The 52,077-nt window shown below is 39.8% G+C and overlaps 1 protein-coding gene across 1 annotated transcript; it reads left to right on the top strand.

Annotated features, from left to right (window-relative positions):
* Positions 1-16,350: 16,350 nt before the first annotated feature.
* LOC124240021 (sulfotransferase 1C4-like) lies at positions 16,351-38,752 on the top strand. Its single transcript, XM_046662627.1, has 7 exons — positions 16,351-16,580; positions 20,520-20,642; positions 22,450-22,547; positions 23,675-23,801; positions 27,833-27,927; positions 29,745-29,919; positions 38,275-38,752. The coding sequence occupies exons 1-7, from the start codon at positions 16,394-16,396 to the stop codon at positions 38,385-38,387; spliced, it is 918 nt and encodes a 305-aa protein (XP_046518583.1). The 5' UTR covers positions 16,351-16,393; the 3' UTR covers positions 38,388-38,752.
* Positions 38,753-52,077: the final 13,325 nt, after the last annotated feature.

Here is a 52,077-nt window from a genome sequence, read left to right as displayed (position 1 = left end):
CCCCATAGATTGTAATTTTAGATTGTACATTTTTGCTTTTTGGTTCTGTCTTCTTCACCTTCTTATAGATGTTAATTCACAGAACCCCAGGCCGCTATAACTCTGACACAGGTGTGCAGCTACACCTGCTTCTTTATCAGGGTACATTCATAACAGTTCAGAATCCTTCAAGCTCACGTCAGGTGCACTTTTGTCCCTATTATATGAATAATCCTGCATTCAAACAGTGATAGATTCAGAATAAACAATTGATAGCACAATGATTGTAGAGACAAAGAAGCAGAACTCGAGTCTCTTCAATTCTGTCATTCTATGTAAGTCCTGGGAGTTTTTGTTTGTATTTAGAATTTAAAATAGTGAAATTTAAAAGTGTAATCTGCAGGGTATAAAACCTTTGTTTATTCAGTGCAAAGTTTTGTTCATACAGGAAATCGCTCACTGATTTTGAATATCTTTACAACTGAAATGTACTTTCTTTTCTAATTATTAATCATTTGTTTTAAAATTCAAGAATGAATTAAGAAAATGAAACACTACATCAGTGGTATGCTTTAGTAATTGTCTCAATTGTATTTTTTATAGACATTTTAGTTTTGTTAAAATTGACTCATTCTGACTTTTTTTACTGTAATGAGTCTATATACAAAGTTGAATTTAAAGAAGTTTCACTGACTACATTTCTTTACTGACCTTTATTATTATTTGTTTCTCTTTATAATTAATACCGAAAGAATTTTATGGTATACCTGAGGGAAGCAGTTAAGAACAATGATTTGCCCCAGGGTCAGTTCTGGTCCCAACTCACAAACTGCGTATGGTTTGTTTGTGGTTTATTTGCTTGTTTGAACTCTTTCCTTTCCTCTCACTAGCTGGGAACTAAACAGACCAACTTTGAGTTTTAGTACATCAAAGAGTTTTGAAGGCTAATGCTGCAAGGCTACATGGGGCTTACTAGGACACGGTATAAACAAGGTCAAGGATGAACAGCTGCCCTGCTGGTAAAACACAGTGTTTTGCAACATGGCCTGCTCTCACCCTGCTCGGTCAGGGAGTGATCAAACAGAGAGCAGAAAAACGAGAAATAAAACCATCCCCAGGGGATTCAGTATTTAAGCAACAAGCCAAGCTGAGAAGTGGCATACCCTCTCCCCCACATGCTAGTATGTGTTAATAGCCAAAAAGGAACGATTTTAAGATGTTTCTTTCTTCCTAGACACAGTTACAGCCATCATTCATTCATTCATTCATTCATTCATTCATGACTGAACACCAACTATGTGTCCAGCACTGTGTGAATGCTGGTGATACAGTGGTGAACAAGCCCTTTTCCCACAGATTTTGCTGTCCAGTGAGTGAGACAAACATCAGGAAAGTAAGGACTCACACACATAGTCACCAGTTAAGGCAAGTGCCACAAGGGAAGGCCACAGTCCTTTCAGAGTACATAGCACATAAACTGTGATTGGGACTTGAGGGATCAGCTTCCCTGAGAAGAAGTGGCCCTTCCTGGGTGCTGAAGCATACATTAGTGTAACCAGGAGAAGAGGACAGACAGAGAGAGGGAGCTACAGGAAGAGGCTCTTGGTGGAGGCGTGTGCTGCCTGTTTGAGACCCAGAAGGAAGGGCTGTGAGGGAAATGCAGTGAGCTCAAGGGACAACAGACAAAATGAGGTTGGAGAGAGAGAGGTGGGGTGAGTGACCAGGGCCTTGACAGTCATGCAAAGGATGTTGGTCTTTATCCTAAGAGCAGTGAGAAGCCACCAAAGACTCTAAGCCAGAACGTGATATACTCAGACTAGCACTTCAACATGTCCACTGTGGGTGGGTGGAGCGTAGAGACAGGATGTGAGTCGGGGTAGGGGCAGAGGGCCACAGTACTGTCCAGTTGAAAGGGCCAAGGAGCAGCTGTGGGCATGGAGCTTTCAGGGGTCAGGCAGGAAGCCGAGCTCCTCCTTTAGCCTCTAGCACACTGTTTACAAAAGTGGAAGATGAACTCTAACACTGATTTGTAGGACGCAGTTCCTTGTAGAGTATCTTTTTCATTTTAATTGCACAAACATTTCTCTAGTACTTACTATGCTAAATACTACCAAAGACTAATGAGAAGAGAAAAAAGAAAAAGGGAAGATCTGGATTATCAAGCTTCAGAACAGTAGGTGATATATGACAGTCACAGATCTCCATGAAAAGGAAGCTGTGGTCTGAGATAGTTAACAGCTCTTTGTCAGGACTGCTTTTCGTATTCAGCAATACGTCTAACCCAAGGGATACAACTTCGTCAAGGTCTCAGTGGCTGACACAGGACAAAACTTGCTTGAGCTGGGGCTGGCCCCGTGGCCGAGTGGTTAAGTTCGCGCGCTCCGCTGCAGGCAGCCCAGTGTTTCGTTGGTTCGAATCCTGGGTGCGGACATGGCACTGCTCATCAGACCACGCTGAGGCAGCGTCCCACATGCCACAACTAGAAGAACCCACAACGAAGAATATACAACTATGTACCGGGGGGCTTTGGGGAGAAAAAGGAAATAATAAAATCTTAAAAAAAAAAAAAAAACTTGCTTGAGCAGGTTGCTGTGAGTCACAGCCTCCAAAGACCAGGATGATGTTAGTCAGGTTGTTGGGTGTCTGTAGCAAGTCACTTGGGTAGTTTTCTCTGTTCTGCCTGGTCAGTGGCATCGTTGGAGGGGCCAGAACAGAGGCTGGCCTGTGCACAGGCCATTCAGCACCAAAAAGGCCCTACCGTCTCTTGCCTCTTTTCCCAACCACACCTTTCCCACTCCTCTTCCCATAGTCAAAGTACAAGCTAGCTAACCTTGAAATGAGCGTACTAAAAACACCTGGGAAATGTAGCGCACCTTTAGGCACAAGCATTTCCTGTTCCCCTGACAAGAGAATACTTAAATAGATATTCAAGAAAAGAATACCATGGTATAACTGTGCAAGGTACTACTGAAGATTGGTTTATAACAAAGAAGAAGGGGTGGGGAGTGGGAAGGAAAAGAGAAAAGGAAACCCCACATGACCAATGTAAGTTGTTTCAGGCCCTTTCATCCAGTTATGGAGACAGTCGGAATACAGCTCGGACAAGGCACAGTGAGATATGTTCTCAGGTCACCTGTTCAGAGCGGGCCGAATTAGTGTACTGATAGTGCTCCCCTGCACTTGTCACAGTGAGGTCAAATAGAAATCACAGTGCCAAGGCTGCAGTCATCAGCACTGCAAGTTCAACCAACCACAACCACTGCTCTCCAGTGGGCCAGCAGCTAGAATCTTCCCCAAATCAGACAAGTTTGCACACTCTTTCATAGCTCCATTTCTGAAAATCTCTACTGAGACAACCTGCAACAACTGAAATAAAAAAGTTTGCCCTGTCTTTTTTGTGTTCTTTTGTTTTATTTCAAAACACCATTTCCAATGGATCCAGAGAGGAAAGGTCAACCTCAGCACCCCAAAATGGATGAGGTGGAGGGAATTTTGTTAACCACAGCCACATATGCCTTTTGGGATAAAATCTGGGACTTCCAGGCTAGGCTCCATGATCTTATCATTGCCACAAATCCTAAAGCAGTTGTGTAAAATTGTTCAGGAAGATAGGGAGGCAGGTGTGGGAAGTCAAAGAACACATCTAAGAGCTAAGCCTTCTCACATGTGCACCTTCACATCTAGGGTTAGTGCTCACATGCACGTCACCTCCATTCTCTTGGTTATTTCCCATGGCAGAGGAAGCAGCAGCCTGACTAGTCCTAACAAAATTCACCCAAAACATCAAAGCACTGGCACATGTGCACATATACACACTCACACATATACACACATGCACACATACACATATGCACACATGTACAACACTCTCACACATGTACACATGCACACACTCATACACATACATACATGTGCATGTGTGTGAACATGTGTGCACATATACACGCATGCATGCGTGTATGCACATGCACACATACACATGGGCACACACACAGTTACAAACACACACAGAGTCAGGCAGCAGCATCTATTCCTACTCAGGAGCAAGATGAGTACCTCTGGAAGTAAACTTTCCTAAACTTGTTCAGGAAGCTGCAAGTTCAGCACCACGGGATGGTCAAGCAGAAAACGCTCAACAGTGGCCTGAGGCCTGATGTGTTCGTAATGATCACATGCATGGCTGAGGCCAGATGTGTGGTGTCTTTGGCACAGATCTGTGACTGACTCCAGTTTTGGACTTTTCATGAGGGCAGTAGAAACAGCAAAAAATTTTCACCAATGATGACAGAATCAGATCTGCAATTTAGAAAGGGCACTCAGGCAGTAGTAGGGCGATGGCTGGAGACTGGCAAGGAAAGTCCAGAGACCAAGTTGGTGGTGGTTGCCCAACTCCAGCCTGAAGGTAGTATGTCCTGGACTTGGAGAAGTTTCAATACAAATGGAGAAAGGGTTACAGTAAACAATGACTAAGGACTTGGTAATTGCAGAATATGGAGTGTGGAAGATGTTACCCAGGTCCCTGGGCTTGAACGTCTGGGAGGATGGTGGGTTTAGTCTTCTTTAGGAGATTAGGAGGTGCCTGTGGAACCTGTTAGTGAAGATGGCACTCCAAGGAGAGAGCTGGACTCACGAAGTAATAGGAAAGTCAGCAGACCATGGCCAAGAAGTGAGAAGGGCTGAGACTGACCAGGGAGAGCATATAGATTGAGGAAAAGGCCCTCTTATGGAAGCAGAGAACTTTGATTAATATTGATCCAGGCACATGATGAAATGGAACGACTAACAAGCAAGGGCACTGAGGGCATTGGGAAGAGTAGTTTCAATGATGGAAGACAGTATCTGGGAAGAGTGACGACAAAGCACAGGCAGAAAGCAGTGACAGATTGGGAGAAAGAGTGGTGATGAAAGGAACTGATGGGAGTGATGTGTCTGGAAGACAAGAGGAAAGTGGAATAAACTGTGGTCAGAGCACAGACTGTGAAGGGTAGGCTATTAGAAAGGAGCATCTCTCCATGACTGCAGCACCCAGGACATGGCCGGGGTCAAAGCAGAAAGGGACAGAATATTCTCCTTCATCATTCAGCAAGAAAAAAAAGTGCCTAAGTAGAAACATATTCAAATTAGATTTCTTAAACATCATATAAAGTCAAAATTAATTTACAGGTTTGGAAAAGACTAATGCAATGCCTTCCCACAGATCATTAAAAGTCATCATCCAATTGATGCTGCCATCCATACAGGAAAAAAACTGCAAGGTAAGAAGCAGAAAGAAAAAATATGTGCTGTTCTATGAAAATTAAATAGCCCATTTAATTTGAACGATTCTGAGTTTGTGGAAATTCAGGCTGAGCTTGATTGTTTTTGTAACAGCTAAGAAAAATGTCTTGCTAGACTATTAATTGTATAAAAAAGATTTCAGAAGGAATGTTTAACATGGTTACAACTTACAAGATTAAATGATATTGAAGTACTCGTATGCTCATTATTCCTACACAAATCAATGTCTCCATATGTTTACTGATAATCTATGATGTGCATAGCAATGCCCTGCTGCTATTTGTCAAGACCACTTAGACTTTATTAAGTCAAATTTCTTAAGACCTCTTCTTGGAAAGATTAATTAGCAGTTATCCTAACTCATGAGAGGCAATTAATATCATTATTGCTTTGAAGTAACTCTGAAATTAGGCTTGTCCTTTAACTTGCATTTCATCCTTCTCCACTAGTTCAAATTTGTGAAGTTTCCTGTACTTATTGCCAGTTGTTATCAGGTCTTTTAAAGAAGTCTCAGGGATGGTTTTTGGTACCATGCTGCTGGCTAATTATACTCCATAGCAAATCAGTCTGATGGAATTTAAAACCTCTTGACCATTAGGAAACCACAAGATCCCAGTGCAATGTTAATTCACAGTACTCAGGGGTCTGAGTCACAGGAACTTTCACAGCCCTCAGAAATTATTCCCATGGCTTCTGGAGAAACCAGTCTTTTCTTCACTTAATGGAAAAGGTGATGAAATAGAAACAACCAATAGTAGAAACTCTTTTGCAAATTTATCATGAGCCCATGTGAAAGGATATCAAAATATAAGCAAGAGATGAAGTGGGAAGAGCAGCCCTAAGGTCTTCTTACCCCTGTGAAGAGCCACGTGGCCTGATAGCATGGACATGTGAGCTGTTCTGTGGTGGCTATTATCATTAATTAGGAGTCCAAGGAACCATACCATTGGCCATCAGACCACGTTCATAGGTTCTGCGACCCACAAAGACAAATTGGAATGTTGGCAATGACCAGAGAGTTTGTAGTCCTAGACCCAGTAGGTCCCTAATTAGAGGTCCCCTGAGCAGGCCAGAGATGGAGGCAGGATAGGGGAGTTGGTCTAGAGCTGTGGGGCCTTCCCAAACTCAGTGTTGCAAGGAAGCCCCAGAAATGACCCTTTCCTCCATCTTGTTTGTGAATTAAACTCCTGAGCAAATCTCTGTGATCACAGATGACCTTTAAGGTTACAAAGGCTCTAGATATGTACCCCCAATGTCCACAGATCAGGAGGTCACAAAATCTATCTGGCCTTATCCTTTAAAGTGGCACCAGCACTAGCTAGCTCAGAGTTTCCCTCTACACTGTCAATTCCACCATGGCCCCCATGTCATCCGTATTTCACTGCTCCTGTGGGCACTTTACACAACTTATCCTTGACCTCATCTGCTTTAAAGGCCTTCACCTACACTCTGTTTCACAACCCCATTCCCTAAGCCACAACCTAGATTCTGTCATAATCAAAAATTGCTGTGCAGCTATGGACAGCCCACACAAATGCAGAGCAGCCCTTCCTGCACAACTATCAGCAGATGGGGCAGGATCAGAAAACACAGCTCCTTCCCCGCCCCCAACCACTAGCTGTAGCAGATGGAATCTGACCTGATACTACCACAATTCACTGGCAAAGGATCAATTCATCAAATACCACGAAGAATTTCAAGCAACACTTCAGAGCAGAAGTAAAATGACAAGTCTCCAGGAACCAATCCTGAATTCACAGTTTATAACCTAAATGATGGAGAATTCAAAATAGTTGTCATAAAGAAACTCAGTGAGTTACAAGAAAACTCAGAAAGACAGTTCAATGAACTCAAAAACAAAATTAACGAACAGAAGGAATACTTCACCAAAGAGATTGAAGCCTTTAAAAAAAATTATACAAAAATTCTGGATATGAAGAACACAATTAATGAGATTAAAAATAGTCTAGAAACAATAAAAAATAGAGCTGATGTTATGGAAGACAGAATTAGTGACTTAGAGGATAGAAATATAGAATTGCTTCAGGTGGAGGAGGAGAGAGAACTAAGTTTTTTTAAAATGAAAAAATTCTTCGAGAAATATCCAACTCAATTATGAAAAGTAACATAAAGACTATAGGTATTCAAGAAGGAGAAGTGAGGGAGAAAGGAGCAGAGAGTTGTTCAAAGAAATAATAGCTGGGGAAGGAGCCCAAATGTGAGGAAGAAACTGGACTTACAAGTACAGGAAGCCAATAGAACTCCTAATTACATCAATGCAAATAGACCTTCTCCAATGAATATATTAAAACTGGCAAAAGTCAATGACAAGGAAAAGATATTAAGGGCAGCTAGGCAGAGGAAAATAACCTACAAAGGAAACCCTAACAGGCTTTCAGCAGATTTCTCAGCAGAAATACTACAGACTAGGAGAGAATGGAATGATATATTCAAAATACTGAAACACGAAAACTTTCAGCCAAGAATACTCTATCAGTGAAACTATCCTTCAGGTATGATGGAGAAGTAAAAGCTTTCCCAGATAAACAAAAGCTGAGAGAGTTCATCCCCAATAGACCTGCCTTACAAGAAATGATGAAGGAAGCCCTTCTACCAGAAACAAAAAGGAAAAGGTTCACAAAGCTGTGAGCAAGGAGGTAAATAGATAGACAAAATCAGAAAGTTGCAGTTGTCTATCAAAACAGGTTAGCAAACACTTAATTATAACCTAAAAGATAAAGTGAAGGAAAGCATCAAAAATAACTATAAACACTTCAATATAATCACAAACACAAAACAAAAATAATTTGTGATGACAAAAACAGAAAGGGAAGAGGAAAGGGTTTGAACCTGCATAGGCTAATGGAGATAAGATGCTATCAGAAAATGGAATATCTCACCTATGAGATCTTTTATACAAATTCATACAAATTCATGGTAACGAATAAATGAAAAATCACAGCAGAGCCACAAATCATAAATAAAGAGAAAACCATCACAGAAAATCACTAAACTGAAATGGCAGTCAGAAGTACAAAGGAAAAAAAAACAATGGAAATATAGAACAACTGGAAAACAAGATGAAATGGCAGAATTAACCCTCATATATCAATAATCACTGTAAATATAAATGGATTGAATTCACCAATCAAAAGACAAAGAGTGGTTGGATGGATTAAAAAACAAGACCCAATAATAGGCTGCCTCCAAGAAACACATCTGAGCTCTAAAGACAAACATAGGCTCAGAGTGAAAGGACGGAAGATGATACTCCAAGCAAATGGCAAGAAAAAGAAAGCAGGTGTTGCTATACTTGTCAGACAAAGCAGAAATCAAGATAAAAAACACAATTAAAGATAAAGAGAGACAGTATATAATAATAAAAGAGACATTTCACCAAAAGGACATAACACTTATGAATATATATGCACCTCACACAGGAACACCAAAATATATAAAGCAACTGTTAACAGATCTAAAGGGAGGAGCTGACAGCAACACAATAACAGTAGGGGACCTCAACATCCGATTTACATGAATGGATAGATATCCAAACAGAAAGTCAACAAGGAAATACTGGCCTTAAGCAAAACACTAGACAAGATGGACTTGATAGATATAAATAGAAAATTCCATCCAAAAACAGAAGAATATACATTTTTCTCAAGTGCACGGGGAACATTATCAAAGACATACCATATGTTGGGAAACAAGGCAAGTCTCAATAAATTTAAGAAAATTTAAATCATATCAAGAATCTTTTCTAAACACAATGCTATGAAACCAGAAGTCAACTATAAGAAAAAAGCTGGGAAAAGCACAAATATGTGGAGACTAAACAACATGCTACTGAATAACGATAAAATCAATGAAGAAATCAAAGGATAAATCAAAAAATATCTGGAGACAAATGAAAATGAAAACACAACCTACCAACTCTTATGAGATGCAGCAAAAGCAGTAGTAAGAGGGAAATATATAGCAATCCAGGCCTACCTCAACAAACAAGAAGAATCTCAAATAAGTACTCTTAAACGACACCAAACAGAACTAGAAAAAGAAGAACAAAGCCCAAAGTTGGCAGAAGGAGGGAATTATAAAAATTAGAGCAGAAATAAATGAAATAGAGATTTAAAAAACAATAGAAAAAATTGATGAAACTAAGAGCTGGTTCTTTGAGAAGACATAAACATTGACAAACCTTTAGCCAGACTCACTAAAAAAAAGGGAGAGAAGATACAAATAAACAAGATTAAAAATGAGAGAGGAGAAATTATAACAGGTACCACAGAAATACGAAGAATTTAACAGAATGCTACGAAAAACCGTATGCCAAAAACTTGGATAACCTACTAGAAATGCATAAATTCTTCAACTCATAAAACCTCCCAAAACTGCATCAAGAAGAAATAGAGAATCTGAGTAGACAAATCACAAGTAAAGAGATGAAAACAGTAATCAAAAACTTCCCAAAACACAAAAGTCCAGGACCAATGGCTTCTCTGTAGACTTCTACCAAATATTCAAAGAAGAGTTAATACCTATCCTTTTCAAACTATTCCAAAAAATTGAAGAAGATGGATTGCTTCCTAACTTATTCTATGAGGCCAACATTACCATGATACCAAAACTAGACAAGGACAACACAAAGAAGGAAAATTACAGGCCAATATTGTTAATGAACCTAGATGCAAAAATCTTAGCAGCATCTTCTCAAATACCATGTCTACTCAGGCAAGGGAAGCAAAAGAAAAAATAAACAAATAGGCCTACATCAGACTAAAAAGCTTCTACAAGGCAAAGGAAACCACAAACAAAATGAAAAGACAACCCACCAACTGAGAGAAAATATTTGCAAATCATATATCCAACAAGGGGTTAATTTCCAAAATATATAAAGAACACATACAAGTCAACAACATAAAAATAAACAACCTGATCAAAAAACGGGCAGAGGATATGAACCGACATTTTTCCAAAGAAGATATACAGATGGTCAACAGACACATGAAAAGATGTACAACACCACTAATTATTAGGAAAATGCAAATCAAAACTACAAGAGGGCTCGGCACTGGGGCTGAGCAGTTAAGTTTGTATGCTCCACTTTGGTGGCCCAGGATTTCTCTGGTTTGGATCCTGGGCGCAGATATGGCACCGCTCATCAGGGCATGCTGAGGCGGCATCCCACACAGCACAACCAGAAGGACCTACATCTAGAATGTACAACTATGTACTGGGGGGCTTTGGGGAGAAAAAGAAAAAAAAAAAAAGAAGATTGGAAACAGATGTTAGCTCAGATGCCAATCTTAAAAAAAAAAAACTGCAATGAGATATCACTTCACACCTATCTGAATGGCTAAAATTAACAAGTAATAACAGGTGTCGGAGAGGATGTAGGGAAAAGGGACCCCTCGTACACTGCTGGTGGGAATGAAAACTGTTGGAGCCATTACGGAAAACGGTATGGAGATTTCTCAAAAAGTTAAATATAGCAATACTATATGACCCAACTACCCCACTACTGGATATTTATCCAAAGAACACAAAATCAACAATACAAAGATATTTATCCAACCCTCTATTCATAATAGCCAAGACGCGGAAGAAACCCAAGTGGCAATCAACTGATGAATGAATAAAGAAGATTTAGTATATATACACAACGAAATACTATTCAGCCATTAAAAAATTCAAAATCATCCCATTTGCAACAATATGGATGGACCTCGAAGGTATTAGATCATACGAAATAAGCCAGACAGATAAAGACAAACACCATACAATTTCACTCATATGTGGAAGATAAACATATGGATAAGGAGAACTGATTAGTGGTTACCAGAGGGGAAGGGGTGAGGGGAGGGCGAAAGGGGTAAATGGACACATATGTATGGTGATGGATAAAAACTAAACTACTGGTGGTGAGCACAACGCAGTCTATACAGAAACTGATATACAATAATGTACACCTGAAATTACATTATGTTATAAACCAATATGAATTTAATCCAATAATTTTTCAAAAAAGAAAACAAAATATTTCCTGAACCAAGTTGCTCCTTGAATTCTGCTAGAGGCCTCATGCATTCACAGCTCCCTGTGGGAACGTTCTTTCATTTGCAGACTAGTGATGACACAAATAAGATTTTCTTTCTCTCGCCCTTGTTTCACCCACTATTTCAGATAATCTATGTGGCAAGGACAACACGGTGTCTTACTATTACTTCCAGAAGATGACCATGTCCCTGCCAGCTCCAGAACATAGAATCAGTACTTTGAAGCATCTGCGAAGGGGAGGGTGAGTGGATCCCATGGGGTCCTATGAAGTGATGTCTACTCTACAGTGAGAGGAAAGCAGATGAATTAACCTAGCTCTGATTTCAGCTTCACCAAACTCCTCCCCTTGAAACTCAGCCCCAGCCTCGGGAGCCTTCATGTACCATCTCTTAGGCAAGTAAGCCCACTCATACCTTCTCTTTCTTTCAATGTGTGTGGGTTACTGATATGAGCATGTAAAACAACGACGGAAGAAGAAAAACAAGCATCATCAAATTCTCTACTTCTTCTACGAGGAAATGAAGGAGGATAGACAATGCACCTCTTCATTCACTGCCTACATATTAGCAAAGCAAGGAAACTTCCAGGATGGAATATCCACATACACTGCCTTGTGCCATGGGGCAGGAACCAGAGAAGGACTCCTGGACCCTGATGGCCTTTGGAAGTCCAAGATGAACAGTTTTCTCTCTCTGTCTGAAAGGTTCTTGGAAACAAGAATTATGCAACCAACTTCTACAGCCTCTTTGGCTCTCAAATTGCCTTTACCCTCACTTTGTTCCCAGAGATGATTTGCTTCTTGCTTTATCAGATCCATGTAAGATTATTACCTCAAAGTACCTGCCATTCGCATAAAATAGTTTTTTCTCCAACTGGTGCTCTACTTGGCTCAAAAACAACTAGTTGTTTTGTTCATTTTCCTGGGGAAATGTTTTGTCAATCTTTGGTGCAAAAAAATATTGCCTAAGAATTGGATTATCCATACTTCATTATAAAAATACCTACCTAGATGATCTCACTGCTTTATTTCCTCCAATTTCAAAAATTCAGATGTTAAAGTCATCCTCCTCTATGGCTTGTATTATTCATAGCATTTACCCTTCCTAGAAGCTAAAATAAATATGCAAGGACTTACCCATAAGCTAAGAGAATATTCCAGGTGGGGTTAGTCAAATATCTTTCTGACAAAGGGGCATCTAGTACAGATTCAAGGGCGAAGAAAATTCTGCAGCAATGAGAAAAATACAGGGTTGGGAAAGGTCAGAGCAGGAGCTGGCCAGTGAAACTATAAGGAAAAGAATTGGGGTCTGTGTCTCGGACAGGGACCAAGGATGGGGTAATAGTTGAGGGACAGGGACCTGTCAGAGTAGGGGAAAGAGGGGATGGGTAAAAACCCCAGATACTGGAAGTCACTATATGTTTCTGAAAGGGAAGTTACAGTAAAGATGGTTGACTGCTCAGAAAAGCAGAAGAAACAGAGAGAGAGAAATCAACAGGACATGATACCCCTGAAGTTAAAGATAAAGAAAACCTTGTTTTTCTTTAGGTGACCAAGACCAACAATATCACAAATACTGAGATGGAGTGAAGTGAAAGAATTTCTCCCATATTTTGTTTCCTTGCTTTCCTTGATTTTCTCGCCAAAAATCCCCTAAGGATTACTTGTTGTCCTTCCCCCCAACTCCCTCCACCCCTACACAGAACCCAGAACATGAAATTCAAAAGAAAGTACAAGTTTTGAGTAAGAAGCTAGATGAAGAGATTGTCAAGGATTGTTCAGTACACTTCATTTGAAAGCATGAAGAAAAACCCAATGACCAACTACACGATGTTGTCTTCTTATGTCATGGACCACTCCATCTACCCATTTGTGAGAAAAGGTACTTTCCAGCCATCATGAACTTCGCTGAGAACAATACTCTTACATAACCAGTATTTTGGAAAAGAATATTTAATATTGTCATTTAATTTTTAACTATCACTATGCTACCAATAATTCTGAGATTTTCTCAAAATACTACTCTTTGAAAGAAAATAGATGGTGATGCATATCTGTAATAAAAAGCAGTAGTTTTTAGTTATTTCTAAAATTTCACTTCAAGGAGAAAGCTTTTTGAATAGACTTCCCACCCCATCTCTCAAGTATGAGTTTGTTGTCTTTCAGGGACTGTGGGAGACAGGAAGGATTGCTTCAAAGTGCACAGAATGAGAGAGTCAGTGAAGACTATAGGAGGAAAATGGCTGGCACTTCTCTGACCTTCCACACAGAACCCTAAAGAGGGAGGTAAAACTCTAGACTACTCAGAGCGACCATTATATTTATGATGTCCTATTAAATTCAGATATGCCAGTAATTATTAGGTTAAATTATTTGAAATTGGCAAAAAAAAAAAAAAACAAAGAAAAACTACTCAAGTATCACGAAGGCAGCAACTTCAGAATGACTAAAATTACTTAAAATCTTGGCGGAGAAACTCCAGGCTCTGGGGAGGGAGCACACCAGGCCTGGTGTATGTCTCTAAGGCCTCGATGAGGCTGGTTCTGCAAGTAGTGAGAAAACTGCAAACTGTTCAGCCGCTGCTACAGAAAGGAACTGCCACAGTGGAGGGAAGAAACATCTCTGGCATCCTGCTCACAGAAGGGAGCAAACCCATGTTCTTACTCTTGTCTCTCACTCTCTCTATGGGCGGACACTCAGAGGGGCCAGCTGGCCAAGCAGAAACATGGATTGTAGAGTTCCAGCCTCCCACATCTCAAAGGAAACCAGAGTGGTGGACTTGGATCTGAGAGTTAGTAACTTAAAAACAAGGACAGCCAAGATCTGACCTTTTTAAATCTCAAAAATGGCAATTTCAGATGGTTCAAACTAGTATACATACCTCACGTAAAAAAAAAAAAAGAAAGAAAACTTGGGAAATATCTAGACTTATCTGAAAAAAAGAAGTAATCAGGGCCAGCCCAGTGGCATAGTGGTTAAGCTCATGGGCTCTACTTTGGCGCCCAGAGTCCATGGGTTTGGATCCCGGGCAAAAACATATACACTGCCAGTCAAACCATGCTGTGGTGGTGTCCCATATACAAAATATAAAGGAAGGTTGGTACAGATGTTAGCTCAGCAACAATCTTCCTCAAGCAAAAAGAGGAAGATTGGTAACAGATGTTAGCTCAGGGCTAATCTTCCTCACCAAAAAAGAAAAGAAGAAGAAGAAGAAATCGACTATAATATAGTTAGCAAATTCTTCCTCTCTGCCTTCTGCCCCAGGATCCCAGGTGGCAAGTCTTCTCTGAAGAAGATCCTGCAGCACATGTGAGGACTGTCAGGGAAACAGCTGTAGCAATGGTGGATAAAGTAGAGAAACAACCATTTCCCAATGACCTTTATAATGGTTTGTTTGAATTTTGTGATTAATGCCAATACCCAGCATGCCAGAGGACACATACTAGAACATGGATGAACAGTACGGGCTCTAAAATCCCTTTAAGGTGACAGAGAGAAGAATCTCCTTGCTTAGGGTGGTCAATCTTGAGACTGAGAGAAATTCTGGCAGAAGTGACGCCTGGAGAAGCCTGACTCTCTGACATAGTGACACAGGGACAATGCTGGATTCACTTCAAAGTGAGTGAAACGTACAATCTTACAGGGCAAACACCACCCGAGCCAGCAACTAAGGGAGATAAATAAAAGGTTGCCATTCCTCCCACTTTACTGGAGGGAAAGAATCTCAGAGTTAGAAGAAACTTTTGGAAGTCATTCAGACAGATGGTCAGGTGGCTCTTTTGACATCATTAAGCTGTGTCCTTAAGTGTGGATTGGGAAACTGTTTGTTCCTGCTCAAGGTAAACATTTCCATGACTCAGAAGTTCAGATCCTAGGCTTACACCCGAGAGAAATGAGCACGTATGTCCACACAAAAAAGTACAAAAATCTCATAGAAGCTTTATTCATAATCACCAAAAACTGGAATCAACCTATATGTCCATCAAAAGAAGAGTGGATAAACAAATTGTGTATTTATTTAGTGATCTAGTGTACTGCAATAGAAATAAGGAACTACTCACACTTGCAACCATATCAATGAATTTCAAAACCACCACGTCGAAAGAAGGAAGCCAGACATGAAGGAGTACATAATGTGTGATGCCATTAATATGACGTTCAAGAATAAGCAGTACTTATCCGTGACAATAAAAGTCAGCACAGTGCTTGTCTTGGGCATGGGTTGGTAGTGAGACATTGACTGGGAAGCGGCAGAAGGGACTTTCTGAGGTGATGGAAGTGTTCCTATTTCTTGATCTAGGTGGTGGTTACAGGGGTGTATGTATAAGTAAAAATACATTAAGATGTAAACAAAGTTTGTGTGTTTTACTGTATGTTAATTACGTTTGACTTAAAAAAACTCTATCTGATAATAGTCCTGAAATATTACAGTCTAACCTCTCATTTACAGAAAAGAACAGAGTTTGAGAATTAAGTAACTTTCTAATTCAGTCTTGGAAGTTGTGATGGAATTCCAAGCTGAACTGTCCCCACTGGTGACACCGACATGTGCCTCTAACACGTGACACGTTAACAGAAGCTCAGTTCTGCTCAGCCTGGGGAAGACGTTTCTCTGAATCTCCATGGATGACCAAGCTCAGAACACAGATCACTAACTCCAGGAGAGAGGGAGGCAAGAAGGTGGTTCTTGGATACTTGCTCCAGACATTCCTTCAGGGACCCCTCTCGAGTTCCCGTATTAGTGGGCATCCACAGGACCAGGAAATGACCTTCTGGACTTGGGCAGTCACCCTAGCTGAGCTGCCTTCCCACTATTCTTCCTTTTGGCAGCATCAGGATGGGGCCCCGCCAGAACCTTGCTTTAAGGAAGGCCTATTCTGGCATGGTGTTAAGGATCTTGCTCCAGTTCCAGTACAGTTCAGAATGTACAAAGCCATGCAAATTGCCTTCATTTGTCTGACCATACATACCTGGAACAAATGACTAGAGCTCTGTGCCCAAAGCACTGAGTATATAAACCTATGTGAATCCTAACTTTCACTTGCTTTTCACTTTCTCCTGCTGGTGCCCAAGACCAAGATGGAGACAATGGCTAAGGATAAGGTGGAGGAGACAAGGGAGTTAGATTGGGCCTTGCTACCCCCAGGAGAAGTTTCCCAAGTAGATGGGATTATGCTAGAAAAGAACATATGCAACATCTGGGATAAAGTCTGGAACTTCCAGGCCAAGCCTGATGATCTGGTCATTGCTTCCTATCCCAAAGCAGGTACGTAAAGAGACGTGAGAAGGGGGAATGCAAGTCAGAGCATGTGTCGGCTATTTTTAGGACAATATGGTAAAGTTTAAGAGTGGAGGAAGGCAATGTTCTTGCCTATAAATCAGGTAGAATGGCAAAGGAACTGAAATTTCTCTATAAAACTATAAAGGTTTTTTATGAGATAGAGTACTTGATTTATTTAAAATATATAACTAGCCAAAGCAATTTCCTCAGGTCAAAACACTTATCCTAGTCATTTTTTTCTTTCATTCAACAATTTACCAAGAATCTTTTAAATACCAGAGACTAGCACCAGACATAGTGATAGAGAAAATGTTCATTATCTCCACCCTGCATGCATTTACAATCCAGTAAATGGAAAAGGACATTATACCATTAGCCAAAGCATTACACAGATCTTTGGTTACAACATGTGATGAGGGCTAAGAAGGAAACATAGAGGGCGTAATGAGAGAATATTGGTGGGTCCTAATTTAGATGGAGGGAAATAGAGTAGTCTCCCCTTATCCACGGGAGATACATTCCAAGACCCCCAGTGGACGCCTAAAGATACTACCAAACTCAATACATACTTTGTTTTTTCCTATATATACCTACCTACAATAAAGTTTAATTTGTAAATTAGGCAAGTAAGAGATTACCAAAAATAACAATAAAACAAAATCACTATAACAATATACTGTAATAATAGTTACCATAGATCTTAGCAACCTCAGCATTTGAGTTTTTTCTTTCCTTATTAAGTCAAGAACTTTCACCTTTTCACTTAAAGGATGTACTTTACAGCTTCTCTTTGGCATATCCAAATTTCCAGCATCACTGGTCTTGTGCTTTGGGGCCATTACTAAGTAAAATAAGGGTGACTTGAACACGAGCACTGCAATGCCTTGACAGTCAATCTGATAACCAAGACAGCCACTTAGTGACTAATGCTAGGTGGTATACACCGCATGGACACGCTGGACAAAGGGATAACTCACATACCTGGCAACAGGATGGCATGAGATTCCATCATTGCTCCTCAAAGCGTCACTCAGTTTAAAACTTATGAATTGTTTATTTCTGGAATTTTCCTTTTAATATTTTCAGACCATGGTTGAGAATGGGTAACTGAAACCGCAAAAAGTCAAACCACAGATAAGGGGGAAGTACTGCACAGTGAAGAAACTCTGAACTACTGGGATTATTATGAAGGGAGGGTGCAAGTCTGCTAGGCCTACTACAAAGTTCCACACACTGGGCAGCTTAAACAACAGAAATGTACCGTCTCATGGTTTTGGAGGCTGGAAGTCAGAAATCAAGGGTCGTCAGGGTTGCTTCCTTCTGAGAGCTGTGAGGGAAGGATTCGTTCCAGACCTCTATTTGGTTTGCAGATGACCATTTGCATGTTCACACAGCGTTCTCCCCGTATACATACCTGTCTCCAAATTTCCTCGTTTCATAAGGATACCAGTCTTATTAGATTTGGGCCTGCCCTAATGACATCATTGTAACTTTATTTCTTCTGTAAAGACCCCCAACTCCAAATAAGGTCACATGAGGTTCCAGGCTCCCATCTGCTACTTACCTGGCTTACCTAAGTCAACCTATCATAATCCTAAATCTCTCCCAAATCAGCCCCTTTTCTGTCCATGTCAGAGGTCAGGTGCCCTGGGAGGCAGACTCCAACTCGGAAATAAGTGTGTGAAATGTTTAATGGGGAGTGCTGTTGGGATCACTCTGGAAGGGAAGAGAAGGAAGAGGGATTGAGCAGCGGGAGAAGTTGACATTCAACTGAGTCCCCAAAAAAGCCTCATCCCAACCCCCTGGGATGTTCTGAAGCCGAGATGTTCCTTCAGAGTTGGTGCCATCCCAGCTGGGGAGAGAGGAACACTGTCAGCCAGTCACTGGATGCAAGCTGCCTAGGAAAGGGGCGTGACCTTGATCCTGGAGAGGGATGAATAACTGGGGGCTATCTGCCAGCAGCAGCCCCAGAAGCTGGGAGAATAAACACTTCTGTTCAGAAGGAAAATGTGAGCAACACATCCTAAACCCTTTACAATCCTCCATATATGGCTGTAGGGCATAATTCCAGACACTGCTTGCCTGAGCCATGTCATGGCTTGCTGAGATTCTTTTCAGGTCAACATCCATATCTCGGAAGATGCCAGCAAGCAGGTAGAGTCCATTGGAGGGCAGCTATCAGATTTCACTGGAAGTCAGGCAGCAATGATGACTCTAAGAGCACGGGCTAGTGGGATTCAGCTCTCCTGGGGCTAGAGAGGGTAGTTACTGGTGAGTGCAAGTCATGGTGTGAGGGACCCTGTCAACAGGCTGGGTTGCAGGACCAGTCTGGAATGTGAGGCAAGGAAGTCCAGCAGAAGCCCTTGTGTGGCCTGGACCAAGCACCAAGGGAGCCTATTTTTCCTGAGATGCTTACAGCATTTACAACAGCAAAACTAAGTCCGTAAGTAGAGTCTGCAGGTAGAGGGCACACATGACTTCCTTTGAGAAGCTCAGCCACCCTCAGAGTCCAGGAAAGGAAACAGAGCCAGACTATGCGGAGAAGGACTCTCTACTGTTCCCAAAGCAGCCTGGATTGGGCAGAATCAAATGCTATGGAGTTAGGATGATAAACTGACCAGGAGGTAACAAAAGGCTCAAGGATGAAGCTAATTCTGATTCCAGGAGAGCAGAAGGAGAAATTAGTTTCAGTGAAGAGTGGGAACCTATTAAGAGCTGAGTAGATGTGGTACCAGAGAATAATCTAGAAGGGGAGCCATGGGACAGCACCCAGGGACCACCATCAAGGTGCTAGGGAAGGGGGAGCCAGGATCATGGGAAACTGGCATGAGGGCACCATGACAAGAATAGCACCTTCCTCCCCAGGGGTTACCTGAGCAAGATCATCTCCTATGTACTGGCTCTGGCCCTCCAGGTATATTAGCACCAACACAGTCAAAAAATTAAGACACTTATTTATTTAGTGCCTACTGTAAGCTGGGTTCTGTCTGTTTTCTCTTCTAATTCTCAAAACCACAGGAGAATAATTGATGCTGGGTGGATTTACATAATTTATCCAAAACCGCCCCACTCTTACTTCCCAGAGATAGGATTAAAGTCCCTATGATTCCACAGCCCCACACACATCCAAACCAGGCTTCCTCCCAGAGACACAAGACCAGCTCTGCCAAGTGTCTCAGAAGCCAAATGGGGAGAAACGTCCTGGAAGGGTAAACACTGCAGAGGCCAAGGGTGCTCAGGGCTGAGAGAACCCCCAGAATCAGGAAGGAGACCATAGATGAGGCCTCAGAGAGAAACAAGCATTATCCCCAAATGTAGCAAAGGTTATTTTTCCATTTAAAACTAATTCAACCCTCTTGTAGAAGTCACAATTTAATATTACATGAAATTTCTGCCTTTTAAAAAGGAATCCATTCAATCTAGATTTTTTCCAGTTTGTGGATTACTTGGGATCCTTATTTTTCCTTCCTTTTCACATTATCGGCAATGGATGAATTTCATGATTCTAAAAAAAGTAACCAGAGAGGGGAAATAAGATTATTGATTAGCAGCCAGGGTTTAATAATTGAAGCGAGTATTTGGGAATTTCTGTGATTTTCCTCAAATGGAGATTTTTTTTTAAATTAACCCCTATAGCTATATATAATAATTATTTGTACTATCATTTTCTAGAAATATTAATGCATATTCAGATTTTTAAAAGTACATCATTAGAGTTTAAAAATGAATGTCCCGGTTCTTCCCTTAAGCTTTCCGGTGAGGAAAAGACCATCTTAATAGTTTATTTCAATTCAACGTAGTAAATAACATAAGTGAGATATTGATAGACAAATTAATTCTTTTTATAGCATCAGATGTTTCTAAATTGTGAGCTTCAGAAAATCAATAATCAGTTCCTCGGTTCTTTGTTCTGCTTTCTTTCAGGAACCACTTGGACACAGGAAATTGTCGATCTGATACAGAACGATGGAGACATTAAGAAGAGCAGGCGGGCTCCCATTCAACTTCGACAGCCTTTCCTGGAGTGGGTAAAACCAACATGCTCTGGTAAGACTCCAATTTAAAAAATCATAATCTTCAGAAAGATGGACAATTTGGGAGTTGAGAGTCTGAAAGTCTACCACACGCTGAAAAAAAGAAACTCCTTTTGGTCCCAAATCTAAATGCTGGATGAAAGTTATCTTTTCTTGTGCAAATCCTGGTAGGTCTGTTCACTTAAAAACTTAATTAGCCCTAATTCTTAACAATACAGAGGTACTATCTCTCTATTAAATGAAGTGTCAATGAGTTACAAGTGACAAGGAATATCTGCCCACTCCTCCTCCCCCAACAGAGGCTGTACTTTGCCATGTGAGACCTCAGTGCCCATGTCAAGGATGCCTGGCACTAAGGACCCCAGTGTCCAGAGTGAGAATTCATAATGTACTTTCCATGGAAAACTAATAAATAATATAGTCATAGCTAAGATTTTCATAGCACTTACCATGTGGCAGGCATTATCCTAAACACTTTCCATGTATTGATGCATTTAGTCTTCACAACACACTTGTGAGGTAGCTGCTCTTTATACCCCTGTTACAGATGAACAAACTGAGACATAGAGGTTATGATTTGCTCAAGGTCTACAACTAATAGGTAACTGAGCCAAGGTTTGAACTCAGGAGTTCTGTTTCTAAAGTCCATGCTCTTAACCACTAAGCCATATATATATATATGTATATATATACACACAATATATATGTATGGACTACTCTAGGTATATGTCTCTGAGGTATAGGATGGAGTTAAAGAGACTGTAGTGGACCAGCTTGGAAACCTGGTCAACTTTAATAACGCTGCTTCTACAGGAATCAATGCTAATCCAATCTGAAAACAAGTGACTTATGAACACATCTTTGGAAAATGAATTAACAAACTAATGCTCATTGTCTTTCCTTTTTTTTTTTTTTTTGAACTAGCCTAACGTGTCACGTTCTTAAAACTGCTCAGTCAGTGTCACACCAGGGTGCCTGGGGAAAAGTGGCAAAAATTGGAGTTAAAAATAACTAGGGACAGATTTTGAAGAGTATTCTAAACTACACTAAGTAATTTGGATTTGACCTTAGAGGCCATCCATGGAGACATCCTTTTAAGTCCTCAAGACCTCTACAACAATTTATTAACTATTATTTATTTGAATGGTAATTTAAAAATATAATGTAGGCATGTTCTGGACCATCTAGATGATCAGTGTGTAACCTAAATCCTAGCACGTGGTCTCAGTGTCCTCATTTGCATCTGTGTCGACAACCCCTTGATGCTGAGAGGCCCTGCTGTAATTACTGGAGGTTAATGGGATGAGAAACGGAGAGGAAGACTCAATAGTAAATTAGACACCAAGTGAAGGCCAATGTATCAAAGATTGTATCATACAAAATTAAATATAAAGGACTAAAAGAAAACAAGGAAGAATGTTTTTTATCATTTAGGAATGAGAAAGTGCTAAACATGACATAAAACCCAGAAGCCACAAGTGAAAAAAACCTGACGAAATCAATTGCATAAAAAATAAAACCTTTTGGGGAGGGCCCAGTGGTGGAGCAGTTAAGTTTGCGTGCTCCACTTTGGCGGCCCGGGGTTCGTCAGTTCGGATCCCAGGTGTGGACCTATGCACAGCTTATCAAGCCACGCTGTGGCAGGTGTTCCACATATAAAGTAGAGGAAGATGAGCATGGATGTTAGCTCCGGGCCAATCTTCCTCAGCAAAAAGAGGTGAATTGGTGGCAGATGTTAGCTCAGGGCTAATCTTCCTCAAAAGAATAAAATAAATAAAAACTTTTAAAAAATTAAAGAATAAGCCAGAACAATGTTTTAGGTATTGACCAGGCAAATGCAATGCCTTCCCCAAGGACCCTGAAAACTCATCTTCCAGTGCAACTACTACCTCCATCCTTCTGGGAGAAAAACTGTAAGGTAAGTTACACACACCACACATGGTGGTGTGGAGGAGTGAACAGAACTGGGGAAAGACTGAAAGCAGGATATTAATGAGGAGATGATGGCAACAGTCAGGGAAAGAACCAGGAAAATTCAAATTGAGGCAGAGGCTGTAAGGAGATGAATTCCAAATGTGCAGAATCTACAGGACTTGATCAAGGATTGGCCAGGAAGAGGTGGAAAAATAAGCATCTAGTATGATTTTGTCATTTTAATTGTGTTGATGGTGGTACCATTAATGGAAAGAGACAATGAAGGAGGAAGAGAAAGTTTGTGTGAAGCCTAATTGAATTTTGAGCCCATAGAATCTGAAAAGCCTGCAGAACATTCAGGTGGAGACAGATAAGGCTATAACTTAGGAGAGAGGCATGTATTAGGAACATATTTGTGAGTCATAAATAAGTGAAATTTACAGCAATAGAAGAAAATGGCAAAAAAAAAAAAACAGGAAAATCTAACAAAACGAGAATAAACGTAGGACCCAGGCAGAGCTCTAAAGAAAACCAACACATAAATTAGTTTTAAACTTTTAGTGATCACAAAACCCATTGCAAACGTAAAGGAAGTCATATCTCCACTTCTCACCAAGTGCACAGCTACACAAAATTTTGCATATTATTTTACAGAGACACACAGTTTTCTTGATGTTCATCAGTTTAAAACGTCCTGATTTAAGAGAGGAATGGCAGAACAGGATGCACTGAAAAAAGGATGGCCAGAAACATTAGAAAAGAGCCACAAAAGAAAGTGCTACTACAGAAAGAGGGAGGGTAAATGTGGGCTGTGGGCAATGAGCAGGGGAAACTGGAGAGCTAGCCCAGGGCCAGATCATGCCGGGCCTTGTACACCAGGACAAGAATTTTTAACTTCATCCTAAGAGCAATGTACAGATATTGAAAAGTTTTATACAGGGGAGCCACCTGATCAGATTTGCACGTTTACAAGATTATACTGCCTGCTGGATGATGAGTGGAAGAGAACAAAGATGTATTCACAGCCTTTACAATTTGGTTTGTGTGAACACAGATGCAAATTGAATGCCTAATTTCTAACTCCTTTTATCATTTATATTCTGTCTCTTCCATTTCTTCTCATCACTTTAGATAATCTATGTGGCAAGGAATGCCAAGGACAACATGGTGTCCTACTACTATTTTCAAAGGATGAACAAAGGACTCCCTGACCCAGGAAGCTGGGATGAGTATTTTGAAACATTCCTGGCAGGCAAAGGTAAGCCAAGTAGAAGGAACCAGTCTTCACTTACGTCTGCAGAGGATAAGCCTTCCCCATAAAATTCTCCTTCTGTGGGAAATAAAATTCACCCACAGAAGGAGATCTGATTGTCTGGTGGGGGAAGGACTGGAGGCAACGTCCTTGAGAGATGTGGCATGGCCCTGGCTACCTGTCATCAGTGGTCAGTGGATCTGCTTCCAACGACAATACATCCACTAAATGAAGTCAAAAGAGTATTGTAACTGGCTATAAGAAGAGATGGTTCCAACTCTAAGCCTATGCTAAATATTTTACATGCGTTAACTTCTTTAATCTTTAAAGCATGGTAATAACATCCATAACTTACAGGTGATGAAACTGAGGCTCAGTGAGTTTGAGTGACATATGAGTACCCTGCTGGTAAGAGAAGGAAGTAGAATTAGAACATAGGCGGGTCTAGTCAAGCTCAAACCCTGTGTGATTAGCTGCCATATTGACATCTTTCCAATAGCCTACATGTTCAACTGGAGAGAAAGATTGGGTACATATGCAAGTTTTCCAACCAGGACCACCATGAGTTGGTGACATGGTGGCCCATGACACTTTGCAATCACAAATGATCATGTGCAGAAATGCATGGCCTTGCTAATCATGCTTCCAGCATCAAAACCGAGTTACTACAAGTTTCTTGAAGTTTCTCTCAATCTCAAACACGCTAGAGCTTTTAATACCTCAACTCTTCTCCTAAAGAAGCCTAAAGAGTACCAAAAAGTGATTAAATTATTGAAGCTGGGTAATGGGTTCATAGAAGTTCACATACTATTCCCTCTACTCCTGTATACTTTCATAATAAAAAGGTATTTCAAAAGTTAGAAAAAGCGATTTAAGCAAACCTTTTCAAGGTTACACCTTTTGGGAGGTATAATATAAATATAATGTCAAATTGGTTTGCAGTATGAAATTGAATTGGCAGCTTTGCGTGGTTAAAATCTAAACATTTGCATTCAATTACTTTATTATTCAAGTTCAAAATTTATAACTGAAACTCTTTTTGCTATCGTTTATATTGTCCTCTGGAGAAATAACTGCCCTCTACAGTCCTCCTATATTTAAGTCCTATTCCTCTAAAATAATTGTGAATAAATTTGATAAAGTATTCCTTTCCATTAGTAACAGTCCAGCAGTCAAGTATGGGACTATGATACCTTTAATTGCCATTTGATTTTCATAATCCAAAATGACAAAAATTATTATTGCAATTTGCCCCATATGAGATACATTTTGAGAAAAATCTATTTGTACCTTGAGGGATTTGTACTGGTTTAATGCCTTTGATAAATTTTGTTGTGGATGTCCTAACAATGAGGTCAGAATGCCTTTTGACAAAGAGTGAGCCACAAGGAAGTGACCTGATTGAACAAGTTGAGAGCACGGGGTTTGTGAGAAGCTGGGTCAGGGCTGGTACATAAATGGCTGTTTCTAAATCAGAGCTGAGAGTGTAGTTCCAACTCCCTGTCCTGCATGAGATAAGTTGTACACCCGTGGAGAGATGCTTGGAAGTCAAAGCCTTGAAGGGTGTTCCTCTACACACATAGACACACACACACGGGAACTCCTGACAAAATAGATTCAGGGCTACCAGAATGAGACATGGGGTAGGTGAAACTCAGAAGTACAGTAACAGCATCTCCTTCTATTTATTACGGTCTTACTCAGCACCAGGCACCATGCTGAACATTTTAACCAGCTGAAGTAGCTTGAGTACTTTCTGCCAAAGTGAGGATTGGTCCTATATCTGGAGTGTCCAACCATACCACCTTGTCCCAGACTGAGGGAATTCCTGAGACACTGGGGTTTAGGTGATAAAACTGGCACAGTCTCAGACAAAACAGGAAAGGTCATCACCTTTTAACTACATCATATGCTAGAAGAGAGACAAAATCTAAACAGATGTTCCCTAACGATTGGAAACTATCAGTGGGTGTGGGAGGGGTGAAGTGTTCTTAATCAGACAACCTAGCATTAGAGAGACTTTCAGATGCTTTCTGTCAAACGGAGCATAGGAAAGGCAAACTTGTCAGAAGGGATAATGTGATAGAAGGAGGAGGAAAAGCATTGATGAATATTTAGATAAACTCAATTGAGCAGCTACTATGTGCAGACACTTACTAGTCCTAGGTACTACCAGACGAATGCTTTAATATGCCACAGATCATTCGGTCATGCTGTTACTTCTCTTATCTTAAAAGAGAAATGAAAAATCACTCTATTGATGCTACCTTCCCCACCCCCAGCTACTGCTCCCTTCCTTTCATTCCATTTACTGCAAATGCCTTGAAAGACTGACTCACACTTGTTATCCTCAATTTCTCTCCTCCACTGTCACCCCACCACACCACCAAAACTTGCCCAGGTCACCAGCAACCTCCATATTACTACACCCAACGGCCAGTCCTCAGTCCTTGTCTCAGTTAACCCACGGCATCATCTAACCCAGTCAGTTACTCTCTCTTCTTGGAAAGGCCTTCCTCACTGGCTCCCAGGACACCATCCCTACCCCGTGTTCCTCATACCTCTCCGACTGCTAATTCTCAGCCTCCTTTGCTGGTTTCTCTTTATCTCCCAGACCCCTGCACTTGGCTCCTTTCTCTTTACCTACAGTCATTCCTCAGGCGATCTCAGTCATCTCATCTCTTCATTGTCATCTGTCTGCTGATGACTCCCAGATTTACACCTCTATTCCCAGTCTCCGCCTTGTGCTCCAGGTGCATAGACCCAGTTGCCTTGCTGACATTCCCACTTTGATGTCTGCAAGGCATCTCAGACTTCACGTGTCCAGATCCAAATTTCGTCTTTCCTCCAAAAGCCGCTCCTCCTGCAGGCTTCCACATCTCAGTTAAGTGTGGTTCCGTCCTTTAAGTTGCTCAGATCAGTTCAAAATCTTGAACTTATCTTGAGCCTCTTTCTGTCTTGCACACCCCATCCAATCCATCAGCAAATCTGCCAACCCTACCTTCAAAATACATTCAGAATCCCACCAATCCTCAACACTTCTGCCACCGTGGTCCAAGCTACCATCATATCTTCCCTGGATAAATGAAGAGCCCCTGCCCTGTCTCTCAGCTTCTGCCCTTGCCAACCCACAGTCTATTCTCAACACAGAAATCAGGGGCATTCTGTTAAAAGGGAAGTCAGACCACCTCAGTCTTCTGCTCACAGCCCACCAACACTGTCCCATCTCACTCAGAGTGAAAGCCAGAGCCCTTACTGTAACCCATAAGGCCCACAGGGTTGGGCCTCCTTCCTCTCACGTTTTCCTCCCAGTCCTCTGCCCCTCTCTCATTCTGTGCTACTCTCATTGGCCTCCTTGCTATACCTCAGACGCCAGGCGCCTCCTGCCCCTGCGCTTCGCGTTGCTGTTCCTTCCACCCAGGAGGGCACTTTCCTTCTCTTTCTTCAGGGTTTTGCTCAATATTGCCTTCTCAAGGAGCCCTTCTCTGGCCAGCCTATGAACATTTCAACCTCCTACATAAACCCAACACTTACCCTCTCCTTCTGATTTATTTTTCCTCATAAGCATGCATTAGGATCTAGTACACTACATACTTCACATTTATCTCATGTGTTTCCCCTACACGGTGTACTCCCCAGTACCTAGAACAGTGCTGAGCACACAGTAGGTTCTGTGGAATAAATTAATATGTCCTAATGTTACCTTATGAGGTAGGTACTATTATTGACTCTCTTTCAGAAATGAGGATTAAAAAAACCTGACGCTCAGAGAGGTTAAGTAACTGGCCCAGGATCACACAGCTGTGTCAGAGCTGGGATTCAAATGCAGCAGTCTCTAGAAATCTTGCCAGCTTCCAAAAGGAAGACAAGTCATCCAGAAAATGGATATAAGAGGTGTGAAAAGTAAGTCCTCCTGCTCTAGAGCAGCAGTGACCACACCTTCCATTTGTATTCTGAGGAAACAACTCATTTTCTTCTCTGCCTTTTCCTACTCACCCCATCTCATGGCCCAAATGCATTTTGTGTCTTCCTTTCAGTGGTATGGGGGTCCTGGTATGACCACGTGAAGGGCTGGTGGAGGAAGAAAGACAGTCACCCCATTCTCTATCTTTTCTACGAAGAAATGATGAAAGTAAGAAATATACTTGAATCTTGACTTTATAGTATTTTTTTCTTAGAGTTACAGATCCCTGATAGAAATGAAGAAAAGTAACATGTAAAAGTTGATCTATGTAAAATATTTTGCATGCCAGCTTAAACTTCTCCATCCACCTTGCCATGTGGCGTAAGAAATTCCAAACACAGTTCCGGTGCCGCACTTAGCACACCGCACAGGAGGCAGCCTGGCCTCTCTGCAGGGCTTACTGAGCTCCATGGTCAATTCTCGCTTCATCCAGAAGCTTGGAATAGATCTCCTTTTTGAGCTCCAAGCTTTCTCCCTCTCTAGCTCTCCAGGCTCCTTCTTCCAGGATCTCTACCTTCCCCCATTATTTGCTCTGACTTCCAAGGAAAAGAATTAGGAATCTGGACAGGAAAGAATTAGTTAGGGAGAATAGCACTGCTTTGATTTATTTGCCTTCTTAAAATATTAGTTTTGTCATTTTAAATAAAAGTTCCCCATTAGCAACATCCTTTGCATGTGTAATCCCGGGCTCAAAGTCTGTCTCATAAGTTTATACATAAAATAAATTTATGGCACAATGTAGCCCTGGCTGGTCCATGGTTCTTCAAGCCTTGGTTTATGACGTGGATCACTAACCAACTCATGTCCTTCATGAGCCACAGCCTCTCTTTCCTCTTTCCCCTCCGGATAGACAGCATGCATTTCTTTCCATCTGTTTGGCTTAGGTCAAGATCCCTTTTTCGGTTCATCCTTGCTCTCTGCAGCTTTCCTGAGTGTCAGTGTAGCCCCTGCTTCCCCTGGCTTTGTGCCTGTTTGAGAGACCCGCAGGGAACATTCAACCAGGTTGGAAAGGACTTTCAAACTTGAGTCAGAGCTGCGTGAGAAGAGGGGAGACCTGCAAGAGGCAGCCTGGAGACCTCCAAACAGGCCAACACCCACACCAAACTGGACCCCTTGTCTTCACTTCCAGAAGAGGCAGGAAGCCATCTCAGAGTGTAAGGGACTCTCATGAGGTCCATCTGTAAACAGGTATCCCCAACAGGCCCAGAGTCAGAAATAAGCCCAAATCCAGAATCAGCAGACATCAAAGCGAAGCCAAGAGAGGGAGGCGCCGCAGCCCCTCTGTACCACGCCAGAGCCCCGTGAGCTCCACTATTACTTCTCCAATCACAAGGAGGGAACGTGTCTTGTTTATTTTGAAAGACAGCCACCTCTTCTCCCAAATACTTCGTCTGCGACCTGTAACAGTGAAGTAAAATAATAAGCTTCCCAGTTGAAACACTTGTCAGCACATCCCCTTAGCATCAGCTATAGCACATGATAAAACAGAATTGTTTTAATATAATTGCACTTTAAATTGGCATGTTTATTGATTTGACATTCATAAATCTACATATAATAATAAGCATAACTTGTTAGAACTACTTTTTTTTAAAGATTGGCCCTGAGCTAACATCTGTTGCCAATCTTTTTTTTCCTTCTTCTCCCCAAAGCCCCCCAGTACATAGTTGTATATTCTAGCTGTGGGTCCTTCTGGTTGTGGCATGTGGGACGCCACCTCAGCACGGCCTGATGAGCAGTGCCATGTCCGCACTCAGGATCTGAACCTGCAAAACCCTGGGCCACAGAAGCAGAGCACGCAAACTTAACCACTCGGCCACAGGGCCGGCCCCAGAATTACTTTTAAGCATAAACTAAGAAGCTTGTAAAAGATTGGTTTTAAATGTTTTAACCATTATTCCCATGCTTAATTCCCTAAGGTTTGACTATTGTTATATTTTTAACTTAGAAAAAATCTCCTATGTTTCTTCTACTCTCCCTGACAGGATCCAAAACGTGAAATTAGAAAAGTGATGGAATTCCTGGGGAAGGACCTAAAAGAAGAGATTTTAGACAAAATTGTCTATAATACTTCATTTGATGTAATGAAAAAGAACCCCATGACCAACTACATAAATGAAGTTAGAATGAATCATAATCTTTCTCCATTCATGAGAAAAGGTGATGTGTACAGACTGTCTTTCCTCTGAAAAGAAAAAAGAATTATTGGTTCATAAATGGTTTTCTAACCTTCAAGATCTGTGAATTTCTATTTATAATGCTCCCTGAAGTGAGTTCTTTAAGGCGTTATTCTGAGAGAAAGCTCATGTAGCCCATGTTTCACAATCATAGAACTGTGGGAAACTCCACACACTGTATCTGGCCCGCTTTGAAGCATATTAAAGTTTCTGAAAAGAAGGTTGTTCAATTCTGTTTAACTCAGAGCTTCAAAATGTATTTGACCAAAAAATCTTTCTCAAGTAAAGCCTTTAGTCTCTGGGGAGCTAATTTTCCTCCCCACACATCCTGGAGGACAGAAGCGAAGGTTCTTGGCCTCAGGAGCCAGAACAGAGAGACCTTTGAGGCTACTTAGTCAAAGCCCAGCCAAAACCAGGACCTTCAGCCACAAGCCCAGATTACGTCCTACGCTACCACACTGCTGACTCCTTATGGAGACAAAATCTGTGAAGTTGTAATTATTTTAGGAAAATGAAATAAATATTCTAGTGACTTTTGTTTGATGAAATAAGCATAACTCTAAGGCTCAAAGAAGAAATTTTCTAATTTGACCATTGATTAAACGTAATTTTTGTTTTTTATTAGAAAAAGTTTACAGTCTATTTGTCCAAATACATATATATTTATATGCACAGCAACATACTATGCATGGAGGAGTTTTTTGAGTTTTGGGTGTTTTTTCTTTCCAGCTTTATTTAGGTAAGATTGACAAATATAAATCATATATGTTTAAACTTTATAATGTGATGTTTTGATATGTGCATATATTATGAAATGATTACCGCAGTCAAGATAATTAACATATCCACCACCCATATAGTTACCCATTTTGGTGGCAGAGTTAGAACTCTAAAGATCTACTATCTTAGCAAATTTCAGTATATAATAAATTATTAATTATAATCATCATCCTATACATCAGGTCTGCAGACTTTATTCATCTTAGAACTGAAAGTTTGTACCCGTTGACCAACATCTCTTCCTTTGCCCCACTCTCTAAACCCTGGTAACCTCTATTCTACTCTATTTCTATGAGTTTGACTTTTTTTTCAGATTCCACATATAAATGATCTTGCAGTATTTGTCTTTCTGTGTCTGGCTTATTTCACTTAGCCTAATGTCCTCCAGTTTCATCCACACTGTCACAAATGTCAGGATTTTCTTCTTTGGCTGAATAATATTCCCCTATATACCATGTTTTCTTTATCCATTCGTCTGTCAATAGACATTTAGACTGTTGCCATATCTTGGCTATTGTGAGTAATGCTGCAATGAAATGGGAGTGCAAATATCTCTTTGAGATAGTGATTTTATTTTCTTTGGATATAACCCAGAAGCAGGATTGCTGGATCAAACTGGTAGTTCTATTTTTAATTTTTTGAGGAACTCCATAAGGTTCTCTGTAATGACTGTATCAATTTATATTCCCACCAACAGCACACAAGGGTTCCTTTTTCTCTACATCCTCATCAACGCTTGTTATCTTTTAACTTTTTGATAATAGTCATCCTAACATGTGTGAGGTGATATCTTATTATAGTTTTCATTTTCATCTCCCTGATGATTAGTGATGTTGAGCATCTTTTCATATACCTGTGGCTATTTGTCTCCTTTGAAAGATGTCTGTTCAGGTCCTTTGCCCATTTTTTAATCCGGTTACCTTTTTTTGTTTTTTGGTTTTTTTTTGCTATTGAGTTCTATGAGTTCCTTGTAAATATTTGGTTTCAAATATTTTCTCCCATTCCGTAGGTTGACTTTTCACATTGTTGTTTCCACTGTTGTGCAGAAGCTTTTAGTTTGATGTAGTCCCAGTTGTATATTTGTACTTTTGTTGCCTATGCTTTTAATGTCAAATCCAAACATTCATTGCCAAAACCAATGTCAAGGAGCTTTTTCCCCTATGTTTTCTTCAAGGAGTGTTACAGTTTCAGGTCTTAAGTTTAAGCCTTTTGTGGTTCATTTTCATGTATGGTATGGGATAAGGGTCCAATTTCATTCATTTGAATGTGGATATGTAGTTTTCCCAGTACCACCTATGTAAGAGACTTATTGAAGAATTCCCCATTCTGTATTCTTGGCACTCTTGTTGAAAATTAGTTGACTATATACGTGTCAGTTTATTTCTGGGCTCTCTAGTTTGTTTCATTGGTCTATGGGTCTGTTTTTATGCCACTACCATACTGTTTTGATTACTATAGCCTTGTAATATTATTTGAAATCAGAAAGTGTGATGCCTCCATCTTTCTTCTTGATCAAGACTGCTTTAGCTATTTGAGGTCTCTTGTAGTTCCAAACAATTTTATGGAAAAATGCCATTGGAATTTTGATAGGGATTGCATTGAATCTGTAGATTGCTTTGGGTGGTATGGAAGTCTTAACAATATTAAATCTTACAATTCATTGACACAGTATATCTTTCCATTTGTTTGTCTTCTTCAATTTCTTTAATCAATATCTTATAGTCTTCAGCGTACAGATCTTTCGCTTCCTGGTTAAATTTATTCCTGAGAATTTTATTCTTTTTGATGCCACTACAAATGGGATTTTTTTCTTAGTTTCTTTTTTAGATAGTTCATTATTAGTGTATAGAAATGCAATTGATTTTTGTATGTTTATTTTGTATCCTCAACTTTACTGAATTTGTTTAACAGCTTTTTTTGTGGAGTCTTTATGGGTTTTCTACATATATGATCATGTCAACTGCAAACAGAAATAATTTTACTTCTTCCTTTCCATTTTGGATGCCTTCATTTCTTTTTCTTGCCTAATAGCTCTGTCTAGGACTTTCAGTACTACATTGAATAGAAGTGGCAAATCTGAGCAACCTTGTCTTCTTTCTGATCTCAGAGAAAAAGCTTTCAGCTTTTCACCATTGAATGTGATGTTAGCTATGGATTTGTCTTATATGGCCATTTTTGTGTTGAGATAAATTCCTTCTATACCTAATTTATTGAGAATTTTTATCATGAATGCACTCTGAATTTTGTCAAATGCTTTTTCAGCATCTTTGAGAAGATCATATGATTTTTATCCTTCATTTTGTTAGAGTAGACTATCACATTGATTGATTTGAGCATGTGGAGCCATCCCAAGGATAAATCCCAGTGGATCATGGTTTATGATTCTTTTAATGTGCTGCTGAATTTGATTTGCTGATATTTTGTTGAAGATGTTTGCATCTATGTTCATCAGGGATACTAGCCTGTAGTTTTCTTTTCTTGTAGTGTCCTTTTCAGGCTTTGGTATCTGGGCAATGCTGGCCTCATAAAATGAGTTTAGGAGTGTTCCCTCCTCTTCAGGTTTTTGGAAGAGTTTGAGAAGAATTGATATTAGTTCTTCTTTAACTGTTTGGTAAAATTCACTAGTGAAGCCATCTGGTCCTGAGCTTTTCTGTCTTGAGAGATTTTTTATTTTTGATTCAATTTCCTTACTTGCTATTGGTCTGTTCACCTTTTCTCTTTCTTCAAGCTTCAGTCTTGGTAGGTTGTATGCTTTCAGAAATTTATCCATTTCTTCTAGATTATCCAATCTGTTGGTGTATAATTGTTCACAGTATTCTCTTATGATCCTTTGTACTTCTGTGGTATCAGTTGTGATGTCTCCTCTTTCATTTATGATTTTACTTATTTGAGTCCTCTCTTCTTAGTCTAGCTAATGGTTTGTGAATTTTGTTTACCTTTTCTAAAAACCAACTCAATTCATTGATCTTTTCTATTTTTTTGGTTTCTATTTCATTTATTTCTGCTCTGCTCTTTGTTATTTATTTTCTTCTGCTAATTTTGGCCTTAGTTTTTCTTTCTTTTTCTCACTCCTTTCAGTGTAAAGTTATGTTGTTTATTTGAGATCCTTCTATTTTCTTAATATAGGCATTTATCACTATAAACCTCCTCTTAGAAGTGCTTTTGCAGCATCCCATAAGTTTTGGTATATTGTCTCCACTTTCATTTGTTTCAAAATATTTGTTTATTTCTCTTTAGATTTCTTCTTTGACCCACTGGTTGTTTAGGAGTGTGTAAATTCCACATACTTGTGAATTTTCCAGTTTTCTTCCTGTTATCATTTTCTAGTTTCATACCTTTGTGGTTGGAAAATATACTTGATATGATTTCTATCTTCTTAAATTTTTTAAGACTTGTTTTGTGACCTAACATATGATCTATCCTGGTGATTGTTTTATATACACTTGAGAAGAACGTGCATTCTGCTGCTGTTAGATGGAATATTCCACATATGTCTTTTAAGTCCATTTGGTCTAAATTATCATTCAAGTTCAATGTTTTCTTACTGATTTGCTGCCTGGATGAACTATCCATTGTTAAAAGTAGGGTATTAAAGTCCCCTACTATTATTTCATTGCTGTCTATTTCTCCCTTCAGATCTGTTAGCATGTACTTTATAAATTTAGGTGATCTGATGTTGGGTGCATATATATTTACAATTGTTATGTCCTCTTGATGAATTGACTCCTTTATCATTATATAGTGACCTTCTTTGTCTCTTGTGACAGTTTTGACTTAAAGTCTATTTTGTCTAATTATAGCCACATCTGGTTCTTTTTTAGTTTTGACTTGCATGGAATATCTTTTTCTATCCCTTCACTTTCAGTCTATTCCTTAAAGCTGAAGTGAGTCTCCTGCAGGCAGCGTATAGTTTGGTCTTGGTCTTTATCCATTCAGCCACTCTATGTCTTTTGATTGGAGAATTTAAACCATTTACATTTAAATAAATTTTTGATACGTAAGAACTTATTAATGCCATTTTGTTGTTTTCTGGCTCTTTTGAGGTTCCTTTGCTCCTTTCTTCCTCTCTTCCTGTCTTCCTTTGAGATTTGATGATTTTTTTTTGTATTGTTATGCTTTGATTCCTTTACCTTTTGAGGATCTACTATAGGTTGTTACTTTGTGGTTACCATGAGGCTTACATAAGACACATTATAGACATAACAGTCTATTTTAAGCTTAATTTAACTTTGATTGCTTATAAAACTCTATGGTTTTTACTCTCTCCCCCACATTTTGTTTTTTAATGTCACAATTTACATCTTTTTACATTATGTCCATTAACAAATTATTGTAGTTATAGTTACTTTTAATACTTTGTCTTTTAACCTTTATACTAGATTTAAAGTGATTTACACACTACCATTACTGTTTGAGTATTTTGAATCTCACTAAGCTTTACCAGTGAGTTTTTTTACTTCCATATGTTTTCATGTTACTAATTAGTGTCTTTTTGTTTCATCTTAAAGAACTCTCTTTAGCATTCCTTGTATGGCAGGTCTAATGGTGACTGACTCCCTCAACTTTTGTTTGTCTGGAGAAGTCTTTTCTCTCCTTCATTTCTGAAGGACATCTTTGGCAAATAAAAAAATCTTGGTTGACAAGTTTTTTTCTTTCAGCACTTTGAATTTATCATTTAACTCTCTCCTGGCCTGCAAGGTTTGTGTTGAGAAATCTGTTGATAGCCTTATGGGGGTTCTCTTGTATGTGATAAGTCTCTTCTCTTGCTGCTTTCAAATTTTCCCTGTCAATTTTTGATGGTGTGATTATAATGTGTCTCAGTGAGGACCTCATTTGGTTGAAACTGTTTGGGGACCTTTGAGTTTCATTTCCCTGGATGTCCATATCTCTCCCAAGATTTGGGAAGTTTCACAGCATTATATCTTTAATATCTTATTTAAAGATATATAAGCCATTATCTCTCTTCTCCCTATAGCATTCTTATAGTTTGTATGTATACTGGTCTTCTTGATGGTATCCCATAAATCCCATAGACTTTCTTTACTCTTTTTAATTCTTTTTCTTTTTGTTTCTCTAACTGGATAATTTCAAATGACTTCTCTTTGAGTTTGCAGATTCTTTCTTCTGCTTGATCAAATCTGTTGTTGACATTCTCTACTGCATTTTTTTCCACTTCATTCATTGTATTCTTCAGCTCCAGAAATTTCCATTTCTTTCTTTTTTACGGTTTCTATCACTTTGTTGAAATTCTCATTTTGTTCATGTATTATTTTCCTGATCTCCTTGAGTTGTCTGTGTTCTCTTGTAGCTCACTGAGCTTCCTTAAAATAATTACTTTGAATTCTTTATCCAGCAACTCATACACCTCCATTTCTTTGAGATAAGTTAGGAAAATTATTGCATTCCTTTGACATCATGTTTCCTTGATTTTTTGTATTTCTTGTAGCCTTGTGTTGATGTCTGCATATTGCTAAGTAGACACCTCTTCCAGACTTTGTGGTTTGGTTTTAGTGGGGAAAGATCTTCACCTACTGGTGTGTGTGAGGTCACTGGCCAGGTGGGGTGCAGCAATTCCAGCTCCAGGTCGGGCACAGTAGCATGGTCTCTGTGTGGTTCCATCAGCTCAGGGCAGTGTCAGTGAAGATTGCAGAGGTTCTCAGCAATTCTGACTGGTGGTGTCCACAGTAGCAGCATGAGCTCTGGGGGTCTTCAGCACTGAAGGCTGCTAGGGTACTCTTGATCTCTTTTTTCTCCTCAAGGGAAGTTGTAGCCAAAGAGATCCTTCTTTGCACTGAATGTGGTTTACAGGTGCAATTGTGGTAGTGGTGGTGGTGGTACCAGTATCTGATGGGTAGGCCCTCATGGAGCAGCCATGGAACAAAGGCCCAAAGCATGGGAATTTACAGGGCTACAATGGCTCCAAGGTCCATGGTCATCATGACAGTGGCTCTGGTGTCCTAAATGTAGGCACTCTAGGAGCAGTTGCAGAGCCAGAGTCCAGAGAGCAAGCATTTGCAGAGCGACTGTGGCTCTGGGGCCTGGGGTGCAGATGCACTTACTGGAGTAGTGGCTCTGGTTTCTGTGGTGTGTGTGCTTGCAGAGAGGCCATGGAGCCAGAATCAGAGTGCAGGTGCATGCAAAGTGGTCATGGGGCCTGGATATGGAGAGTGGGCATACACGGACTGGCGGGGGCTCTGGCATCCAGGGCATGCGTGGAGTTGAGATGAGTGGAGGCCACGGTCCCAGGGCAGCACGACAACAGCTGTTTCTTGGAGAGGAGGGAACATAGCAGTATCTCCCTCTCCAGGGTGTCTGCAGTGGCAATGGCTGTTGGTTACCTTGGTGGGGAAATGTGCCAGAGTCCTCTACAGAGCAAACCACTGGGGTCCATGCTAACAAATAGTATAGAGTCCTCCACTGTGACAGCTACAGGGAGTCTACGGCTGTTGTAGGATTGTTGAGGTCTGCTAGGGTGCAGGCTACTGGGGACCACAATGAAACCCACTGCATGTCTGATAGTGATAGCTCCCACCCTTCTTTGTTCCTAGCCATCTTCAGACATCTCAGCTATGCCAGTCTCCTCAGTGAGCTTCCTTTATGGTTATCCTCTGTTTTTGATCCACTGTGTTGCTTCAGGTTCTTAATTAGATTCTTGAAGCCTTCCCAGAGCTGTTTTTGTCATGGATAGCTGTCCAACTGTTGCTTTTTGTGGGTGGATACAGGCTGGTGTCTCCTACTCCACCATTTTCCTGATGTCACTTGGTCATCTAATTTTGTTCTAAGCCAATCGATAAACTATATAATCATATAACTTATTATCTCTAGAAAACTAAGCAAATTTGCACTTCACACATGAAAATAACATTACACATCTCAAAGAGACTAAATGAATGAGACAGCCTGGAGCAATCAGAAGGGAAATAGCTTTCTATGGGTTTTCTGATCATTTTTAGTTATTGAAGCTAAAAAAATAATTGAATATTCTATTACATAAGCATGAAACAAAGTTAATCAACCCTGCCATTCCTTCATGTTCTATTACTTTAATTTAATTATATGCTAACAGCAATGATAATTTAGATTGCAAAGGAGAATTCTCATTTGTGCTCAACTAGAATTTTTGCCTGAACTAGAGATACAGATAGGACCAGAGAATGCTCTGAGGATGCAGCCATTCACATCAGCCCTTCAGTGACTTCTAAAGAGAGGATAAGAAAATTAGGTCCAGTTAACTTAAATAGAATGTTAGAGGTAATGAGGGTTCAGAAACTACCAGTAGATCAGAGCACTCAAGAGTGTAATGCAGAGAATTAGAGAACCCCGGTCTGGATTTCAGCCCCTCCCCACGTGTTTCAGAATAAAGATTTCTGTTTACAAATACCTCATTTGCAAAATGGAGCAATCTTACCTGTAGCTTCACTTCTCACTCAATATCAGGAGAAGAATGAGCTAATGTCTATGTAAGGAAATTAAGTATTGGAGGACAGGGATATCTAAATGAAAAATGGTCAAAGTTCATGAAAATATCACTGATTGTGCTATACATTACTCTTTTTAGGAGTCATAGGAGATTGGAAAAATCAGTTCACTGAAACTCAGAACAAGCGATTTAATGAAGACTATGAGAAAAATATGGCTGATACCTCTCTGTCATTCTGCATGGAACTCTAAAAATCAGAGCAAGGGAACAAGACTTGTTCTCTTGCCAGCCTCTGTGAAGTAGAAGAGAAATCTGTTTTCACATACCACTAATGGTTTGTGTAACTTGATGTGAAAGTTTTTAAAAAATAACTTAGGCATTCTTTGGTCTTGAATTTCTGATCTGCTTTTTGGATTAACCCCAATATGACTTCAGTAATCTTGCAACAATATTCAACATTTTTCTTCTCTCTCTGCATATTTTTTGAGTTTAGGTGAATTTCAATAACGAACATGTAATATATAATATAATACACATTTAATCATTTCTGTTCCTTCTATATATCCTCTTTCCATCTTGTTGTTTCTTCGAATTAAAACATTTCTTTCAAAAGTTCTATGCAGTACAATCTTACTCAACAAAAATGCCAACTCTGTTCATTTGATAACAGACATACATTGAGCACTTTATTCATGCTGGGAAATGGAGCACATCAAAAGATTCTAAAAACAGGGTTCCTTCCCCCAAGAAAGACGCAGCCTAGTAGGGGATCACAGCATAGGCATGGGCAAACTGCATTATCAAGCAAACTGTGATATGCACTAAAATAGACTGAAAGGTGCGGCAGGATCACAGAGAAGAAAAACAAAACCACATTGTATGGAGCCCCAGAAAAACTGAGGAAAGTAGGGATATGAGGCCTTGGGTATTTCACAACAATCCACTCCTTGACCACAAAGTACATCTACTATGTGCCACATGGTTAGCATTCCGTCTCCCCATCACCCAAAAGTTCAAGGTTGCCTTACTAATAATTTACTTCTCAAACCTCAGGGATACATATTTCAGAGATTTCCTGAGACCGAGAAATCCTTCAAGACCCAGTGGAACAAAAGCAGCAGACAAAGCCTAAAGGCAGGAGAAATGCAGCAATATTTAGGAGATAAGGGAGCATATCTCCATCAGATCCCTCTCCCCTACTTCCTCTAGGACCAAAAGGCTAAGGTCTCTTTTCATAACAGGCACTAGCTAATTCTAAACGAATAGAACTCAGATATCAATCAATTATGCTCTTAAAATTTGAAGTTCAAAAGCTGGTGACTAATACCTTGAATGAGAGGAAAAGACAGAATTAGGAAAAACAATATATTTTACTTGAGTTTCCCTGAAGCAGAAACTGCGACAGGGATCCAAACGCACTGTGATTTTTTTGAGGAGGCAAGTAGGACAGGAAAGAGAAAGAAGCGACAGAAGAATGTGATTTCAGGAGTGAAGAAGTTGTGGTGGAGTAAGTTGCTACCTTTGTCTCTTCCCTAAGTTACAATCAGTGGGCCCTTCATTGACTAACAAATGACTCTTTCCACAGCACACTAGAATGCCTGAGAGATCCAGGCATTTATACATAAAAAGGTGGGTGGAGTGGACCTCTGGAAGGCAGTGGACCTAGGGGGGCAGCCCTCTCCCTCTTAGCTAGTGGCAGAGTTCCAAAATGCAGATGCTTCCGACAGTGGCAGTGGTGCCCTGACCTGAGGTTTCAAGGAGCATACCAGTACATACTGGCAGTCAGAGGCTGCAGCAGACACAGCATTTGTGGCCTAGACCCTGCCACCCCAGTCATGGTAGGTGGCATACCAGACCCGAGGCTTCAGGACACACAGTGGTGCCAGTGACACAGCCTCCTCCCCCTCCCGAGGCAGCAACATGAGTCTTTCCAGCAGTGGGGACAGCAGCCAAAATGTGGATATCCCCAGCGGGGGTGGTGGTGCCCCAACCTGAGGTTTCAAAAAGCACACTGTCATGCACCAGTGACCAGAAGCTGTAGGAGCAGCAGTGACACTTGTGCTTTATCCCGTGCCCCCTCAGTGGTGGCAGGTAGTGCCCATGACCTGAGGCTCCAGGAAACAGTGGTGCCAGTGACCTAGCCCACCTTTCCCAGGAGCAACCCCAGTCTTTCCAGTAGCAAGGGCTACATCCAATGTTGATACACCAGCAGGGGCAGTGATGCCCTGACCTGAGGGTTCAAAAAGCACACCAGTGTGCGGGGCTGGCCCCGTGGCCGAGTGGTTAAGTTCGCGCTCTCCGCTGCAGGCGGCCCAGTGCTTCGTTGGTTCGAATCCTGAGCGCGGACATGGCACTGCTCATCAAACCACGCTGAGGCAGCGTCCCACATGCCACAACTAGAAGGACCCACAACGAAGAATATACAACTATGTACTGGGGGGCTTTGGGGAGAAAAAGGAAAAAAAAATTAAAAATTTAAAAAAAAAAAGCACACCAGTGTGTGCTGGCAACCAGAGGCTGCAGGAGCAGCAACAGCACTCGTGGTGTAGCACCTGCCCCTCCCCTAGCAGTGGCAGGTGGCATCTGCAACTGGAGGCTTCAGGAGCCACAGCAGAACCCGTGACCCAGCTGCCAATGGCAGCACCCCTAACACTGGTTCTACCCGGATCCCTGGAAGCAACGGTGATACTCATTGACCCAGTACTCTTGGCAGTGATGCTACCAGCATCCCCAGATAAACTGGGGGCAACAGCACAGGTGGTGCAGGTGGCAGCAGCACTCAAGCACATGGAGAGCCCAAGGACAGCCAGTTGGGGAACACAAGACCCAGGCAACCCAGGAACAGCAGAAGTGCTTGCAGCCTGGTGACCCCAGTGGTGACACCTGAGACTGTAGCGACATGATAAGCAGCAAGGCAGCAGAAACTTCAGAGGCACAAGCAGCACAAGGCGGCAGTGGAGCGTTGAAAGTGCAGGCTCTCAAATACAACCAGAAGCAGCTCAGAATCAAAGTAACAAAAGCCTCACCCAAATAAGAAAGGTGGTTGCTACCACAAATGCACCAGTAGAGGATCAAGTCATCATGCACCATGAAGAACTACAGTAATACAGCAGAACAGAAGGACAATGACAGAAGGAGAATGACAGCTCTCCAGAAACCAGACTTGAAGTCAAACAAGATTACAATCTAACTGACAGAGAATGCAAACTAGCTGTCATGAAGAAACTCAATGAGTCAGAAGAAAACTCAGACAGACAGTTCAATGAGCTCAGGAAAACATTAATGAACAGGAGGACTTCACCAAAGAGCCTGAAACTCTAAAAAAAACCCAGAAATTCTAGAGATAAAGAATACAATTAATGAGTTGAAAAATAAAGTAAAAAGCATTGGAAATAGAGCATACCATATGGAAGAGACAATTAGCAAGCTTAAAGAAGAAATCTAGAAATGATTCAGGTGGAAATGGAGAGAGAATTAAGATTTTTTAAAAGGGAAGAAATTCTACAAAAAATACCCAACTCGATTGGGGAAAGTAACATAAGGATAATGGGTATCCCAGAAGGAGAAGAGAGGGAGAAAGGAATAGAGAGCTTATTCAAAGAAAGAATAGCTGAGAACTTCCCAAATCTGGGGAAAGAACTGGATATACAAGTACATGCAGCTAATAGAACTCCTAATTATCACAACACAAGAGACCTTCTCCAAGGTGTATTATATTACAACTATCAAAAGTCAATGACAAAGAAAGGCAGGCCTGGTGGCATAGTGGTTAAATTGGCACACTTCAACAGGCCAGGGTTTGCAAATTCGGATCATGGATGTGGACCTAGTGTCACTCATCAAGCCACACTGTGGTAGCATCCCACATAAAACAGAGGGAGATTGGCACAGATGTTAGCTCAGCAACAATCTTCCTTGAGCAAAAAGAGGAATATTGGTAACAGATGTTAGCTCAGGGCCAATCTTCCTCACACACACAAAAAAAGTGAATGACAAAGAAAAAATATTAAGAGTGGCCAGGAAGAAGAAAATTAATTACAAAGGAACCCCCATCAGGCTATCAGTGGATGTCTCAGCAGAAACTCTACAGGCTAGGAGAGAGTGGAATGATATATTCAAAATATTGGAAGACAAAAATTATTAGCCAAGAATACTCTACCCTGCAAACTTATCCTTCAGATATGGAGAAATAAAGGCTTTCTCAGACAAACAAAAGCTAAGGGAGCTCATCATCACTAGACCTGCCCTACAAGAAATGCTGAAAGTAGCCCTCCTACCTGCCTACAAAAAGGCAAAGGTTTACAAAGCTTGAGCAAGGTGATAAATAGAATCAGAAAATTGCAACTCTATATCAAAACAGGTTAGTAAACAATTAAAATATAAAGGCTAAAGGGAAAGAAAGCATCAAAAGTAATTATAACCACTTCAATTTGGGAACAAACTCACAAGACAAAAAGGATAATTTGCCACAACAAAGGCAGAAGGGGAAGAGGAAAAGGACAGAACCTGCATAAGCTAATGGAGATAAGATGTTAGTTATCAGCAGAAAAAGGACTCTCATCTATGAGATCTTTTCTACAAACCTCGTGGTAACCACTAAACAAAAAATGAGAGCAGAGTCAAAAATCATAAATAAAAAGGAAACTGGGAAAAACATCACAGAAAGCCACCAAACTGAAATGGCACACAGAAATACAAAGAAAAAGAAACAATTGAAATATAGAACAAGAAAACAAAATATAATATGGCAATATTAAGCTCTCATATATCAATAATCACTCTAAATATGAATGAATTGAATTCACCAATCAAAAGACACAGAGTGACTGGATGGTTATAAAAACAAGATCCAACAATATGTTGCCTCCAAGAGACCCATCTCAGCTCTAAAGACAAACATAGGCTCAGAGTGAAGTGATGGAAGATGATACTCCAACCAAATGGCAATCAAAACAAAGTGGGTGTACCCATACTTATATCAGAAAAAATAGACGTCAAGCCAAAAAAGATAAGAAGAGACAAAGATGGGCATTATATAATGATAAAAGGGACATTCCACCAAGAAGACATAACATTTTTTAATATATGCTCACCTAACATAAGAACATTGACGTATATTAAGCAACTATTAATAGACCTAAAGGGAGAAATTGATAGCAACACAGTAATAGTAGGGGACTTTAATACCCACTTACATCAATAGATACATCATTTAGACAGAAAGTCTACAGGAAACAGAGGCTTTAAATGAAACACTAGACAAGATGGACTTAATAGTTATATATAGAACCTTCCACCCAAAAGTAGCAGAATACATATTCTTCTCAAGTGCACATGGAACATTCTCAAAGATACATGATATGTTGGGAAACAGAACAAGCCTCAATAAACTTAAGAAGATTGAAATCATATCAAGCATCTTTTCTGACCACAATTGTATGAAACGAAATCAACTATAAGAAGAAAGTGGGAAAGTTACAAATATGTGGAGACTAAATAACATGCTACTGAACAACTACTGGATCAAAGAAGAAATCAAAGAAGAAATAAAAAATACCTGGAGATAAATGAAAATGAAAACACAACATGGCAAAACTTATGGGATGCAGCAAACATGATACTAAGAGGGAAGTATGTAGTAATATAGGCCTATCCCAAAAAACAAGAAAAATCTTTAAAAAACAATCTACCACTATACCTAAAAGAACTTGAAAAAGAAGGGGCCAGCCCCATGGCCGAGTGGTTGTGTTTGCACACTCCACTTCAGCAGCCCAGGGTTTCACCAGTTTGGATCCTGGGCATGGACATGGCACCACTCATCAAGACATGCTGAGGTGGAGTCCCACATAGCACAACCAGAGGCACTCACAGCCAGAATATACAACTATGTACTGGGGGGCTTTGGGGAGAAGAATAAAACAAAAAAGAAAAGAAAAAAGATTGACAATGGTTGTTAGCTCAGGTGCCAATCTTTAAAAAAAAAAAAAAACTAGATAATGAAGAGCAAACTAAGCCAAAAGTCATTAGAAGGAAGGAAATAATAAAAATCAGAGCAGAAATAAATTAAAGAGAGAGTAAAAAGACAATAGAAAGGATCAATAAAACTAAGAGCTGGTTCTTTGAAAACATAAACAAAATTGACAAATCCTTAGCTAGATTTACCAAGAAAAAAACAGAGAAGCCTCAAATAAATTAAATCAGCAAAGAAAGAGGAGAAACTACAATGGGTACCACAGAAATACAAGGGATTGTAAAAGAATACTATGAAAAGACATATGCCAACAAATTAGATAGCCTATAAGAAATGGATAAATTCTTAGAATCACACAACCTCCCAAAACTGAATCAAGAAGAAACAGAGAATCTGAAGAGACCAATCGCAAGTAAACAGATTGAAACAGTAATGTAAAACTTCCCAAAAAAGAAAGTCCAGGACCAGAGGGCTTCTCTGGTGAATTCCATCACACATTCAAAGATTTAATACCTATCTTTCTCAACTCTTCCAAAAGACTGAAGAGGACAGCCTGCTTCCTAACTCCTAACTCATTTTTCAAGGCCACATTATCTTGATGCCAAAACCAAAGAAGGAAAACAAAAAAGGAAAATTACAGGCTGATGAACAGAGATGCAAAACTTCTCAACAAAATATGAACAAATTAAATACAACAATACATTAAAAGAATCACCCACCACGATCAAGTGAATTTATACCAGGGACACAAGGATGCTTCGACATCCACAAGTCAATCAATGTGATACGCCATATTAACAAAATGAAGAGGAAAAATCACATGATCATCTCAATAAACACATAGAAAACATTCAACAAGAGTCAACATCCATTTATGATAAAAATTCAATAAAATGCATATAAAATAAAAGTACTACAATATGATAAAGGCCGTATATGACAAACTCATAGCCAGCATCATACTCAATAGTGAAAAACTGAAAGCTATTCCTTTAAGAACAAGAATAAGACAAGGATGCCCGCTCTCACTACTCTTATTCAATATAGTATTGGAAGTCCTAGCCAGAGCAATTAGGCAGGAAAACAAATAAAAGGAATCCAAACTGGAAAGGAAGCAACAAAACTCTTGCTGTTTGCAGATGACATGATTCTGTATATAGAAACCCTAAAGAATCCATCAAAAAGCTATTAGAAATAATTATTGAATACAGTAAAGCTGCAGGGTACAAAATAAATATACAAAAATCCGTTGCATTTCTATACATTAATAATGAACCAGTAGAAAGAGAAATCAAGATTACAATCCCATTTGTAATTGCAATGAAAAGAAGAAAATATCTAGAAATAAATATAACCGAGGAGGTAATACCTATACACTGAAAACTATACTACTGAAAGAAATTGAAGAAGATATAAAGAAATGGAAAGATATTCCATGCTCCTGGATTGGAAGAACAAACGTAGTTTAAAATGTCCATATTACCTAAAGCAATCTACAGATTCAATGCAATCCCAATCAGAATCTCAATGACATTTTTTGTGGAAATAGAACAGACTCCTACAATTTATATGGAAGTATAAAAGATCCCAAATACCCAAAGCAATCCTGAGAATAAATAACAAAGCTGGAAGTATCACACTCCCTGAATTCAAAATATGCAACAAAGTTATAGTAATCAAAACAGCATGGTACTGTCATAAAAACAGACACACAGAGCAATGGAACAGAATAGAGAGCCCGGAAATAAACCCACACATCTATGGACAGCTAATTTTTGACAAAGGAGCCAGAATATACAATAGAGAAACATAATTCTCTTCAACAAGTGGTATTAGGAAAACTGGACTGCTATGTGCAAAAGAACGAAAGTAGACCATTATCTTGCACCATACACAAAAATACACTCAAAATGGATTGAAGACTTGAATGTAAGACCTGAAATTATAAAACTCCTAGAAAACATAGGGAGTACGCTCTTTGACATCAGTCTTAGTATCTTTTTGAATATCATGTCTCAGTAAACAAAAGAAAGAATAAATGGGACTACATCAAACTAATAAGTTTCTTTGTAGCAAAGGAAACTACCAACAAAATGAAAAGACAAACCAACAACGGAGAGAAAATATTTGTAAATCATATATCCAGTAAGGAGTTAACATCCAAAATAGATAAAGAACTCATACAACTCAAAAACAAAAAAACAACCAGATCAAAAAATTGACAGAGGATATGAACAGACATTTTTCCAATGAAGATATGCAGATGGCCAACAGGTGCATGAAAGATGTTCAGCATCACTAATCATTAAGGAAATGCAAATCAAAACTACAATGAGATATCACCTCACACCCATTGGAATGTCTATTATTAAAAAGACAAGAAATGACAGGTGTTGGAGAGGATGTACAGAAAAGGGAACCCTTATACACTGCTGGTGGGAATGCAAATTGGTGCAGACACTATGGAAAACAGCATGGAGATTTCTCAAAAAATTAAAAATAGAACTACCATATGATCCAGCTATTCCACTTCTGCGTATTCATCCAAAGAACACAAAAACACTAATTCAAAAAGATATATGCACCCCTATGTTCATTGCAGCATTATTCACAATAGCCAAGACTTGGAAGCAACCTAAGTGCCCATCAACAGAGGAATGGATAAAGAAGACGTGGTATATATATACACAATCAAATACTACTAAGCCACAAAAAAGACAGAATTGTGCCATTTGTGTCAACATGGATGAACCATGAGGGTACTATGCTAAGGAAACAAATCAGACAAAGAATGATTTCACTTATATATGGAAGATAAAAAAACAAACAGACACATAGATACAGAGAACGGATTGGTGGTTACCAGAAGGGAAGGAGGTGGGGGGAGCGTGAAAGAGGTAAAGGGGCACATATATGTATGGTGACAGATGGAAACTAGACTTTTGGTGGTGAACATGATGCAGTCTATACAGAAGCCAAAATAGAATGATGTACACCTGAAATTTACATAATGTTATACACCAATGTGACCTCAACAAAACTTTAAAAAAAATTTTAAATTAAATTTAAAAATTTTTTAATTAAATTTTAAAAATTTTCTCAAAAATGAAAAAAAATTTTGTTTTCATTTTTAAAGTACGATTTCAGAGGAAAAATCTCCAGGGTGGAGGATGGTGGTGAGGAAGAGAAGCAGCAGAAGTTGTCCTGCTTTGAGGCAAGAGAGTAATGTTGTGTACTCCCAGTGTGGGGAGTGAAGGGTTCATAGTTTAATTCCCAGGCACCTTGAGGCAAAGTAGTAAATGCAAGCTGAACCACAAGCTGAAGCACCTACAGTAGCTGTGGGATGGGCATGCCATCCTAACCAGGAAACACCATCCCACAGGATTTGGGCAGCACACCAACACCTGCTATAATTTGGTATTCCCAAAGAAAATTTTGTAACAAATAATTGTGGGCAGAGAAGGAAAAGTATGTTACTAAGTAGGAAAAGAAATTAGACTTTCCATGCTGCGTGAATCTAAAATTATGCATAGAATAAACAATGTGCAGGGAAATGGGGAAATACCTGAAAGAGACATGTGTGAGAGTGTCTCAGTTTGGTGGCTCAAGTGGTAACAGTCCTAGATTCCAAGGGTAGACCCTTCCATAGTCATCAGCACCTTTCAACTATGGGCCTGTTGAAATCTTAGCTGACATAAATAACTACGGATTGCAGGAAGAATGTTCTCTAGTGTCTCCCAGAAACCTTCTGTCACCATTGTTATATTTTCTCATATCTCCCACTAAAACCTTCTCTTTGCTTGGCAAGATTCACTGCCAATTTCCTGCAGGCACATTTCCTCATTAGCCCTATAACCTGCAATCATTCTCCCATAATGCTATTCCTATATGATGTCCAAATTCCATGTGAGTAGTCATTGTATAATATTGTTGTGTGTTTCAGTAAAAGCTCAAAAGTCATATTACACAGCAAGAGACACAATTACAACCAAAACAAAGTCTAATAAAAGTTCCTGTGGTTGGTTATAATCTAGGTCTAGGCTTATCAAAAGTCAAAGCAAAAGGAGAAACAGTTTTCATTGACTTTTGAACAAATAAGAATTCTAGTCCATTGAGAGAAATAAGGCTTTTTGGTTCATTTTGTCTTGTTTTATGTGTTGTGTTGGAACAGAACACAAAGTCACACATAGGATACTAAGAGTATCTTTTGCTTCCTTCTACTGTCTTCCTTCTCATTACTTACCTTTATGGGCTATTATCACCACAAATTGGCAAGTTCTTTCTGTATTTTTGCTGCAGTGCCTCCAGTGCAGAGGGAGAATCTGATCAGCCCAATGCCAGAGGACCACCCACTCCATCCTATCAGATGTGTGGCAGACAAGTGGAGGAGGCACAGGCCAAACCCAGCGCCCAGAAATTCAACTACAAAAGGAACAGGTGAGGAGAAAGCACCAGGAGGGTGTAGCTGACATATCCAGAGCACAAAGAGGGGTTTGGACAAAGTTGGACATGCGAATGGGCTCAACTCCACCACGGAATGGAAAAGACCATTGTGTTAACACAGGGCCTGGCAAGCCTCACTCATGTTTGATATGTAATCAATCCATCAATTAATTAATCTTTGTAATATCCTATCTTGAGGGAGTAGGGTAGCACTCTACAATGGGTAAAATGAGTTACTGCTCTGTTAGAGAAATTAGTTCCTTCTCCCAATGCCCAAATATTATCTGTTTGATGAATTTATTTCAAGAAAAATTAGGAGAGGCCCCCCCCGACCACCCACAACCACCTGCATTGCAGTTAAATGGTATTGCTTTACAAAAGATTAATAGGACGCTAAAAGTAGGGTCTGAGATGCCGTTGCCCCACCCAACTACCTCGGATTTCTTTTTTTCAGAACTGATCTTGCAGCCCGATTCCCTAACTGATTTTGTAGATCTGGGGATGTACATTGTATGGGTTGGCCTGATGCTGTAGGTTGACTCCAGAGAAAGGAGTCTACCAATGAGACACTGACCCCCGAGACCTCGTCAGACTGCTCTCATTTCGCAGTGAGTGAGGAAAATTACAGTTTTCCTCGTTGATTTGTGAAATGCCCAAGTTCTTTGCAAAATCTAATCATGAACCAGAATATGCAGTAAAACTTGTTCTTGCTCCTAATTACAGAATTGCAAACTTTATCCCCAAAATGGACATTATAGGCTGCTCTCAGAGTATCCAAGCTATCAGCTTGGATTAGCTTTTAGTTAGCATGAAAAGATCCTGAGGGAGTCAGGTTCCATTCATGCCTTCCCTATGGGTCACACAAACCAGGAAGTAGGATCAGCGCACTTCCAGGAAACAATGAGCGGGCAGGTCAGCAAAATGTAAAACCTGTCTTCACATGGCAGTTTGTGCTATTGGAGGTCTTATTCGCATTCTGCTCCTCATCTCTGAGCTAAACTAGGGAAAGTACTGTGCTCTCCCTGGTACCAGAACTCCTCTGGTCATGGTGGCCGGAGCTGACATGATCAGAGGTTTTTACGGCCATGGATGCTGTGAGACAGGTCAAAACGAACTTGAGGACACTAGCCTAAGATAATACTTTTAATAACGAGGCAGAGCTGATACTGCACATGCAGTGCTAGAGAGGCAAGGAGGACTTAGACACCTCCCTGCCCTTCAGGTGTATTCATGGGGAGACAAAAAACAAATAAATTGTAAGTCTTGTTCTTATTTTTTGCTTTATCTCTGACCACTGGGCTTTAAAATGATTGGGCAGCATAAGGAATTCTAAGTTTATATGACCCAACATAAGTACTAAAGTTTTTTGGCACCAAGTGCTTTGTTACTAAGGACTATTTCAATACAGAGACTTTGGAGTTTCAATATGGACTCTCACACACAATCTATTCTGTTTTTAAAACGTTAGGTGGAGGATGTATAAGGCCATGTCCTGATCTCTCCCCAGAGAGAAATGAATGTAAGTCTTCTCAATGCTTTTCAGGTCTGTTTCCTAATGCACATTCTCATGATTTCTATCAATAATACCACGGGAACCGAGGAGGATATACAGGTAAGAAACTTCCTTTTTTTTTTCTTTTCACTTTATTTTATTAGGATTTTTTAATTTCAGTCATTTTATTGAGATCATTATGGTTTATAAAATTGTGTAATTTTGGGTGTACATTATTATTTATCAATTTCTGTATAGACTTTATTGTGCTCACCACCAGTAGACTAACTTTTATCCTTCACTGTACATATGTGCCCATTTACCCCTTTTGCCCACCCCCTAGCCCCCTTCCCCTCTGGTAACCACCTATCTGTTCTCTTTATCCATGTGTTTGTTTATCTTCCTCATATGAGTGAAATCATGCAGTATTGTCTTTCTCTGTCTGGCTTATTTTGATTAACATCAAATCCTCAAGGTCCATCCATGTTGTTACAAAGGGGATGATTTTTGTCTTTTTTATGGCTGAGTAGTATTCCATTGTGTATATATGTCACATCTTCTTTATCCATTCATCAGTTGATGGACACTTGGGTTGCTTCCACATGTTGGTTATTGTGAATAATGCTACAACAAACATAGGAGTGCATAAATCTCTTTGAATTGTTGATTTCATGTTCTTCGGGTAAATACCCAGTAGTGGGACATTTGGATTGTATGGTAGTTCTATTTTTAATTTTTTGAGAAATCTCCATACTGTTTTCCATAATGGCTGCACCAATTTTTATTCCCCCCAGTAGTGTATGAGGATTCTCTTTTCTCCACATCTTCTCCAACATTTGTTATTTTTTGTCTTGGTAATTATAGCCATTCTGACAAGTGTAAGGCAATATCTCATTGTAGTTTTGATTTGAATTTCCTTAATGATTAGTGATGTTGAACATCTTTCATATGCCTGTTGGTCATCTGTATATCTTCTTTGGAAAAATGTCTGTTCATGTCCTCTGCTCATTTTCTGATCAGGTTGTTTGGTTTTTTGTTGTTGAGTTGTATGAGTTCTTTATATATTTTGTATATTAACCTCATGTTGGATATAGATTTGCAAATATTTTCTCCCACTTGGTGGGTTGTCTTTCATTTTGTTGATGGTTTCCTTTGCCTTGCAGAAGCTTTTTAGTCTACTATAGTCCCATTTATTTATTTTTTCTCTTGTTTCCCTTGCCTGAGTAGACACAGTATTCGAGAAGATGCTGCTAAGACTGATGTCAAAGAGTGTATTGCCTGTATTTTCTTCTAGGAGTTTTATGGCTTCAGGTCTTAACATTCAAGTCTTTAATCCATTTTGAGGGTATCTTTGTGTATGACGTAAGATAATAGTCTACTATCATTCTTTTGCATGTGGCTGTCCAGTTTTCCCAACACCATTTATTGAAGAGACTTTCCTTTCTCCACTGTATGTTCTTGGCTCTTTTGTTGAAGATTAGCTGTCCATAAATGTGTGGGTTTATTTCTGGATTTCAGTTCTGTTCCATTGATCTGTGTGTCTGTTTTTGTGCCAGTACCATGCTGTTTTGATTACTATAGCTCTATAGTATATTTTGAAGTTAGGGATTGTGATGCCTCTAGCTTTGTTCTTTTTTCTCAGGATTGTTTTGGCCATTTGGAGTCTTTTGTTGTTCTGTATAAATTTTAGGATTCTTTGTTCTATTTCTGTGAAAAATGTCTTTGGGATTCTGATTGGGATTGTATTGAATCTGTAGATCGTTTTAGGTAATATGGACATTTTAAATATGTTTATTCTTCCAATCCATGAGCTTGGAATATCTTCCATTTCTATATATCTTCTTCAATTTCTTTCAATAGTGTCTTACAGTTTTCAGCATATAGGTCTTTCACCTCTTTGCTTAAATTTATTCCTATGTATTTCATTCTTCTTGTTGCAGTTGTAATTGGGATTGTATTCTTGAGTTCCTTTTCTGCTTGTTAGCTATTAGTGTATAGAAATGCTTCTGATTTTTGTAAGTTAATTCTGTGCCCT

This window comes from Equus quagga, chromosome 5 (assembly GCF_021613505.1).
Source record: "Equus quagga isolate Etosha38 chromosome 5, UCLA_HA_Equagga_1.0, whole genome shotgun sequence".
Taxonomy (NCBI): domain Eukaryota; kingdom Metazoa; phylum Chordata; class Mammalia; order Perissodactyla; family Equidae; genus Equus; species Equus quagga.
Note: the sequence above shows the minus strand (reverse complement) of the source record. Positions and strands in the feature narration are given on the sequence as shown.

Bases quoted from the DNA above. Each gene is read 5' to 3' on its own strand.
- LOC124240021 (XM_046662627.1), top strand. From the start codon at position 16,394: ATGGAGACAATGGCTAAGGATAAGGTGGAGGAGACAAGGGAGTTAGAT. The intron at 22,548-23,674 runs GTAAGTTACACA...TCATCACTTTAG, and splicing joins TCTGGGAGAAAAACTGTAAG to ATAATCTATGTGGCAAGGAA. The intron at 27,928-29,744 runs GTAAGAAATATA...TCTCCCTGACAG, and splicing joins TCTACGAAGAAATGATGAAA to GATCCAAAACGTGAAATTAG.